This window comes from Protomyctophum parallelum, assembly GCF_964188405.1.
Source record: "Protomyctophum parallelum genome assembly, chromosome: 13".
Lineage (NCBI taxonomy): Eukaryota > Metazoa > Chordata > Actinopteri > Myctophiformes > Myctophidae > Protomyctophum > Protomyctophum parallelum.
This window is the reverse complement of record NC_139708.1, coordinates 14,513,626-14,585,714: the sequence shown is the minus strand read 5'-3', so window position 1 is coordinate 14,585,714 and position 72,089 is coordinate 14,513,626. Positions and strand designations below refer to the sequence as shown.

At 42.3% G+C, this 72,089-nt stretch overlaps 3 protein-coding genes across 9 annotated transcripts; 2 read left to right on the top strand and 1 right to left on the bottom strand.

The window, feature by feature from the left end:
* Window positions 1–6,466: 6,466 nt before the first annotated feature.
* LOC310869002 (interleukin enhancer-binding factor 3 homolog) lies at window positions 6,467–24,840 on the top strand. 5 transcript variants are annotated; one of them, XM_083779559.1, is made up of 18 exons: window positions 6,467–6,563; window positions 8,104–8,200; window positions 8,501–8,736; window positions 9,818–9,992; window positions 10,959–11,106; window positions 12,912–13,003; window positions 14,255–14,350; window positions 14,499–14,610; window positions 14,810–14,907; window positions 15,101–15,212; window positions 15,898–16,011; window positions 17,810–18,015; window positions 18,842–19,021; window positions 19,162–19,443; window positions 20,895–21,027; window positions 21,155–21,202; window positions 23,150–23,587; window positions 24,607–24,840. In XM_083779559.1, exons 2-18 carry the CDS (start codon window positions 8,198–8,200, stop codon window positions 24,741–24,743), a joined length of 2,610 nt encoding a protein of 869 aa, XP_083635685.1. In that variant the 5' UTR covers window positions 6,467–6,563; window positions 8,104–8,197; the 3' UTR covers window positions 24,744–24,840. The 5 variants fall into 5 exon arrangements, with proteins under 5 accessions (XP_083635685.1, XP_083635684.1, XP_083635683.1 ...); XM_083779558.1 differs by having other exon boundaries at window positions 14,777–14,907; window positions 19,177–19,443; XM_083779557.1 differs by having other exon boundaries at window positions 14,777–14,907; window positions 19,174–19,443.
* A 4,654-nt stretch (window positions 24,841–29,494) lies between these two features.
* On the bottom strand, window positions 29,495–30,481 carry LOC310868504 (DGAT1/2-independent enzyme synthesizing storage lipids-like; the record flags this gene model as incomplete). Its single annotated transcript, XM_083778959.1, has 1 exon — window positions 29,495–30,481. The coding sequence occupies one exon, from the start codon at window positions 30,479–30,481 to the stop codon at window positions 29,495–29,497; it is 987 nt and encodes a 328-aa protein (XP_083635085.1).
* A 10,180-nt stretch (window positions 30,482–40,661) lies between these two features.
* On the top strand, window positions 40,662–69,328 carry LOC310869522 (ral guanine nucleotide dissociation stimulator-like 1). Of its 3 annotated transcripts, none has more exons than XM_083780301.1 (17): window positions 40,662–40,959; window positions 46,701–46,984; window positions 48,566–48,610; window positions 49,370–49,578; window positions 50,635–50,792; window positions 51,198–51,446; window positions 52,650–52,753; window positions 54,300–54,384; window positions 57,360–57,425; window positions 58,152–58,241; window positions 61,323–61,355; window positions 61,713–61,834; window positions 62,909–62,998; window positions 64,090–64,216; window positions 65,299–65,634; window positions 66,341–66,455; window positions 66,607–69,328. In XM_083780301.1, exons 1-17 carry the CDS (start codon window positions 40,936–40,938, stop codon window positions 66,744–66,746), a joined length of 2,277 nt encoding a protein of 758 aa, XP_083636427.1. In that variant the 5' UTR covers window positions 40,662–40,935; the 3' UTR covers window positions 66,747–69,328. The 3 variants fall into 3 exon arrangements, with proteins under 3 accessions (XP_083636427.1, XP_083636425.1, XP_083636426.1); XM_083780299.1 differs by having other exon boundaries at window positions 65,296–65,634; XM_083780300.1 differs by having other exon boundaries at window positions 58,155–58,241; window positions 65,296–65,634; window positions 66,607–69,327.
* The last annotated feature ends 2,761 nt before the right edge of the window (window positions 69,329–72,089 follow it).

Genomic DNA, 72,089 nt, shown 5'->3' with positions numbered 1-72,089 from the left:
CAGTGGTATGGTGTTTCATCAGGCCAACACTGCACTTTAAACTGGAATGAATCTATAAGAGGACTGCAGTGTGAAATGTATAATTATTTCTCACATCTGTCAAAAACCGGCTTTCCTCTTCAATACTGGCAATAGTATTACACATGACGTAATTTCTCTCAAAGATAAAAGCCCTAGAAGTGTCTGTGTCTCTTGCCGGGTGCAGTGGCGTGCGCCTGTAATCCAAGCTACTGGGAGGCTGAGCCTGGCGGATCGTTTGAGCTCAGGAGTTCTGAGCTGCAGTGGACTATGTCGATCGGGTGTCCGCACTAAGTTCGGTATCGATATGGTGCTCCTGGGGGAGCCCGGGACCACCAGGTCGCCTAAGGAGGGGTGAACCGGCCCAGGTCGGAAACGGAGCAGGTCAAAGCCCTCGTGCCGCTCAGTAGTGGGTTCGCGCCTGTGAATAGACACTGCAGTGCAGCTTGAGTAATACAGCGAGACCCAGTCTTTTATGCCTTATTCTAATACAGAGCTGTTTTCACTCCGTCCTGATTGACACTTATTCATTTAAAGTTGATTGAGTAGAACTGTGCTTGTTTTTCTGCTGAAAATATTAGCCTAAGAACGAGGCGTCTCTTTAGAATTTCAATTCTGAAAACATAGCATACTGTGGAGTGATATGAGTATTTGATTGGGGTTGTGTATCCTGCTTTATCCACCACTACAGTGTTATGGTGTTTCATCAGGCCAACACTGCACTTTAAACTGGAATGAATCTATAAGAGGACTGCAGTGTGAAATGTATAATTATTTCTCACATCTGTCAAAAACCGGCTTTCCTCTTCAATACTGGCAATAGTATTACACATGACGTAATTTCTCTCAAAGATAAAAGCCCTAGAATTGTCTGTGTCTCTTGCCGGGTGCAGTGGCGTGCGCCTGTAATCCAAGCTACTGGGAGGCTGAGCCTGGCGGATCGTTTGAGCTCAGGAGTTCTGAGCTGCAGTGGACTATGTCGATCGGGTGTCCGCACTAAGTTCGGTATCGATATGGTGCTCCTGGGGGAGCCCGGGACCACCAGGTCGCCTAAGGAGGGGTGAACCGGCCCAGGTCGGAAACGGAGCAGGTCAAAGCCCTCGTGCCGCTCAGTAGTGGGTTCGCGCCTGTGAATAGACACTGCAGTGCAGCTTGAGTAATACAGCGAGACCCAGTCTTTTATGCCTTATTCTAATACAGAGCTGTTTTCACTCCGTCCTGATTGACACTTATTCATTTAAAGTTGATTGAGTAGAACTGTGCTTGTTTTTCTGCTGAAAATATTAGCCTAAGAACGAGGCGTCTCTTTAGAATTTCAATTCTGAAAACATAGCATACTGTGGAGTGATATGAGTATTTGATTGGGGTTGTGTATCCTGCTTTATCCACCACTACAGTGTTATGGTGTTTCATCAGGCCAACACTGCACTTTAAACTGGAATGAATCTATAAGAGGACTGCAGTGTGAAATGTATAATTATTTCTCACATCTGTCAAAAACCGGCTTTCCTCTTCAATACTGGCAAGTATTACACATGACGTAATTTCTCTCAAAGATAAAAGCCCTAGAAGTGTCTGTGTCTCTTGCCGGGTGCAGTGGCGTGCGCCTGTAATCCAAGCTACTGGGAGGCTGAGCCTGGCGGATCGTTTGAGCTCAGGAGTTCTGAGCTGCAGTGGACTATGTCGATCGGGTGTCCGCACTAAGTTCGGTATCGATATGGTGCTCCTGGGGGAGCCCGGGACCACCAGGTCGCCTAAGGAGGGGTGAACCGGCCCAGGTCGGAAACGGAGCAGGTCAAAGCCCCCGTGCCGCTCAGTAGTGGGTTCGCGCCTGTGAATAGACACTGCAGTGCAGCTTGAGTAATACAGCGAGACCCAGTCTTTTATGCCTTATTCTAATACAGAGCTGTTTTCACTCCGTCCTGATTGACACTTATTCATTTAAAGTTGATTGAGTAGAACTGTGCTTGTTTTTCTGCTGAAAATATTAGCCTAAGAACGAGGCGTCTCTTTAGAATTTCAATTCTGAAAACATAGCATACTGTGGAGTGATATGAGTATTTGATTGGGGTTGTGTATCCTGCTTTATCCACCACTACAGTGTTATGGTGTTTCATCAGGCCAACACTGCACTTTAAACTGGAATGAATCTATAAGAGGACTGCAGTGTGAAATGTATAATTATTTCTCACATCTGTCAAAAACCGGCTTTCCTCTTCAATACTGGCAATAGTATTACACATGACGTAATTTCTCTCAAAGATAAAAGCCCTAGAAGTGTCTGTGTCTCTTGCCGGGTGCAGTGGCGTGTGCCTGTAATCCAAGCTACTGGGAGGCTGAGCCTGGCGGATTGTTTGAGCTCAGGAGTTCTGAGCTGCAGTGGACTATGTCGATCGGGTGTCCGCACTAAGTTCGGTATCGATATGGTGCTCCTGGGGGAGCCCGGGACCACCAGGTCGCCTAAGGAGGGGTGAACCGGCCCAGGTCGGAAACGGAGCAGGTCAAAGCCCTCGTGCCGCTCAGTAGTGGGTTCGCGCCTGTGAATAGACACTGCAGTGCAGCCTGAGTAATACAGCGAGACCCAGTCTTTTATGCCTTATTCTAATACAGAGCTGTTTTCACTCCGTCCTGATTGACACTTATTCATTTAAAGTTGATTGAGTAGAACTGTGCTTGTTTTTCTGCTGAAAATATTAGCCTAAGAACGAGGCGTCTCTTTAGAATTTCAATTCTGAAAACATAGCATACTGTGGAGTGATATGAGTATTTGATTGGGGTTGAGTATCCTGCTTTATCCACCACTACAGTGTTATGGTGTTTCATCAGGCCAACACTGCACTTTAAACTGGAATGAATCTATAAGAGGACTGCAGTGTGAAATGTATAATTATTTCTCACATCTGTCAAAAACCGGCTTTCCTCTTCAATACTGGCAATAGTATTACACATGACGTAATTTCTCTCAAAGATAAAAGCCCTAGAAGTGTCTGTGTCTCTTGCCGGGTGCAGTGGCGTGCGCCTGTAATCCAAGCTACTGGGAGGCTGAGCCTGGCGGATCGTTTGAGCTCAGGAGTTCTGAGCTGCAGTGGACTATGTCGATCGGGTGTCCGCACTAAGTTCGGTATCGATATGGTTCTCCTGGGGGAGCCCGGGACCACCAGGTCGCCTAAGGAGGGGTGAACCGGCCCAGGTCGGAAACGGAGCAGGTCAAAGCCCTCGTGCCGCTCAGTAGTGGGTTCGCGCCTGTGAATAGACACTGCAGTGCAGCTTGAGTAATACAGCGAGACCCAGTCTTTTATGCCTTATTCTAATACAGAGCTGTTTTCACTCCGTCCTGATTGACACTTATTCATTTAAAGTTGATTGAGTAGAACTGTGCTTGTTTTTCTGCTGAAAATATTAGCCTAAGAACGAGGCGTCTCTTTAAAATTTCAATTCTGAAAACATAGCATACTGTGGAGTGATATGAGTATTTGATTGGGGTTGTGTATCCTGCTTTATCCACCACTACAGTGTTATGGTGTTTCATCAGGCCAACACTGCACTTTAAACTGGAATGAATCTATAAGAGGACTGCAGTGTGAAATGTATAATTATTTCTCACATCTGTCAAAAACCGGCTTTCCTCTTCAATACTGGCAATAGTATTACACATGACGTAATTTCTCTCAAAGATAAAAGCCCTAGAAGTGTCTGTGTCTCTTGCCGGGTGCAGTGGCGTGTGCCTGTAATCCAAGCTACTGGGAGGCTGAGCCTGGCGGATCGTTTGAGCTCAGGAGTTCTGAGCTGCAGTGGACTATGTCGATCGGGTGTCCGCACTAAGTTCGGTATCGATATGGTGCTCCTGGGGGAGCCCGGGACCACCAGGTCGCCTAAGGAGGGGTGAATTGGCCCAGGTCGGAAACGGAGCAGGTCAAAGCCCTCGTGCTGCTCAGTAGTGGGTTCGCGCCTGTGAATAGACACTGCAGTGCAGCTTGAGTAATACAGCGAGACCCAGTCTTTTATGCCTTATTCTAATACAGAGCTGTTTTCACTCCGTCCTGATTGACACTTGTTCATTTAAAGTTGATTGAGTAGAACTGTGCTTGTTTTTCTGCTGAAAATATTAGCCTAAGAACGAGGCGTCTCTTTAGAATTTCAATTCTGAAAACATAGCATACTGTGGAGTGTGGAGTGATATGAGTATTTGATTGGGGTTGTGTATCCTGCTTTATCCACCACTACAGTGTTATGGTGTTTCATCAGGCCAACACTGCACTTTAAACTGGAATGAATCTATAAGAGGACTGCAGTGTGAAATGTATAATTATTTCTCACATCTGTCAAAAACCGGCTTTCCTCTTCAATACTGGCAATAGTATTACACATGATGTAATTTCTCTCAAAGATAAAAGCCCTAGAAGTGTCTCTCGCCGGGTGCAGTGGCGTGTGCCTGTAATCCAAGCTACTGGGAGGCTGAGGCTGGCGGATCGTTTGAGCTCAGGAGTTCTGAGCTGCAGTGGACTATGTCGAACGAGGCGTCTCTTTAGAATTTCAATTCTGAAAACATAGCATACTGTAAAAGGAGGCTGAACTCATAGTCAACAACAAACACTCATGTATCAAGTTGAAAATAAAAAGTTTGTTGGAGACAAAACACACAATGTAAATAAACATCACATATCATTATATGTGATTACTAGCCCTACTTTAGACACATGGTTCTTATATTAAGTTGGGAGTTTAGATTTCCCCCATTGTTTTTTCTTTTATGTTAAGCAGTATAAATAGGTTTAGCTGTGGAGTGATATGAGTATTTGATTCGGGTTGTTTATCCTGCTTTATCCACCACTACAGTGTTATGGTGTTTCATCAGGCCAACACTGCACTTTAAACAACCACAGAACCCAAGTTTGGCAGCCACATCGCTAGTCCAGTGGTCTAGAATCTAGACTAGAAAGTCAAACATCTAGACTCTATGGACCTCACGAGTTCTAATTCTACTGCTACTTTTCCAACAACCGCGGACTAATTTTTTTTCTTTTTTTATCCCACGATTTTGTAACCCATTTTTGACCCCTGTGTCAATTATCTAATCACATTAGATTCTAATGTGATCCTGGGCTCTACACACCCTCCGTCAACCTAGTCCCCATATATGGGGGACATGGGGAGAGCAACGGACTTGAACTCATGCTTCCTTCATGCCTGAGTGTCCAAGTTGCTCCTTTACACCTGACAGGGGGAGTTTCCCTGGTTGGAAGGAAGTAAGGAACACGTTATTCCAACCAGTTTCTTTCCCCTCCATCAGGCGCCCCGGCTGGCCAGGGGGAGGCAGTTAGAGTCCAGGATTACTGCATGTTTTTTGTGAGGGTACCTACTCTAGTCTAGGGGACACGGGGAGAACATGCAAACTCCACACTGGGGCCCCTTTTCCACCGGTTGGTTCCCAATAGGAACCGGTTCAGTTATTTTTGGTTTTTAGTCCATGAGCCAGAGCTCCAAAATTGAAACGTTAATTATGAATTGAGTAGGCAAAACCATACCTATATTAGATTGTTATCACCATGAAACTTCCCCAATTGAGTACTTACACGAAGACAATGATTTATTTATTGTATTACAAATTTTACATTTTAAAATATGCAAAAGAGGCATTATGTAGGAAAATATGCAAAATAATCGAAAATATGAAAAAGCTACTACTGTGGAAGGGTTACTTATCATGTATTAATTTACTTGTATTGATCCTATGAACAATTTAATATAGGGTATAGTTTGCCCACCAATTTTGGAGCTCTGGCTCAAAAAGAACTGAACCGGTACCCAACCGTAACCAACCGGTGGAAAAGGGGTCAGAAAGGCCCTTTCGCCAACCCCGCCTCGGGTATGGGCACTGATGACGCGGAGGAGGAAACATGCCGCCAGCACCCACAGCGTCCCCAGTGGGAATCGAACCCAGGACGCGGACTATACTTTCTTACTATTTCCTATGTCCAGCTTTGAGGGTCGATCTGTGCACTGCAAACACAAACATTGAAGACAAAAGTGTGTAAACACAAACATTGAAGACAAAAGTGAGGACTCAAATGGTTAGTGGAGATGATACATGTACATGACATATGATATGATGATGATAAGAGCGCCCCTCACTTCACATGGTTGTGATTTTTCCAACAACTGCAAGTAGTTTTTGTGAGGTTAGGGTTAGTGTGTTTTAACAGCTTGAGAACAATGTCGACGATGTCGCCCAAAATATAAATTATTATTATTTATTTATTTTTCAATTTTTCAAAAATAGCCTGGAGTATTCCTCTCTAATCTAACCTTAGCCCCTCAGTCCCTACTGATGGAACATATTGGGGCTACTCTAACCTATGATTGGACACATTTTGATGCCATTCACCTTTGCCAGCCAATGACGGTCAAGCATTTGCGGGTCGTGGGCGTTTCTTTTCGTCTTGTACAACGGAGAGGGGGCAGGCAGCAGCAGCAAATTAGCAATAGCAAAACGTGCGGCGGCAGGCAGACATTCAAGCAGACGACCATTTAGCAAGACGTTGACGGTACGTGCTAACATCTATATAATATCATGCATCGTTATCAGATTGTGACGACTGTAACCAGTGAGTGGCCGAGAAGAACGGTAAAATAATAGTATTAAAAGGCTTTCTTAATGTAGCGGCATATCGGGCAAAACGGACCCGCAGCAACTAGTCTTTGTTCATTGAACCAAAACCTAGCTAAGGCTAATGCTAGTTAATGGAGAGAAGATAATGGCTGCTTTCCTCCAACCTAGACCATTGTGAAACTCGCTGTTTTAATCCCTATTTTGCTCGTGTGTATTTGGGGTTGTTTGTCTGAGGTCAGTGTTGATAAACACAGACATTTAACCGGGTGGTGGTGTGTTCGCAAGATGCTATGAGGCTAAAGCTAGCACGGAGAGGATAATTTGGGGGGTGGGGACTAAAAAAGCTCCACCAGGCAGCAGCCACACATAGCGGGTTAGAATTAAAATGGCGTCTTGTCTGGACCGATCCTCTCCTCCTGGCGAGGCTGGTGTGGTTATCAGTGGCCTGTCTTACATTTACTCGTCCATTTTGTGATCTTCCATTTGATGCACAGAGTTAACAGATGGATGAAATGCAACACGTGAGGATTTGATTGTGTAAGACAAAGGAAGAGGTTAGGTAACCAGTGGCCTCAGCCAGTCTTCATCTCTAGTACCGTAGTACATTTAAGTCAAAGAGTAACACATGGAACGTGGATCCATTTGGTTCCCTTTGTCCACTCAGAGGTGGATACACTCAGAGGTGGATAAATTAACTGTCCTGCATACGTAAGACGAAGATGATGTTGGAATGTGAATGCACGATTCAACAAGTTCTACCTGTAACGGATCACTGCTTAGATTTATAATTTCAGCTCTTTCATTCTAAGACTTGCTAACATGATGTGTTTTGTTTTCATGTCATTCATTGGGGTTGTATTAGTATAACTTCTTAAACGTGGGTGTTTTGAATGTAACCGCTGCCCTGCAAGTGACGCCCACGATTATTTAGGCTGTGTGCCTGGCAACTAATTTAGCCCAATCAGGGGTGCATACTTAGTTTCGACTAGTAAGTACTGCACCCCACAATCATTCACATTTCTGCCAGTGATGGCACTTAATTTAACCTAAACAGAAAACTAATCTGTAAAGGAGTTAATTTGGTTACAGTATCATAAATCTCTTGCTGTGTAGGCCACATTCGTACATATATTTGGGTTGGCGTAACTGAGACTGAGTGGCTAGAGTGCCACCTGGAAATCACAAGGCAGCCTGTATGAATTCATAATCTGCACTACGCAGCGTGTAGTGAGCTTGTAGGTTTTGGTCAATGTTTGCCCCCATAATATGGAAGATGCTAGGGTTCATGTGGTTTCTCCCTGTTCATCATAGCTATAAGCAGAACCCTTTCCATCCCTGGCATTCATGTTGAACCATAGGTCAGGCTCTCCTCAAAACTGAAACATAATTTTAAATTACTTAATCTCGTGTCTTTTCTCTCCTCAAAACTGAAACATAATTTTAAATTACTTAATCTCGTGTCTTTTCTCCAAAAGGGGCCAAAGTTGCTGTCCTCTGCTGCTGTGAAGACCTTTAGCACTGCCATTCACTGACTGGACTGAAGAGGAGTCTACTCTCTGCTGACCAACTATGGTAATTTAGTATGGCCAGACATCAACCCATGGATGCATGGCATGCCAATACCTTTGTTCTAATGGGGTCTCTTCTGTCTGAGGGGTTGCTCCCAACACCCTCTCCTAGCTGGATAGTTTTTTTTTCCAGTAGAAGTCTGACAGGAAACGGGGAGTGATTCTGCTAATAAAAAATTAAATTGACCATTTACGGAAAAACATAAGCAGTTGAAGTACGGAGATGGAAGGTTTCTGCCCGACCGCAACAATGCATGTTAAATAAATCTTCTTACTGAAGAGCTGTCCTCTTTTCTGTTCACAGCCTCCTCCAATGCGGCACCGCGGGATTCGCATCTTCATGAATGACGATCGTCACGTCATGGCCAAACACCAGGCCATCTACCCCACACAGGAGGAGCTGGAGAGTGTCCAGAACATGGTGTCTCACACAGAGCGCGCCCTCAAGGCCGTGTCCGACTGGTTGGATGAACAGGAGAAGGGTACTACTACTGTTACCATCAAGACGGAACCGGATGCCACAGAGACTGAGAAAGAGAGGTGAAGGAACATGGAATGTCAGACAGTAGACAAACTAGACATAACTGTCACGTGAATCCTGGTTTATAGTTTGGTAATGATTTCGGTGTCACAGAAATGGCCCATATACAAGCTTATTGATCAGCTATTTTGGTGCGCAACACCATGACATACACCAGGGTTCCCCAATAGGCAGCCCGCGGGGCCATTTGCCCTGGAAGAATTTCAAAAGATTTTTTTTGAGGGGTCCCAGATATAAATGGCATTACATGGGGTCCGTAGCCTATGCATGTCAAACTGTCAAATGGGGTCGACTCGCACGTGCAGACTCGGCCCCAGCTTGGTACGCTAGTCAAAATATGGCCCTTGAGGAAAATTAATTGGGGAACCCTGACATACACCCAAGTATAAATAAGCATAGCTAGCGGAGGGGTGCAGACGGCGGAAGCTCTGGAGAGAGCACATAATAGACTGTATACTGTGCAAGCCAGTTCTCCAGCATTCATGTTGATTATATTAGTAACATTGATGTATGTTTGTTAATGTGTGCACTAATATCCTGCATATAAGTGCTGCATTTTCAGGAATCAATACATTTTTGTGCAATTCCTGGCATTCAGGCCCTGATGGCATTCAATTATTAGACTAGCCCAGCCCTACTCTGCAGTGGATTGTTTTTTGTTAACACATTTTTGCCTGCTTATTCATTTATATTTAAATATTTAACTCAGTGTGAAGTGAGTGGTGCAACTCCGTGTGTGGGTCCCTGGGAGGTTCCAGACCCCCAGCGGGCTGGACCGATTCCGGCAAGCTGCCCCGAAACGGCTGAGAAATGAAAGTGTTACCGTGTGGGGGTCCCTCTACTGTACTGTACTGGCACACCCGAATTCATCATATATACTGTGTGTATATATATATACAGTTAATATGTTTGTGTGTGTTAGGTTTCACAGGTGGTGAAAAACAACCATGCTGTTTTCGTGCTCATACCCACCCAGCCAGGCACCCACACAGCTCCGTAAGGGAGTGGTTGCACCACTCAAAATAATTAAAATGTGTTCTAACTAATCTCTCCTTCCCTCCCTCTGGTGTCTTCTCTCAGTGACCCCAAGGAGCTGGCAACCCGCTCTCTGCGTGGGGTGATGAGGGTGGGCCTAGTGGCCAAGGGCCTCCTGTTGAAGGGAGATTTAGATCTGGAGCTGGTGTTGCTCTGTAAGGACAAGCCCACCATCACCCTGCTGAAGAAAGTGTCAGAAAACCTGGCAGTGCAGCTCCAGGTGAGAGGAGGTTGCATAAGGGCAATCCCTTTTTTTCCCCCCTTTTTTCTCAAAGGGCACCCAGTTTGATATAGATTAGGCCACAGGTCCTCATTTGATAAAATGTCTGTCTCTGGGAGCCCAGTCTACACTACAGTGTAATGTGTTGAGTTGAAGGAGAGCCCTAGTTAAAAAAAACAAGGTAACTAGTCATAGATGAGTACAAAGTAGTGCCTAGAGGAAACTTAGATACCAGGAAAACAATGAGCGGTATGGGTGTAATTGCCGTATAGGTGAGCATCAGCAGTTTGTAGTTGCGCGTAGAAACTATGCTGTTGAATGGGGAGGTGCTACAGCATTCTAGATCATTGGCTTAAGTGAGCATGCCCGGAAGTCAATAAGTTAGGAGTTTTCACTGGTCCAGTCAGTGGTTTGCGAGATTAGCTCCAGACACACAAACCGTCCAAGCCTCATGGATGGTTAAAGGCTCATACATACTCCAGTTTTTGGTGATAGCTTATCACCACAGTGTAGTTTTTAAAGGGTTGGAAAACTACACCATTACGTCAGTCGTGGTGATGATCAGCTATCACCGCGGACACAGACCCATCTCTCTGTTTTTACTATCAGACAAGTCTTTTCACTCTGGAGCTATCACCCCGTTCACTGATTGGTCTAGAAGTTGGGTGGGCGGTCCCCTTTGATTTATGTAAACCACAGGGAGGTGGGGTCACCGCAAGTATGATGGCCTCAACTCTTATCACCATTTTAGGTGATAAGCTATCACCTAAAACGGTGATAACCTATCACCAAAAACTGGAGTATGTATGAGCCTTTAGAGAGCCACTCTGTTCGATGAAATGTACAATGGAGAGGGAAAAAAAGATGTGCAGGTTCTATGCAATGGAAAAACACCATTAGTCCCCAACTGATCTGCACAACACAAATCACACAATAAGCCTTCATTTTCTCCTTCCTCTGTCATAGACGATTTCGGAGGACACATACGTGGTGACCCAGCACATCCGCGAAGCCACGATTGTCATCAAGACCACGAAGGAGCCTCCACTCACCCTCACTATTCACATGACGTCGCCGCTGGTCCGCGAGGATGTGGAGAAGGCGGCCGCAGGAGGTAAGATGCCACGCAAGGGCTCCACGTCTTCCCCATGCAGCGGAGCCCATGCTGAGCAGAGAAGCCAAGCAGGCAGCCTAGAGAGATATTGTTTATTGGGCTGTCAATGGAGCTAGGGGATACGAGCCAGCTGTCATATAATGAACCTGTGCTATGTTTATAGCTCTCTAGACATTTCTCATAGTTCCATGTAATGTGATTGTACATTTTTTGATGGCCCAATATACAGTATAGGACAGCTAGTCTTAACTGACCACCATCGGACATGGCTTTCTCTCCCCCTTTTTATGGTCAAAGAACCGACTATATGAAGGCTTACTGAGAATTTAACACAAAAAAACCAGAGACCACTTTGTTTGCATGTGTTTTTTATCTTGATGAACGGTTTGCATTGCAGCAAAAATGACTAGCAAAAACAAAAGGAGTGATGAGAACGTCTTTGGTCGCTAGACCCAACCATTGGCTGCACAGTGTCTGGCATTCCTCAGTAGGGAAGGGGCGAGGGGTTAGAGATGGTGCTCAGGGACCCCTTTGACTCTGCATGGCTGAATGTCATGTTCGCCCAGTCACAGTCAAATACCTACCCTAATTGTTCACTGGGCTAGACGAGCTTAAGGTACTGTAAACACTTGAAACCGGCTGCTCTTTTGGAGCTCGAGATAATGGTCGCTTTACTTGTGGTTGCATTCTTTTGATGCCTGCAACAAGAAGATGGGGTTAAGCACTTTCATCCTGGTGTCCCTATTTTGGGCATGTCATCATAGTTGGGGGGGGGGGGGGGGGGGGGGGGGGACTGCAAAAATGGCAGACGTGAGCTTGCACATTGGCTATTTTTGCGATTCATCACATGACGAAGTATAATGGCGCTTAAATTGTTAAACCATTTTTAAACCTTATATACTTTGTTGACTGTCCCCCAGGGGTCTATCCATGGCCCACTATTTTTCCCTCTACACAAACATCTTTTCACAAATTAGCTGATCTACAAGCTCACAACGCATCGCAGTGTGGCGCTTTGTGAGCTTGTGGCTCAGCTATGGTCAGATAGTTCACCTATTATGACATGCCCAGAATAAGGATGCTAAGGTTCATGTAGTTAATCAGTTGACCAGGTGTCTTCCCCTTGAATTCATCTGTAACCCCATGCCAGCAGCCATGCCCCAAGCTTTTGGGTCTTCTATTAAAAGCCATCAGTTTTGCTGCAGTGTGGACCTGTTTGAATATCCGATTTTTTTGTGCATCTGATAACTGCTGCCTGTGGTTCCAATTCTGATTCTCTCTGTCAAGCCTTCTAGTTTGTCAATTTTAGGGACGCTGGACCTTTGACCAACTGGACGCTCTCTGTCTCGGAAGGGGCTAAGTGCAGTGTACCCAGTACAGGGGCGAAGGGGAGGGGTTCTGCCTCCCGTTAAAAAAAAAGAAATGCACCTCAGAACTTTAACCACTGGAACTGAGGCTTACATTATTGAGTTAACATGGAGATGCAACCTCCCTTTCTGACAGTTTGCTTAACGCCCCCATACATACATTGTTTTCCAGGTACCACACACAAACCCACATCACATAGTGTAACTTGTTACTCCCAAGTAGTCTTTCTTTTAGTTGTGGGACCATTCTAAAAAGCCATTAACAGTGGGGGGAGGTTGCAAGATGTTTGGTTTGTTCTCCAACGGTAGGGGTCCCCCTCCTCTCCCCCCTATTCCTGCCTGTGGTTTGGGAAGGCTGCCTGTGTTCCCCCCTGGCCGGTCTGACAGAACCCCCCTTGGTCAAACTGTACCTTGTCTTCTTATTCCACCCGCCAATAGAAACGCTTTCAGTCAACGATCCTCCGGATGTTCTGGACAGGCAGAAATGCCTAACTGCCTTGGCATCTCTCCGCCACGCCAAGTGGTTCCAGGTTTGCATCTTGTCTTTATTTGTCTCTAAGAAAACAAACAAAACACAAAAGTAGTTTTGAGTTGGTTTTTTAAACTTCTTTTTTTCCATGTATGCTGTTTTTGTCTTTTATTGGGCCGTTTATTGGGCTGTTTTTTTCCTCTTTTCTTCTTTTTTTTCTAAGTGTAACACTTAATGATACATACGAGAGTTTCTGAGGAAACCGTTGTCATTACATTTTTGTTGCTTTGCTGACTTAACCAGGTTCTATTGTAGTACCAATAGTCCATTGCTGCCTTTAGTCCCCATGCTTCAACAATCTCCCAGGCAATCATTTACATTAACCACTGCTGAATTGAAATTAACAAAGCATACAAGTTGCTTGAGTGATCTATATATGCAGGTGCAATATTTCTATAATATGGTGTGAGTTAGTCTTGTTATATTATTTCGTATTGGATACAAGCTTGTAGAGCACCTGCTTTACCATCAAAGAGGATGATTATTAGTTTAATTTGCTAGAAAAGGCTGTGGATAACTATTCACACTACTGTGTCATCTTTGGCCTTTTCCACTTTTATGCTTGATTTATTCTGTCGCACGACTCGATGCGCACCAACAATAGTTGCTTGTAGATCAGCTATTTTTGGCTCACAGCACGTCCTATGACGAGTATAAATCAGATTTTCTGGTCAGCTGTCCATCACCTGCCACTTGTTCTTGTATAGTTTGTGGCCTCGATTATTCCCATGCTCTGTGGATATGTCTCGGTTTTCTTTGTGCCGCAATTGGAACAGGAATATTGCACCTCGTTTCCTATATTTGAGAGTCGCACGTATTTTCTCCCCCAAACATGACCCACTGAAGTATCACTGACATCACTTGTAGTAGTGAGTAGGTTTTGTTCATAATATGCTATACAGCCTCATTCCTCAACTACTTCATTAGTACAGTTTACCCACACAAACCAAATCTGCCATGCCCACAATAACTGTTACTTTCATCAATCCAGCTCTCTACTTTTAACAGCCATGAATGTCTTTGTACAGTTCACATACAGACCTTCTCTAATGTGTGCTATTACAGAGCCCTTGTTGATTTCTTCCATAATGACAAAAGTTAAATCCTTGTAGTCCGTGTGGCTTTGTTGTTGTTTTTTTGTTTGTTTTTGTTTTACTTGTCAGTTTGAATGTGTATCGTTATGCTCGTCTGCTTTTCCTTCCTGACGTCGTCCTATTAAGACTAAGGTCCTCCCTCCCTCTTGTGTCCACAGGCCAGGGCCAACGGGCTGCGCTCCTGCGTCATCGTCATCCGTATCTTGCGGGACCTGTGCGCCCGTGTCCCCACATGGGCTCCTCTCCGCGGCTGGGTGAGTCTCGCCTTTGGCATCCTCGCAAGTAAATTCTTGCGGGTTTTTGCAGGCGAAACAGGCCAGGGTGGTGTGTTGTTGTTGTTGCAATCGGTACTATCCTGTTCCACAGCATCATGAGATCTTCCTCTTCCTTCCTACCTTGCAGCCGCTGGAGTTGCTGTGTGAGAAAGCTATCGGCACAGGGAACCGACCAATGGGCGCAGGGGAAGCCCTGCGGAGGGTTCTAGAATGTCTAGCTTCTGGGGTCCTCATGGCAGGTAGGCATCTAGGTTAACCAAACTAATTCATTTCATTGACTATGAAAGATTATTGATAATTGGATTAATAATCCACCAGTATCCCTATTTTGGGAATGTCATTATAGGTGAAACGTTTTAAAAATATTTAGTAGCATATAGTAACACATTTATTGGCGCCCTAAAGAAGGCAGCCTACAAATGACTCCTTTACCTCCAGATGGTTCTGGAATCTGTGATCCGTGTGAGAAGGACCTGACGGATGCCATCGGCCATTTGGATCGCCAGCAAAGAGAAGACATTACACAGAGCGCACAGGTGAGCTGCGGTCTGGCTGAAGAGTGAAGACGGATTTATTTAATTGAGGTCCAGTGTCATGCACTGAAAATTGCTAGTTCTCGTGCGCAAAATGATGGGCTGTCATGTATAAATCAGGCATGAGGTGTGCGCCTTGTTCTTCAACAGCGCATTGCATGTGAAATTGACCTTGTCTTGTCTCTTGTGTCCTCAGCATGCCTTACGGCTGTCTGCATTCGGACAGCTTCACAAAGTGCTGGGAATGGATCCACTCCCCTCCAAGATGCCCAGGAAGCCCCGGAGCGAGACCATTATCGATTACACAGGTAGAAACACCATATGGCCAGGAAGTATGATCGCAGGGTGTAGAGGGGACATTTTCTGGCAACCTCTCCTATCCACAAGGTGGAGTAGTCCACGAAAGCATTATGGTCATCCAGTCAAACACACAGACTACATAATATTTTGGGCCATGTGTTCACATTGAGTGACTGGATGATGAAATGTCCCTTTATGTGTCCAAACGACCATCTCTAGTATAGTATTCAATACTGCAATTTCATAGTATAGTATTCAATACTGCAATTTCTGTCCTCCAACATGGTATTATGTGACCAGCTTGTGTACTGGAGGTTTGTTTCTGTACATATGGTGTGTGTGTGTTCGTACGTACGTACATATAGTATAGTAGAGTGAAAACGTGGGAGAGAATGTGAGTCAAAATAAAATGACTGGTTCTACCTTCTCTCAGCCTTGACGGAAAGATAAGCTTATTGGCTTGTCACTTGTTTTGTTTGGTCTTCTTCCTTTTTTGTTTTACTTTTAGTTTTTGTAACCTTGTTTCATTTTGACAACTTTGGCTCTTCTGTTTTCATTCTGTTTACTGAGCACCGTCTAGACCTCGGTTCTTTGATTCTTCCATTTTTTTCTCCATTTATTTGTGGTTTTTTTGGCGTTGAATAAACTACAGACTGCTATGTAATAAAATATACCTATGTCTGGTTGTTTCAGTGCAAATCCCGCCTAGTACGACCTACGCTCCACCAATGAAGAGACCAATTGAGGAAGAGGATGGAATGGATGACAAGAGTCCAAACAAGAAGAAGAAAAAGCTGCAGAAGAAGTGTAAGTGTTTTTCATTTTGAAGGACTCCTAGTTTCATTATGCAGATTAGGCCACAGACCTCATAGTATATATATTTTTTTAAATCTTCACCAATCTATACTGTAAAATCCTCAATGTTATTTGAACTCTGACAGTTACAGAACTGTAAGGGTCCATTTGGTTCCTAACTATCGGCCATTTAGCCAGGGACCCTATAGAACGCCCTCAAGGACCGTTGACAACCAGTGACCTAGACTGGCAGTAGAAAGCCCTCCCTCCTCCAGTGAGGACACTGCAGAGTCACTCTCCACCTTCCGCCCTAGTCTGAAAACCCACTAACCAGGTTTCAGTTCAGTCTCCCTCTACGCTCGCTGGTATTTCCTATCATTGCCTCTACACTTGAAATTCTTCAACTATCTTTGATAGGTATGGTAGGTATGCCGCTTACTTGTTATGAAACTTGTCTGAAAGTGTAAATGGACCACTAAAGGTTTTGCTGTTCATGGCCTGTGTGAATAAAATTACTTTAGAATGTAGGCCCTAACCCTCAAACACCACATGCTGTATAGTAATAATTAGTGCATTGCAAAAACCTTGATGAATGGAACTGTATTTTATGCGGATAGTACCAGTGTAAATAAGTGCTACTTTAAGTAACTGTTTCTGTTTGAATCCATTGGTTGTAATGTAGATCTGTATGAATCTATAGCAACTTCACTCAGCCAGCAGGCAACTATGCAGAGCTCATAAGAAGACACAAAGAGCCAGACAGCAAGTTATTTGATTTAATCGTATCAAGGGCATACTGTAATACACAGCTTCGCAACGTTGGGTCTGGGAACCACCAGGAGTACAAATGCATCCATTTAAACAATGGGTCAATTTGTACCCTGGGATGTTCCTAGCGGTTAATTTCACTGACGTGTACACAATATCTTTTAAAGTTGTTTTTTTTTCTCCCATAGTCGAAAATGTATTAATCAATTTATTTATAGAAAGTAACACCCAGACAATAGCCAAAACCGAGCACATTTTGATCTATAGTACTCACTCAGAGTTCAACAAATTTACAGTACTGTAGACTGGGTTTCCAGAGATCAAATGGGTGTCTGTGGCATGTCAAACTGGGGGCCCTTGAAATGAAAGACTGAAAATCACTGCTGGCTGTCTTGCCTAAAATGTTGTGGGGTCTTACCATTCATTCGTGCCAACTAGGAACCGGGAAGTATTGTATTTACTTTAAAACGTCTACTTCCCACTTCAGTGTGTTAAAAGTGGTTTGAGGATTCTGCAAGAATCTGTGATGCCTCTTTTGCGTAAACAAATGTTTTGTTTAAACATTCATTTCAATTTCATTTCAAAGGGCTTTATTGGCATGAGAAAACATAAGTTTACATTGCCAAAGCAGGAAGAACAATACAGCAATACAATCAAAACAAAAATGATGTACATTTGGAAGTCAGAATCTTCAATGGATCAATTTCTATGTACCAAGATCACTCTATGCAGGTATAGTGCAGGAATATACACAATGATTAGTCTTTAGGGTGGTTGTGTTCCATTTGATATCCTCCTATCACAGTCATTGGTCATGTCTTCCAAATCTCAGTGTGTGGTTGTAATCTGTGGGAAGTATGTGTCTCTGATGTCTTGGTACAATGGACAGATGGTTAGGAAGTGTAGCTCGGTTTCCACTTCATTTTGTGTGCAGTGGGTGCATAGTCTGTCTTCTCTCGGGATACAGGTCTGCATATGACAGCCTTTCTCGATCGCGATACTGTGCTCACACTCATTTCACCTTTTGTCTCTCCCTCCCCAGCCCCAGAGGAGAAATCTGAGCCTCCCCAGGCCATGAACGCCCTGATGAGGCTGAACCAGCTGAAGCCAGGCCTCCAGTACAAGCTTGTCTCTCAAACAGGGCCCGTCCATGTCCCGGTCTTCACCATGGCCGTAGAGGTGGACGGCAAGGCCTTCGAAGCCAACGGCCCATCCAAACGCACTGCCAAGCTCCATGTAGCTGTCAAGGTGAGCACCAAGACTGCTTTAAAGGAGAATTCCATGCTAGAAGGCTTTCTTACAAAGAGGTCCAGGTGTTTTTTTTGTGCAAAAACTCCTTATTGGCTATTTCCCCTACCATAAGCCCTCAATGAATTGCATTGAATTGAATGGGGCTATGGGGTGTTGTGCTAATTCGCTTATTTCCATCAAAATAAGTAGTAAAGTGTGCCGTTTGGGATATTATTTACATTATGAAGAGAGAATATATACAAAAAGCAATGGAAATAAGCGAATTAGCACAACACCCCATAGCCCCATTCAATTCCAATTCATTTAGGGCTTATGGTAGGGGAAATGGCCACTAAGGAGGTTTTGCACAAAATAACACCTGGACCTCTTTGGTGGGGATGTAACGACTACAAATAAAGGTAAGAAAGCCTTCTAGCATGGAATTCTCCTTTAAGGCTGATTTGTAATACATTTTACGGCAGTATCTACAAACCTACTGTGAGCTTGTAGATCGGCTACTAAAATGCGAGTGTTTCCATACCACAGGGTTCTAAAAGGACGTTTAAGTAAATCTGGGTTGAAAAGCATGTCAAGCATGGTATTTTATAAAAGTCCAGGGGGAGTTGCCCCTGAGATTGTAATTAAATTTAAGATATAACCCGAATGGGCTAATGAATGTAAAACTAGTTCAGCAACAAATTTCTACCCCTTTTCACTGTAACACAGCCATGCTGGAGTCAGAACCTTTGAGTATTGGGATCTGGCTTTAGAGTCTGCTGTGTTGCTGACTGTGTACCTTTCTCCTCACCCTAACCTGCTAATTGTCTGCATGGACACCCTTCAGGTCCTTCAGGACATGGGTCTTCCCACAGGGGTGGAGCTCAAGACCGCTGAGCCTGTCAAAGCGGAGGAGCCAACAGCAGTTACTCCCACTGTCGACATACCAAAGCTTGTTGTCAAACAAGAACCCGACACTGCCACCACAGGCCAAGCCACTACAGAGAGCACTGATGCTTCTGCAGAGGTACAACACATTGCACACACACATTACAACAAAAACAAATTTCCCTTACAGTATCTACACAGTCAATAAATTCCGATTTAGATTTAATTAGTAAAAAAAAGCACATTTCCTGTATATCATCATGAATAACGTTCATGCAGAGCGCTCGCCAGCAGGGGCCAATTCTGACCAAGCACGGGAAGAATCCGGTGATGGAGCTGAACGAGAAGCGGCGCGGCCTCAAGTACGAGCTCATCTCGGAGACGGGCGGCAGCCATGACAAGCGCTTTGTGATGGAGGTGGAGATCGATGGGATGAAGTTCCAGGGCACCGGCTCCAATAAGAAGGTGGCCAAGGCCTACGCTGCCCTGGCCGCTCTGGAGAGGCTGTTCCCAGAGGGCTCTGTAACAGAGGCCTCTAAGAAGAAGAAGGGACCACCCATGGTAGGCCAAAGAGCACTGATCCTAATTATGCTACTGCCAGTATATGGATACATGTTTTTGTGCATGATTTGATGTCAGGGGTTAACCGGTTAGCCGACCGTTAAGAAACATCCGGATATTTTTATCAGCTTTAACGGTTAATTTGCATAATAATAAATGCGTGTTCTGATCTTAAATCCCTTTATTTTAGATCGTTTTTAGTAATAGTACAACATAAACATTACAGAGACTGTAGTTGTCACTGTACAATACTTTAAAACAGTTGTCATGTTGCACACATGCCTAAAATTGCTATTTGCGCCGCCCAGCTTGTCGCACTCCAGGCTGCATGAACAGCGCTCGGGCTCTGTTTTCTGCCCCCTCAATGTCCCCGTTCTCTGTTGTACTTCAATGGCTAGTTGGCTACAAGTTACAACGGTAGCTTTGCGGTAGTCAAAATGTAAGCGAGTGACAGCGAGACGAGATGAACACATGTCGACCGTATCAATGCAGAGACCTACATTATTAAATCCATTATTGGCCATTTGGCCTGGAGGGAGAACGTTTACAGCCGCCGCTGCCCTCCTATCCGTCTCCACACTGGCACGGCTTACGGCTATCAAAAGTTAGCCATGTGCTATCGATGTTTGAGGGTTTTCTCGTCAGCGAAAAGTCAACAAACGGAACACGGTGACATGCATGCTGATCTTCCTTAATAATAAAAAAAAGGCTTAGCCCATGCGTCCAGTGGCTTTATAGGTATAGGTTGCTCGGATCTGGACTGGATTTATTTATGTTTTGTTGTACTAGAACCGGCGGACCTCTGTACTGTAGACGCGCAGATGCATGCATCATGCAGATGCAATGCGTTGTTTATTGATAATTAAGCCAGAAGCCTACAACAATTTATATTGTTAAATGTTGCTTTTTTGTTTGTCTTTTATAAAAGGAGCATAAATAAATGTATGCCATTCGTCTACCAACTTTAATTATGTAGCCTATACATGCATATTACATTTGGGGTAGCCTATTAAAAAAAGAAAAAAATCAACCACTATCCGGTAATGAACCGGTTAATCCTAACGGGTAACCGGTTGGGAAACTATCCGTTACTGACATCCCTAATTCCACAGCTTTCTGTGGAAATACAAAATCTGGGGGCAATATCAAAAGTTGCATGTAAACGCAAGCAAGGAGGCCATCACAGACAGACATTTTACAAATCGGCCACCTCAGGAATGTGCTGAACTTGAGAGCCAATAAAATTCTCTGGGAGCTTATCATATAATGCTCCTGTGATCACACCAGAAGGCGTTCTCTCCCAAAGCGAGTCACCTCGTTCGTATTATTAAAGAACCGGGGTTACGTTTGTAACCTATAGTTTTTTTATTATTAAAGAACCGAACACAGCAGAAACGTTACATCTTGTTCTTAGTTGAACATGCCATGTTGACAAATATTTCTCTTTTTAGCATGTCCCAGGCTTTGGCATGATGGGAGGCCCAATGGGCGGCGATTCGGCCAACCACCGGGGTCGAGGGAGAGGAAGAGGAGGCCGTGGTCGGGGCCGGGGCTTCAATAACGGTGGAGGCTATGGAGGAGGAGGTAATGAAACCAAAAAGACAAAACTCTTAGCACTTTTACCTCAATAAAAATAATTGTGCTTGTGCGGCACTGGAATTTAGTCACACGTTTGTCTAATTACTACATTAATTATGTGTGATCCAATTAGGTGGCTTCGGGACCTACGGTTACGGGAACAATGCCAACTCTGGATACAGTAAGTATTGGGTTATTTAAATATTTCTCCAATGTTTGGAAGTACTCACTTCTTTCTGCGTTGCAGTAAGAATCTTAATGGCTTGATGTACTTTGTTGCACGCTGTTTCTCTCACCAAAAAGAACCAATCCACAAACTCAAACCATGCTGAGATGAGTTGTGAGATTGTAGATGAGCAATTTTCGGTGCACAGCACCAGCGTGCAGCTCAGTATAAATGTGGCTTCGGAAGATAGTGGACTACAAGAAAAATAAAACACTATACTAATTTTGTTTTAGTATAGTCTGACTGCTCAAGACGCAGGATCACAATGGGCAACGTTTAGAAACAATGTGATGTGTATTGGGTTGTTCGCTTTTGAGTGATTTTTACATTTCTCTGCTTTAAGCCACAGGAATGTGTTCTTTTGACATCCCCCTCTCTTATCAGAGAACCCCCTACACGCATACACACACTTTCCCTTCTAGCAGCCTATTCTGAGGACTGACCAGCATGAGCGTGACAGGAGCAGAGAAATCTAAACAACCCAACAAATTAATGAAAAGGAGAAAAAAAAGCTTGAATAATCTGACCAAAGGAATAATTTACAACTGCCGCCTTTTTTAATGGCAGATCAAATAAACTAAATCTAATTTAATTTTTCCCTTCTCTGCCCTGTCTCACTCTTTAGGTGACTTTGTCTCAGACTGCTATGGCTACCACGAGTTTGCGACATAGATTCCCTCCCCCTCCCAAATCTTTTAAAAGACAAAAAAAAAGAGAGAAAAAGAAAATCCAAACAAAGCTTGTAGAGAGGAAAACAAAACACAAAAAAACGGCTCACTAGTCTTCCCAGCGGCATCGGGAACTCTCTCCACCACAAGTTCACACGCTGGGAATCCAGTCGCATCAAGCCCTTCTGCCATGTCTTGCCAAAACCCACGTCTTGTCTTGCCCCTACACCTCGGAGAGACTTCATGCCCCAGAGAGCATGTAGCTGTAGTCGCCTTCCATTCTCTCACTGTGGACGTTATCGGACAACCCGGATCTGCCCAAACTACAGCCTTGGTTTATAATAGAAATTATCTTAAGTGTTGGACCATAACAGGGTTTGGTATTTGGGTTTGGTGTATTTTCTTCTTTTTTTTTTTTTTAATCACCTGGACGAAAAGGATGAATTGCCTTTTGGGGGTTGTATAACATACTGCCTATTGGATACTGCTACTTTCTACTGGGCTCTCTTCATACTTACTTAATATTCTGTGAATGGTTCTAATTTGATTGTGTTGATGCCTTTGTACCAATCACTTTCAATAATTGTTGAATTATGTCTTTTTTTATTTTGTTAGTTTGTTTTCCCCGTTTGAGAATGTCACATTGCAGTTTTTTGTCAACAGCACTGCTAACAGTCATTGCTACTGAATGCATGATGAATTTGAATACATGATATTCCTATTTTGGTGAGAGTGTTATATGCTGGCGAGTCACAGCATCTCCTGACTGTGACAGTACAATGCATAGGTTGACTGAGGCTGTGTTGGCACAGTTTGCACAAAAGACTGGCTGAAATTTGAGAACCTCTAGTATGGCTGTGAAGCTGTTTTTATATTTTGTTGCTTTTCTTTTTTTTTAATAAAATAAATGTGATGTCCCCATTCAATATTGTGGAACTATGTAGTCATTTAATACAACATTTCTGTGAAAATAGGCGATCTACAAACTCAGTGTGTCACTACGTGTTATGAGCTTGTAGGTCGGCTATGTATGGCGAATACATTGGGTTTGGAGGTGGAAAAGGAGGATGCCTACTGCCTAATATAGACTCAGAACTGGTCAATGAGTGTGTATATAACGTTTTTAATGTAATGTTGAGTGTCAGGTCGTGACTAGGTCGTTGTGCATACTCGTCAGTGCAAGAAGCTGTGTTCATGTCTGGCCTTTTGCATATCATTTTCACCCAACTATCAGATTATTACAACAATGGTGGCACGAACGGAGGAGGCGGTGGTTCTAACGCCCAGTCAGGAGGCCCGCAGGCCAACTCCGCACCCGCCGCAACGCAGAGCTCCTACGGCTCATACTACCAGAATGACAGCACCTTCTCCTCCACCACATCTGCCGTCTCCAAAACGCCAGCCAAGAAGACCCCCATGCTCCAAGGAGGTGGGAAGACCACATCCTTCCCTGGTCCTCCTGGGGTGAGCGGAGGCACCACAGGGGGCTACCAGGCTGGCGCTACCTCAGGCCAAAGCTCATACAACCAGTACGGCCAGGGCTTCGGGCAGGGCAAGAAGAACTTCAACCAGAATGCCAGTCAGGGCGGAGGGGGTGGTTATTCCTACAGCACTGCCTACCCTACCCAGGTGACTGGTGGCACTGGGAGCAGCGCAGACTACAGCTATGATGGTGAGAGCTAGCATGACACTAGTATTAAAACACTTCTGATGCCCAGGACGTGTCGTCCACACACGACTTATCAAATGAAACCGCAGGGTGCCATGGACATGTGGGCACGTCTTGAGGTATTTTTTATTGATCTAAAACAATCCATATTTTGGAAACGGCCGTTGCTAGGCAACGCCGTGCTCGCACCCTCCCGACCTGTATCACGTGTGCACACCCATCACTTCCTTGTTTATGGCAAGATTAATTAAATAAGGTTAGGAAGCGAAGACCGTACGGTGGGCTCCATGGAAGGAAAGAAACGCGCACAATTGACAGCAACTGCGCATGTTTCTTTCCTTCCAGGGAGCAACATGGAGTCCACCGTACTGTCTGCACTTCCTAACCTTATTTAATTAACCTTGGTTTACGGCCTGACAAAACACCCTATTTTCTCTGAATCTACGGCGCTGTCCATGGTGGTGTTCATAACAGTGTTCTAATTTCTGACTTCATCATGCATCTCAGTTACAATATTAACGCTTCTAAAGAGATCAGTCTTACTAGCGATTATCTATTAGTTTGATTAACTGTTTATATTTGGGTAAACACTTAACGTTTTAATAATATTGTGGTGTTCCCTCTTGTGTCCTTACATCACTGGTTCTCAACCTTGGTCTGGGGATCCCCAGGGGTCCTTGGACCAAATCCATCTTTCCCTGTAACTCTTGAATCGGTGGTTTGTACACACGGTTAAACAATGAGGATTTACGGTCATGCATATATATATATATATATATATCGGTGGTTCTCAAACTTTCATGTCAAGCACCTTTATTTGGCCGCCGACCCCATTCTTAAAATATTATTTTCCGTGGACCTCTAGAAGCAAAGATTTGAGTTAAAATGTTGGCTTAAGTGATTAAAATCTAAAATGGCGGATGCTTTTCTGGTCTTAATGGGTTAAAAAGGTTTATAATCACTGTTGCATTAAAACCGTTTTATGGAAAATGTGTCATCTCAACGCTCTGATTTGCTCGTAGGTTACAACACCCAGACAAATTACAACACACAGGGAGGCAGCAACAACAACCAGGCCTTTGGCACCAACCAAGCCCCGTACCACAACCCAGTGGGCTACGGCAGAGGAGACCCCAGCATGAACTACCAGTACAGATAGACGGTGTCCAACCCCATCCTGTGTTTGTGCAGCCTAGCATCCCGTGATACCACCACCACCACCATCAGCAGCATCAACTGCCCTTCCACATCCCCGGTCTCCAACCCTCCCCGAAATAAACAAACTGACCCATGGCTAGTTTACACTCCACGCTTCTCATGTGCTTCTTGGATTGGCTAATTGTCACTGGTGTGGGCACAAATTGGACATTTTCCTTTTTTTTTGTCCCTTTCTTTTTTTTTTAGATGTCGGAGCTGAATTGTGACTGAATAATGTGGTCTGTTCCAGTGGTCTGCTCGGTGTTGAATCTAGTCTAGTGTAAAGAAGAAATAATAATGTTTTTTTTAATATATCAAACCAATCACTGTCCTCATCACCACATAAGAAGGGTGATGCTGCAAACCATTGTTTCATATTATAGTTTCTTTATTGAAGGACAGGTGTATAGCTGTGGCTGACTTTTCCCCCTCATTCGACTACTGAGGAATGTTGTATTTCTTTCTGTTAAAGTACAATAAGCCTGAGAACTAGTTTTGCTCACTGATTGTTTTATTTTCTCTCTTGCTTGTAATTTTGACTTCTTTTGTAATATTTTTCTTTGCGTGATGTTGGTTATTTTTAAAAGTCCTTTTGGAGAGTACTGGAAAGACATGTTGTGATGTCAGGTCCACATTTTCTTCTCAATGTAGCTTCTGGGTTGGGTCGGATATTTTCTGTTAAACATTGTATAAGAAAGTGTGTTTGTATCAATTAAAGGATTTTTATTTTAAAGAACGATACTGGTGGCATTTTTTAAGAGTGTTCCACAAACATGAGAACAATTTGTGGTGAAAAGGAGCTCTGTTGATTTAATAGCTGGTAAGGTTTAGGCCTACATAATACATACCGGTATATCATTTGCTAAGTATGTCTGGTGTCACCCCAGTTATACCATACCATGTTTTCATTGCCCTTCCTGAAGTCCAATCAACAGGAAATCATTGATGAGGACATTCCTGCAGTGTGGTACATGCGTTTCTATATCCTATGGACTCAAAGCAGTGGTTCTCCAACCATTTAAAGTTACAAGCCTGACCTGGTAGATTCCATTTGATCACCCACCCCCTTAAAGGGATGGTTCAGATTTTTTAAAATTTAAGCTGTATGAAATAATTGCCATTAATATAGTGGTTGCAACTGTATTTATTGATTGCCCTGGGAGTTTCTTCCACCACTGTTTGTCCACCAGATGGAGTCATTGAGCTAGTATAAACTCTTCTCAAACCGATTTAAATGGACACTCCAGATTTTACAGTGTGGCTAGGGTTTTTACCCTTTTTGGTGAGTTGTCCGGACAACTTCTATGAAATGAACTCAGGAAATCATCATATAAAGAACTAAATAAATAAAGGGAAAAATGTAGCCTATCGAGTAATGGAAAAAAGGCGTGAATTTAAAACTAATGGTGACATAGTTCATCTATTGGACATTGAAGTAGGCTGACCACAGGTAGTGTAGCAAGCAACTCTGACAATAGTACAGTATTACTGCAGACAGCTACCATTTGGATAGATGCACCAACGCAAAGCCAAGTAGCCAGGTAGATTAGATGGGGGTAGCGTGCACCCGCAGTTTCATTAAAGAGGATATTTCCAGAGCATGAGTACTTGGAACAATTGTTGGCAAGAGAGACAAGTTTGGTGGAGTATGATCGGGAAATTGAAGGAGAATTGGAACTTGATCAACTGGATGAAGAAGTGAATAACTCACTGGAATACATGGATGCAATATGTGAGAGAAAGACGAGCGCATTCTGAGGAGAAATGACGAAGTCCACGGCCTCGGGAAATACAGTGACAAGACAACAGTCCGTCAAACTGCCTAAACTGACCATGGAGAAGTTCACTGGAGAATGGAGATGTGAGTCAATGGCAAAGCTTTTGGAAATTGGAGTCAATTTGAGACAGCAATAGACAAGTCTGATAAATTCACATATTTAAAGGTATATTCAGTGATTTCACTTAATTCAAATATCACTTATTTTTTTGTTTTGTTGTGATAATCCTCCCTACTATAGAGTGTGCTGACCATATAAGGAGTTCCTCCCTGTCCCCAGTTAACCCCTGGGGGTCAAAAAACCTTAGGTTTCGTTTTTGACTCTCTATCCTGATTGGATGAAAGGCTGGGTCCCACAGCCAAAAACGAAACCTAAGGTTTTTTGAGTGAAATCACTGAATATACCTTTAAAGTCATTCTTATCTTAAGTGGGATTGGCTTTATCAGACCAGAATTATGACAATGCCATTAAAATGCTTACCAGTCGTTTTGGGCGCAAAGATCTATATATAATTAACGCGTGACTGCGCACGTCTGTAGGAACCGATAGTTAGATCCGAAATTGAATTAGGCCTATACTGTAATGGGTGCCACGGAAAGTAGCCTACAGACAACTCACCCCACTATGTCAGAAAGTGAAGACAACTCCCCGGGGTGAGTTGTCTGGACTTTCGGGGTGAGATGTCTTCACTTTCCGGGGTGAGTTTTCTCAGCGAAAAGTTCAGACAACTCACCCCGCCGTCTCAGAAAGTGAAGACAACTCACCGGGGTGAGTTGTCCAGTACTCGTGGCTAGCTACTACTAGCTCTGTTTGGAACCTCAATATCTACGCTGCTACGCTGAGGTTCCGCAGAAAGCTACACAGGTCGAAATTGAGTCGAGCCCGTCAACAAACCGTGGATTAAACCCTTTTCGCAGTATCGTTTCCAAAAAGTAAAGGTATCAGAACCAAGATACAGTTGATAAACTTAGGGTAAGCACGTAACATTTTTATTAGGGTTGTCCTGATCGGATCGGGTGATCGGAAATCGGGGGCGATCACGTCATTTTCAAATGATTGGAATCGGATCGGTAGCAAAAAAGATCATGTGATCGGGACATCCCTAATTTTTATATAGGGGTGAAACACTTACAAAAGCAGTCAGATAACTCACGAATAGATTAACCAATATTTATTATAGAATCAGAATACAAGTGTGTATATAATATATTATCTTGGCGCTCTGCTCTGCACCATCAATAAACATAAAGAGCAGGGAGATAGATATACAATAACAACCCCCCATGGGGAACAGAAATAACAGAGCCCACCGGTGGCGCTGGGGTGGCGGTGGGAGCAAACAGTGCATAACAACAACCAGGAACCATATGGAGGAGGAAGGCATGCAGTCTAGGTGAGCTTAAATACACCGCGAAAAACAAAAGTAAAACAATTAGGGCTGTCAATCGATTAAAATATTTAATCTGATTAATCGCATGACTGTCCATAGTTAACTGTGATTAATCGCAAATTAATCGCATATTTTTTATCCGTTCTAAATATACCTTAAATCAGTGGTTTTCAAGATTTTTCATATCAAGGTCCATTATTTATTCTGCATTTGAGCCACGGACCACCATTTGATGACATTTAGCCTTCCAGACCCAAACTAAAGAACTGTATTGATGTTGGCCAATGGTACCATTACGAGAGATAACAGGCCATGTTGATCAAAATAACATGTTTTCTAAGTTTTCTAATTGTGTAGACTTAAATTAACTTAAGTAATGCAGCTGTTTAACAATTATTCAACTCTTCAGTGTAAAATTGCCATGCGTCTCTCAACCATTCTGTCAAACTTCACAGTGTGTTAATTGCGCGTTAAAAATAAATAAAAAAATAGTGCCGTTAAAAGGATTGTGAGTTAACTAGTTAATAGTGCGTTAACTTTGACAGCCCTAAAAACAATGTAATCAAATCACACTTTTTGGCCATGAACAGATATTTGCAGTTAAACTAGGCTACATAACAAAATATTATTACAGAATGTGTTATTTTGAGGGGAGTATTCCCAGCTTTGTGTGTGCGTGTGCACCCCATATTGATGATTTGATTGGCTGAGCATGGAATGTGAGGATAAAAAGTGAGGATAGAAAAGCGAGGACGCCAAAAGTGATTGCCCATAGTAATGTGATACATGTGTGTGTGTGTGTGTGTGTGTGTGTGTGTGTGTGTGTGTGTGTGTGTGTGTGTGTGTTTGTGCGCGTGCGTGTGCACCCCCTCCACTGATGACTTAATGTACATGCAGATGGCTTAATGTGTATGCAGTTGGCTTAATGTGTATGTCTATGTTTAAATGTTTATTTATTTAATTTCATTTAAAATTTAAAATTATCTATATTTATTATTTAATCATTTAGAAGGGAAGTCAAATGAGCTCACAATGTCCAAAGTTGGACACAGTCCGGGATGTCATCGACTATAGACCCATTAATTCAAGCCATCTATCAAATCAGGCTGAAACCTTTCCCAGGTATGGAGTCATACGTCATAGTTTACATCATAGACGTCTGGCATCACAGACTGGTTTCCTTTTCATGAATATTTAACAAAAAGAGATTTCATTGACCTCAGACCACTATACCTGGTCCCCTTCCCCCTTTCCACCAAATCCCTTCACAGACAATAGCCTATCTACCGAATGTTCACCTGTTATGACGTACCCAGAATACAGACACTATAGGGTTCATGTGGTGAGCACATGTGCCAGAAAGAGTTGAATAAGCTGTCCAGTGGGCGCATAATAGGAGAAATAGCAGTGTTAAACTACACTGTAGCTTTAAAGGTACCTGTATGTTAGACCGGTGCGCCGCTGACCATTCGGTTTCCCTATACACATGATATGTTTGTGTTGTTGAGGCCACGTAGTGAACAGTGAGGAGAGGTGAAGTATTACTCATCTTTGTTGTCTGGTATGGAAGCGCTCCAGCAGCGCTCGCAGGATGTTTCCCGGGATCTGTTGATGCCGGTCAATGAGGGCCTGGACGGCCTGCTTAACTTTTTCTGCCAGCTCATCAGCATTTACGTCAGGGTCGTATGGGATGGGGTCACCCAGGTAAGTACACAATTTGACGGGAAAGCCCCCATACACGGGAACTATGGGAAGCCGAAATCTATCGTACAACCAACGAAAAAATCTCAGTGTTCCCAGCGATCGGAAGCTTTCCCGTACATTCTGAGTAAACATCGGAATTATCTGCACTTTTGCGGCAATGGCGACCTTTGCAAAGCCCTTGCGCTTTCCCCAGAGCAGCGGGTATGTCTTATCACTGAACAATGCCTCCCGGACTCCGCCCGGAGCGATGGCCAAGAGATGACCACTCTGCAGGGCCCGTACGCACTCCTCCTGGGGTCCATGGAACACACTAAACACCTCTAACAGCAACTTGAAGCCTGGGACCTTGAAGAGGAAGTGGTCAGCTACAGAGTGACAGGTGCGTCCTTTCTGGATGAAAACATTGGCCAGGAAGTAGTAGTAGTCAATGGGGATAGCTCCATGGTAGTACACGATCAACGCTGCGCCCTCATCGGGGATCTTCTCCATCCCACAGATTTCATATCCGTGCCATATGGCTCCATGTCCCTCCCACAGTATGGCCAGGGTCTTCCTGGCTCCGTCCCATAAGTTGTCCGAGAGTAGAGCCTCTCTCAGCTTATTCTTTCTCTTGTAGACATGGAGGAAGAGAATGGACATATAGATCAGTATGATGATGAGGATAGGCAGTATGATGAAGACGATGGCCAGAGGGGTGAAGACCCACATCGAGTACTCCCGAAAGCAACTGAAGGCTGCCCACTCGGCCCACCATGCATGGAGCAGTGTCAGGAAGGAGATAGAGTCCTCTGCTACCAACAGGCACGGCTGATCGCAGCCGTCTGACATCCTGCAAATGACAACTAGGTCAGTTGATGTCAAACCGTAGAGAACGAGACAGCACTGGGAGGAGAGATCCACACATCTGTTTAGTCACTCAGTTTCAATCTGTTTGTTACTTGATTCTCCTTTTCGGGGTGAGCTGGAAGCCAAATCTGACCTAGAGACATCCTTTAAAGAGGCCAACAAGAGGCCAGACAAGACTAGAAGTCCAACAGGCCCGCTCACAGGACTGCGAAAGTGAAAGGCTTGTAATTGTGATTACATTAAACTCTCTAGTTAGATTATATACCATGATATATATAATCTATAAAACAGGCCAGGGAACAGAATTGTGATTGGGGTGAAAATGAGTGACAAGACAGATGGAACGATATAAGCAGTGAGCCAACGACATCACATTGACATCACTGTCAGCCAATCAAGTTGTGTGTCTGGACAGATTATGCCCATGTATGGAGATTCCTGACACAACAGTACATCACAGACTGACCTCAAAACCACCTGCAAAATAATGCCCGTCCGATATATATACAGTATAAACAGACACAGTGCTGATGATGTCATACTCTTTGACATACGGTAGTGTGGTAGCGCCGATATTGGCTACACAATATGTGTAATTGTCCTGCCCTCTTCTGATTGGACAATATTGCTATATAGATAGGCGCAACTCCCCAAGATTGCATCTATCTAGTTACCCATCAATCCCAATTGACTTAAGGTTCTTTAACAGACACTGCAATAAGTACTCTGGGTCACAGTACGGATGTCATAGACTGATTTAAAATGGTGCAAGTGCAAACAACAACTGTTTCATGCTGCATTGAGGTTCATAACCAACTCCCCCTATAAGACTCATCACTGTACTCTGTAGTGTACACCCTAGCGAGACTGGGAAAAAAGCCTTGCTTTTTTTGGACCCTGGTTTTGGATCATTTACAGACCAGACTCATACTGGCTTCTGTGATTCCCTTAGTGAGCTTTAAAAGGATTGCCATGGGCACACTTCACCCAAGCATTGCTCCTGCTTTGGCGTATAGCAAATGTTGGTTCTCTTGCTTTATTAGTTTATAGGCAAATTCCGTTGCTTAGTTTTTATATATTAGCCTTTATTGGTTGCATTATTGGATGTTCGTGTTCTCCCTCTGAGCTTTTTTGGTAGTGTGTACTGTATTTATGAGCGTTGCATGTTGTCCTGTTATTGTCTTACAAACAAAATCAGTATTTGGACAGCCACATCAGGACAGGAGCATGTTTTTCAGATAATCGTGTGTTATCTGAGGGCATGTTCACCCCTGGTCTTATGCTTCACTAATCCTTGTTCATAATGCTTGTTCATAATGCTCAATAGGTTTTTCCCTCACAAGTCAGGCCACACAGACGACGGATAAGATAAGAAGCCTATACATTACAACATGCGTGGTGCTGCATGTATGCATACGGCTATGGATGACTGAATTTCTTGCACTTGTGCATGTAATTGCACTGGGTGGTGCAGCCACAACCATAATTAACGTCTGGCACAGTAGGGAAGGTTGGTGCGCACATATCCAATTCAGTCGAGCAAATCCGTAGATTGGTGGGGCATTTAAAAACCTTATTGTTCTAAGAATGGAGAATAAGATCCTCATTAGGGAGATGATCTTTACCTCCAACTAGATGTAAAACACAATAACACTCCTGGGCCATAATTAATAACAGGCCAGGTCACTGTGCTCAGGAACTACAGTAACACTAACACCCATCCTTCACTCTCTCTTCCTCAGATCATTATGCACGAATCCCAGTTATGGAAGATTTGGTGTTGAGGTCAATAAGAAAACACAGTTTAGGGTTTAATTTGCTAAACCATTACAGGCCTGTAGCTCTAACATCTATCTAATGAAATGCTTGGAGAAACTGATCCAAAACACATGTCTTATCATCACTCTTGGATCTCCAATTTGGATAAACAAAGGTATAGGTACAGTACAGGCTCTCCTGCATCCTGGACATGCATTGAAACTATGCCATATTTCTTAAAAGGTTTGGTATGCATTAGGCCACGGACCCCCAACTCTCTTAGTTACAGACCTGTAAGGGTTCATATGGTTACTAACTACCCTTGGGGAAGTTAGATTGCGTTATGAAGCCACTGGTTTCTAACGCAATCCAGACCTGCACTATCCAGTCAATCAAGAAACTACAGCACCTCCAAGTCCCATCACCACTGGATCCATACTGTAACTTGCTCTCCAAACAGTTGAGTCACAGTCACAGGTTGACAGGCATACTATATGCTCACTATAGTGGGTGACATTCATTTTTTTGCCGAGTGCGCTCCATCATTTGATGTTTTCCCGAGAAGAGAGAGGATATACAGTTATTGGGTAGCAGGAGAGGTAAGAAGAAAAGAAAAGAACACAGGATACAAACAGGATAAATAATCAAATATATACACTGTACATATACAGATGGCATGTGTAGTAGCACTGTAGCAGACAGTATTGTGCATGATGTTTAGAAAATGTCTATGTGTAGCCTACGCAATCTACGCATGTCCTTTTAGGAATGTGCATACAGGTATGTACACAAATGGTCAATACTATTTACCATTAAATTGTAATTGTGTTCAATGAATTTGCCTTGGAATTGATTATCACGCTGATGTATTTTTCCATATGAATACAGTTCCCAATACGTTTATTATGTATCATTTCATCATATCGTATGATTTTCATACCATTTAGCCACCAAAACTCATTGGTATTCCCACCCACAAATTATACAATTGTGTCACCTCATCACTGACCCGCAAAGCACTCAGAATCACACTCTACCTGCTCTTTGTCACCCTTCTTGTAAGTATATACTATAGTGTAGATTTGTGCAAAAAGGCCTGTTTAACAAGAGCTTTGTTCCCATAGCCATATGAGCTTTAAATTAAAACCCTCCTCTTAAGTTACAAGAAATCCAGTCTGTGGTTGTGTAAAGTGTCAACCCACGTCTTTGTTGTGTGACCCCTGTAATTATTACGTGTTAATTATATGGTGTTATTCTGTACAATTATATCTATGTATTGCTCGTTTGTGTTATGTATGCACATATTGTGGAAAATAATTTATCTATCTATCTATCTATCTATCTATCTATCTATCTATCTATCTATCTATCTATCTATCTATCTATCTATCTATCTATCTATCTATCTATCTATCTATCTATCTATTTTGCAATATATCATAGATTTATAACCTTTTGAATACTTGTTAGACAAGTCTATTCAAATGTAGTGTCAAATTGCTGTGCTGACGGCAGCAACATCATGTAACGTAGCCTACTTCAATTGTCCTCTCTGGATATAACACGTCTTTTGTGTTTTACCGCGTAATCATGGCATCTTGTCGTTTCGTCACAAGGCATAGTCTTATACCAACTTCACATCCTTCACACGTTCACATTACAATTCATTTAAATAGAAAGAAAAATCAAGTGAGGGGCGTCCACTGTATTTATATCGGCCACGTGACGTCTTATGTCGTCATTTAGTTCCCTAAACAAACATTAGTAGACTGGCTGGCAAACGATTTACGTCATAAGTGCTCTAAACATGACATAATCTTCAAAAGCATGCATTGGAGTGGCTATAGTGACCTTACAAAATAATGGGTTTCAATTCAAACCTTTTCAAACCCCCAGTTCAGTATACATGTATTACTCCATAGACCCCACCCATAACTCTGACAGTGACGAAATGTAACCAAATGGACCTAGAATCTGCTCAAGGACCCCACTTAGAGAACCACATCATTTTGAGAATGTTTCCACTAGACATTGCGATAGCGGAGGGACTGAACAGGGGATGCTGTTCCCCTGGTCGTGGCATTGTATCAGCGATTCCCCCAAGGGTTGGTCTTGTGAGTGGAAGGGTGTCCTTTTTCTCTCCAGTCTCTAGGGAGCACAGGCTAGCACACAGTGTATAAACCTATCTGAGTGGTTGAGTCAGGAGAGTGGGTGCGGCCGCCCTTGAAAACTGTCTGGAATGCAGACATGTGCAACTATTACCCAGATGCTATTAGACAAAATGTCAAATAGCTTTTATGAGGAGACATGTTAGGGATATTTAGTAGTCCTGGTCCCGTAAGCTTCTATGTGGTTTTGTTTACAATAAATTGCTTTGGTGTACCACTGAGCAGGTCGTGTCATAAATGTGATAGACGGAAATAGTTCTCAGAAGTGAAAAATCTTATAACCCATCAGAATGACCGGTATGTACATACAGCTAACATGTGTCATTGTAATGACATGACCTGTATTTCGGAAACACGTGACACGGGAATGTTCAATGTCAAAACTGTCTGTATACCTGCATAAAAACAGAAGAAGATAGAAATGCTTCAAACTCACACACTGCTGGTCAATATTGCACATTATGGAATGAAATATCTGAATAATCTTCCTCTCATCTAGGCAAGTAACAGTATGTTCTCTTTGCCGTACATGTCAAGCCTCTCTTTAGTCATATGCCTCATGATTCTGAGTGAGGAGGTATGTGTTTCTTGCACAAGTAAATAACTATCAGCAATGCATTCCATGTAACACCTGTGGCCTTCATAGTACGGCCTTGTGCGGCAGCCAACTGGTCTGCATTATCACAACTCTTTAAAGGATTTCTAGATAGTATATGACTGACTTTCTGCAAAGATGTTTTGTTTATTATTGTTAGTCATGGCCGTCATTCTTTTCATTTAAGTTACTGCATATAGAGCCAGAGCGTGCAACACCTTTTCCCCTCTTTTAGGTTAGATGAACGGCACCTGACCTCACCACAATGTTCGGTGTGTGCATTACCTTTCCTGCTATACTAGTGGGTCATTGACATAAATAAACATTCATCCTATAGTCAGAGTTAGGAAAAAAACTCACTACTATGCATGAAACCAAATGCCTATTATGTGAGCTGGAGTTTTGGTGAGCACCAGCAGACAAGTCTGTCTTTTGTGTGAGTCACGACTCACGAGGGCAAGATGGGAGGCAGCCGACGCTCCTCCTTCTTGGTGTTAATCATGGCGTGCATCAGAAGTGGACGGGGCAGTCCTCAATCAGCATTCCAGCAGACGCACAACGTAGACATGATGCAAACAAGTGACTTGGGGACACTGTTGCTGATAGCAGGGGCTTGCTTGAGAGTCTTAGGACTTGGTTGCACGTGGATGTCATGCACCAGTGCGTAACTAAGTGTAAATCAGGCATTACGCAAAGTGGAGAGCTTTGGAGACACACGTAAGAGGAATGTGGGTGGATTCAAAACACCTTGTTGCAAGTGTAATTAGTGTACAGATGGGTAATATGGATCTCTGTCGGTTTTCTGCTCTATATGTAAAGTGTCTTGAGAAAGTTGAGACAACTTGTTGTGATTTGACACTTGACACACATCGAATCGAATCGAATCGAATCGAATCGAATCGAATCGAATCGAATCGAATCGAATCGAATCGAATCGAATCGAATCGAATCGAATCGAATCGAATCGAATCGAATCGAATCGAATCGAATCGAATTGAATTGAATTGAAATGAAATGAAATGTAAACTAGAAAAAGTGCCCTTCTGGGCACAGGTCTCCACCAGGTTATCCACAGATCCGTGCAGTTAGAGGTAAAAACACTTTTCGGCCAGTTATAGCGCCACCTTGAGGCTGAGTTGAAATTGTTCATGTGGCATTTCGTCCTCGGCCTAGTGGAAATGTGGGTGCACAATTTCACGGAAATCACGCGATGTGTTCATGATTTGCAGCATTTTGTTTGAAACTGAGCACTCCTGTGAACTTTGGAAGCCAATCTTAACCAATCAGGATGGAGTCTGAGAAATCTGAAAGACCCGTTTCGTTGAATGGCTCTAGAGAGACTGTGTACCAATTTGCGTGATGTTTGGACAAAATCTGTAGGTGTACTGTGCAAAAACTTGTTTTGCACAAAGCGGCCTCCTGGTGGCGCTATAACAGGCCGTTCTGGAAAGTTTGGGGCAGAGGTTCATGGTTGGCATCCAGGGAGTGTGTGTGCAAAATTTGGCATCGACCGGGTTAACGGTGGCTGAGATTAGCTGGTCACGGACGGACGGACACACGGACGGACGGACGGAGTGCAAAACATACTCTCCCCATGCCTTCGGCTGGTGGAGACAATTACAATGGAGAGAAACATTTTTGTAATCAATACATGAATACATATAGAAACTGCTATGCACAGATCTCCGCCAAGTCAGGTACTGTAGGTAATTTTGGGCCAGAAATGCGCCAAGAATTCAGTCATGACTATTAATCATAATGTGTACCGATTTGCGTGATGTTTGGATAACATCTGTAGGAGTAAGCAAAATATAGTCTTGCCATGCCATTGGCCTGGCGGAGACAATCATGAAATGAAGCAAGGGAAAAACCATGTAGTGGCTCGTACTCGGGTGGAGAACTTAAGGCACCAATTCTATAGGATCTCAACTTGACTGATTGGAAGGGTTTCCTGATAGGCCAATCAGAACCTCAGCTTGACTGATTGGCAGAGCTTCATGAAAGGCCAATCATACCCTCAGCTTGACTGGTAGGACTTCACATGACGTTTGAGTGATGGCCGGCATCTGATTGCATCCCACATCTGGATGCTCCGATGTATCGGCCACATATCCGTATCGGCCGATATTTGCCGTTATCGGTCGATATCGGTATCAGCAAATCAAACTGGCATAACCGATGGCAGCAGCCGATATTTATCTTTTGTTGATAATTATACATTTTGCGTTTGCTATGTTGGTGTGTTGGTTATCTGCAGCCATACCAAGCTGTAGATTCTGAACATGTCTTGTATTAGTCCGGCAGCCGGGGGTGTGGAGTGGGAAATCTGGTTTATTTTGACCCTTACGTACACACTATATTAAACAGGTCTTTATGGCCTTGAGCTAATATACTGTATGACGCAGTCTCTGTCAACAATATAACTCATTGAAGGTTAAGCACCACGCCTCTGGGCGTCACTGCGTTCAGAGCAATGTCGATGAAAAAGGGAAAAGGATCAATTACACCGCCATAGCCGTTGTTCTCTCACATTGTGATGCATTATGGGTCAGTGGGGTCACAGGGGTTGCCTTCACAGAGCCTATGCTGGTGTAGAATAATAATAAGGTTTACATTATACAATGTAAAATCTTCTGTGTTAAAGGTGCTGTAAGTGCTATGTTTTGTTAAAAGGTTAAAGAACTAGCAAGATATGGGGGAGCCATACCTTTGGTTGTTGGCATTCAAAGCAACCAAAGGTATGGCTCCCCCATATCTTGCAAGTCTGATCGAACCCTAAAAACCCTCCCACGCACTCAAGATCAGCCAACGCAGGGAAGCTGTAAGTACCTTCACTAAAAACCCCTGGACAACGCTCCACACACGTCCCAACCTCTTCTCCCTTCTGGCTCCAAAACTATGGAATGCACTTCCCATTACAATCAGAACTGCAGCCACACTCCCAATCTTCTGCCGTAAATTGTAATTGTAAATTGAACTATGTTAGGAGTTAGGACAGTCTCCCCATCTCTCAAGCTCTTTAGTAAAGATAAAATATCAGGTGGGTCCCACAAAGATCATTCATCAGCTTTTGTTAATTATTACTCCTCATTTCAATGTTTCATCACTTCCAATTTCACTTCTTTATCGCTGACCTGAAAATGTATTTTCTGTTTACTAAAGAGCTACAGAGGCGGGGAGACCCCAGTTACTGAACACTCTACACAGCAATGACATGGGGATATACAGCTATTTATGCCATATACATGCAGCTATTTAATGCTCATGAGGATTTTACAGATTATGTTCTAGTTTTATGGATTCACTAAAGACAAGTGTTGTGACAGCTCTTGAGAGATAAATAGCTCATAATATATCCTCTGCGAAAATATAGCGTCATGTTGAGCTGCTTATGCCCGGAAGTCTGTGTGACTTCAGGGCACTGTGTGACTAAAGAGCGTGTGGAGTGTGGCTGTATATTCATGATGTTGTGACGATGACGCATATCACAGACTCTATTGTTTGCACTTTGTAAAGACGGTGACATGCAGGTCAGCTCATCAAGATGTTGACTGGGACAGACAGATCTGGAAAGGCACGCACACACACACACACACACACACACACACACACACACACACACACACACACACACACACACACACACACACACACACACACACACACACACACACACACACACACACACACACACACACATAGGCAGACAACACTGAGGATATGATCCTGTAATTGGGTCAATTACATTTAAACACTCTGAAAGCATAATTAACAATAATAATGTTTTGTTTTAATATAATGGATTGGATGGATAATGGATTCGGGACTAGGTTGGTGGAGGGTGTGTAGAGCCCAGGATCACATTAGATAATTGACACAGGGGTGAAAAATCGTGGGATAAAAAATATATAATGGATTCAAAGGTGAAGAGGGCTATCACTTGGATAAACAATTTGAACACACACACGCAGGCAGGCAGGCAGGCAGGGAGCAGGCAGACAGACAGACAGACAGACAGACTTGCGTGGAGGCAGGTGAATAAGCTGACCTGTACATGTAGTGATGTACTGATGTACTCTCTCAAAGTGGTCTTTGAGGGGTTTCCAGGTTGATAGCCTACCCTACTTGATAGTCAGGACAGGAACAAAAGGGGGCCTTACATTGCAGCTCTATAACTCCAACTCTCAGCGTTATGGGTGTCCATAGTACAAACTGGGGATCCTAGGAAAAAAAAGTTGAGAACCACAAAAAAGATGGGAGATGGATCAGGTCCACCGTCCACACTACGCAAACCAGTGTCAAACACCACCAGGCTACCTCAAGGGGTAGAGAAACAGAGGCCAACAAAACACCTGCCGGTGGGATCAATCTCCAGCCCAAGCAGACACTGAGACAGTCTGGGATACGCCTGGTCGCAGATAGAAAATAATACCACTGTGACCCAGAACTTTGGAGGGCCGTCGTTGACGGCCTGTGTGTGTGTCTGTGTGCGTGTGTGTCTGTGTGCGCGTGTGTGTGTGCGTGTTTATCCAGCTGTACACAGGCGTCAACATCATGCCTCCTGGTTTTGGGGGGTTTCAATGAGCTTGGTTTGTCCAGGTCAAATAGCACAGCAGCATAACGCATAATAATGATTGATTTGTCCAGCCATCCGTTCAGTTAATCCATGACAGAATGAGAGGACATAAGGATCAGCATCACACATAATTAAAACTCTACTCACATAGTCTAACAGGGATTCCAAAACCTAAACACCTAAATAGACCCCCCTATAACAAAGGGGTAAAAAGTGGAAAATAAGTACCGATATACAAGCTCATGTTCATGCTCATGTTGCATTGCACAATGCAAGGTAATTTTTGTTATAGTTTTTTAAATATTGTGCAAATAATATATTGTACAATAATAATGACATGCCCAAATAGACACGATAGAAAGTGGCACAATAAAATGGCAAAATATTCTGATGAATAATACTGTATTTAACAATTATATGCTTTCCAATTGGTCTCCCTGACGTGACGCCTGGTGGTGGCTGCCACTTTGAAAACCTGTGGTCTAACTAAACTGTCATAATCATATGACCATGTCCCCTGCAGTGAACCATTAACCCATGTTGATTATAACTGGAGATTCCTTCAAGTGAAGTGCCAGACAGATTACACACGCATGGTGCAGCCTTGCAAGACGGTAGTCTCTAGGCTACTCTACAGCAAATCAAAAGCACAAATTACTCAAATACAGTTTTAAATGTATGAAACGTGTCTCATTCTCATATAGTCATACAGGAGATAGAAAAAACTCTAATCCTCACTTGTGCAGGAACATGTGATTATGAGCTTCAGGCATGTTAGGCTACTTGTCAACCACTAGGTGTCCTCTCTACACCATGCAGGCCAGGGGCTAAGTGTCTGTCTCAAGGAAGAGTAAGGTGAGACCTTACATAAAGTAGCCTACTAGCCAAGATACAGTAAGTTACAGATAGGTTAAATAACGTTGTATTCATTAACACAAGTTCCAGATTGCACCTTTCATAACGCAGAGGAATGAGGATACTTCATTGTGAAGCAGACACGCCTCCCGTGTTTGGTCTCCACCCACAGTATAAAGAGCAGTGAGTTTCAGGTGGGAGTGCTGTCAGTAGCTGACAAACATACAGTCTGTGAAGTGAAGTCGACACTTTTATTCACCTGCTTAACCCCATTAAACGGGACGCCGGGGACGGGACACCTGAAGCAATGCTCTTTTCCGTACGGACTTGAAAAGTGTAACACAGGGATCATGTTTTTTATTTGTGTAAAACATGTAGTTTAAAGGAAGATATTTTAGACAAGTTATTTTATATTATACCAACATGCATCCCTAAAGTACACCTCGCGAAGTGGATTCTTTATATTTCATAAACCCGACGAGCTATGGGAAAATGGGAGTTAACAATGGTAAGTCAACTGTTACATTTTTACAGAAATGTGGATTTGAAATTGATATACATTTTAATTTATCTAGTTAAACAAAATATTGTGATATTTCCTAATATGATCTCATCTTATGTGTTGCTACCTAGCTGTGTGTTGTAATGTAGCGCCAGCCTACTCAAATAAATAGTTGTAAATTCTCTATATGCAAACTGGCTAGACTAGACTTCTATAGGTCCACTCATATGCTATAGAAAGATATCCTCCTTGCAGCTGTTGATGGTCAATCATATGTATGTATGTAGGTCATGCTGGCAGGCAACTGAACATTATATCATGATGTATAGCTATTAGTGGAGCCACCGTTTTCTGTAAGCTAGTCTGAGGCTTTGTGACTGACAAAAGAAAAAGTTTCCTTCTCAATAACCCTCAGTTTTATACTTACAGGCCACCTTATATCCAGGTCAAATAGCATATATATATATATATATATATATATATATATATATATGAGAATCAGTGGCCTACAATATTCGTGACTGTGATTTTAGTCTACTTCAGTGATTTAATGATGATCTGTCACTGTCAGTTATTCATTTTTCCATCATGATTCATGACAATTTCCAGTGGGCTGTGAGGACCAATGCACCGACTGTGAAATCCAGAGTTAATATGAGAATTTAATGAAATGAACAATGAGGATTTTGCTGTGTAGGTTCTTGTGTACAGCCCTTACGTCACATGTAAACTGGTGACATGGTTATTGCATAAAGGAGCTGTCTCTTTGTCTTAGGAATTCACTTTGTTTTGGTTGATACTATCCTGAAAGTGCCTGTTGTTCGTCATTACATTTGGCAAAAGTGTCCTTTTGCCAACTTCAGATATTTACATACAGTAGTCCATATCTATCAGTTGCTTTTTTATATAATTACTTAAATTGAGAACTTTTGAAAGGTGACCAAAGGCAGCAGAACGAATTGCACAGTGATGACATTATGAGTGGAGGAGGAGGTTGCTACAGTTGTTGTACATACTGTATTGTCAGTGCTTGGTACAATATTGCCTACAGTATATTGGACTATAATTTACATTGTAAATGTCTCGCATATATATATTTGCAACACTCTGGAAGCTTTTCTATTGACAATAGTAAAATGAATTAAATGTATATTGATACTTTAGTTTGTTTAATAGAGTGTGTGTAAGTTAACCAGGGTGTTTCATAAAGAGTGTGTGAGTTAACTGACATCGATCTCATCTGCATGATTATTGAATATTGGGTATCTCTTCAAACAATGATTCACAACATTGATTTACCTGTATACAATTTATTGTTTATGAGAATCCCAAATTATAACATAGATAGACCGGTATTGTGTTGGATGGATAGCTCTAATGAACAATGCTGCATGTTTGTGTAATGTCACCAGAAATCCTCAGCGTTAATGTATCCACTTGTAACTCTGAGCCCTACCAATGTAACCAAATGGACCCTTCAGGGTACATTTGTACCAACCATGTCAATGAATTGGTCATGTGCTCTGTCAAGTGTAACCAACCCCCCTCATTCATTAACGGTGATAATTTAAGACGTGACAGGTGAGTAATGTTGTTGTCATGTGTCCTGCAATGATGAGCTTGGAATAGAAGATATTGTATTGTAAACTGCCCACAAAATCTCACACTAGACACAAATCTGGAATCTGCAATATCTATGGGCTATGGAATCAGTGTGATAAAGGAGGTCCGTGACATGATGGCCTACTGTCCTCTGTGGCCTCCAGCAGAGGTAACACTATGTTCTAGCTCCTTATGACCGTATAAAGAAACCTTGGGAACTTGTAATAGCATTCAGAGAAGTCTGAAATGTGAGCTTTTTCCTCTGTTATGTGACTGATGAAAATCAGTCACATAACAGTGACTGACTGGCAATCAGAGGGTCCTGGTTCGAACCACAGCTCCACCAGGCTTCATGTTGCCTGGTTAAGTGACCCAGAGCAAGACACTTGTGTCGCTATTCTTTTTCTTTTTTCTTTTAGTTATTATACACAGACAGTAAAAACCAGTAGTGTCAATTTAACTTTAACTATCAGAGTTACAACAGAAAATCTGTGCTCTGTTGTCACTGTAGTTGTGACAACAGTGACACAGTTTTTGAGGAGAGCGATCGTTTATTTATTTCTGTGTTTCCAGTAGTTTCTTTGTCTGCGTTTTTGATTTATGCGACACAGCCGGTCTCATTATACAACAGACAAGCCCGCTTTCATTCAACACACACAGCGGAACTTTTCATAACGGCTGCATTCATAAACCCGTGTTCCTTTACATTATAACTGTGTCGAGTGCTCTTGTAGCATTCTGGAGGAGGCGTTATTGTGAATGCACTGAGGGCTCTCACTGAAACCAAACGCGGTCTCAATGGCTGATATTATCATAATGGAAAACTACTGTGTGTTTTCTCTAAATCAATTTGCGTAAAGCTCCAAGAGTGTACAATTGGAAGTTCAAGTCCGTTGCTCTCCCCTTGTCCCCCATATATGGGGACTAGGTTGGTGGAGGTTGTGTAGAGCCCAGGATCACATTATGATTGACACAGGGGTGAAAAATGGGTTACAAAATCGTGGGATAAAAAATATATTTAAAAAAAGTGTACAATTGGTACACTCTCACTGTCTCACAGTTTCCAGTTTGGATTGGTGTCACAGAGACAAAATATTTTAGCTAATGGGGTTCAGTGGCCTCATGCATATCAAACTGGGGGCCCTTGGAAAAAAAATAAAAAGTTGAGAATCACTAACATACATTTATTTATTCTTATGGAAGTGGAAGCCCCATGACACCCCCATGACATCATATCACACAATGAAACCAAGTAAACCGTTGCACCTCTTGTCAGTCCAAGTCCCTTGAAGTCTTTCTAACGCAGTACAGACCTGAGTAAGGGTCCATTTGGTTCAATCTGTGTTTAATTTACACTCAGGGCTTTAGCTTACCTTTCATCGCTCTTCCATGTCAGGGAGTGACGGCGCTGAAATAGAGAACCTGCTGACATTTACACAATGTTTAGTATTTTTATTCAGAACATTTTGCCTACGATGCACTAACCTTTGCTAATCCTGTATTTGGCCATAAACATTTTCTTTTTATGGAAGTTCAATACCTGGTCATTTGAAGGTACAAACTGCTTAGTAAGCAAAAAACCTTAAAAAAAACAAACATGCTGGCTAATGTCAGCATGTGCATTTTAGGAACACGGTGTAATTATTGCCTGTTGGCTGTGTTTTGACTGGATGGCTAGTCATTACATGCTACACAGTGTAAGGGCAGCCCATCACACACGCAATTCATACACGTCATAGGCAACGCAAGCCGAGGCTTCACACGCTTCAACGTTGACCAGCCGTTCTGGGAGCTTGGTTTACACCCATATAGTTTGGCCAGGGGTATATATTTTGGTCACTGGCATGAGTGCCATTTTTCTTCTGTGGTGTGTGCGAGTGTTTGGCTCACTGAAAGAAAACTACAAGCTAAATGGCTGCCGAGTGCAGGGGTCAACGACGGCACGTCTTTCCTACTATTGGTTGATCAAAGTCAAAGTCATACAATTTGTCACACACGTTACCGCAGTTAAATTTGTTCTCTGCATTTGACCCATCTCTTGGAGCAGTGAGCCGCAGCGGTGAGCTGCAGCCGTGCCGAGCTCGAGAATCATTTGATTAGTAGATTTGACCCCCCGATCCAACCCATTGATGCTGAGTGCCAAGCAGGGAGGCATTGGCATTTTTACAGTCTTTGGTATGACCCGGCCGGGGATCGAACCCCAACCTCCCAGTTTCAGGGCGGACACTCTAACCACAAGGCCACTGTCTGGTATCTGTCTGGCCACTGTCTTCATACACGGTCAAAGTTCACCAGTGTTGAACTTCACCCTGGCCTCAACGTGCGTAGGAATTTACACGATTCAACCAAACATCTACCACTTACCCAAGGGTGAATCTCCTCACTGGCCAGTGGAGAGCTTTTTCTCATATGAGCTTCAGGCAGTACTACTTGGTCAACCAGGAGGTCTCCTACCCGAAACCAGGGTCTACATTGTTCAATGGAAGCGTAAGGACAGACCACCTCCAAGTTCCAACCATTGCAGATGTACAGCACTAGTTGTATTGAATTAACATGCTCTTTTATACAGTTAAAATAATGTTTTTGTCATTAAAATAAGTGGAGTTCAGCTTTAATTTATAATCAAATGGACCCTTTGGCTTGTTAAAGTAGAAGTACCAGCACTCAGGATTTGTTGCATATGTTTGCTCGGCCACCACAAACTGACATGGTGGTTTTGACTGGGTAGGCTTACCGTGTTGTGTTGCTTTGAATTGTATGTGGCATTACCCTGAGGTGAAGTTGGTTGGTGTTTCAGTTGTATATGTGTGTGTTTGTCTGTCTCTGTCTGCTTGCTGGGTCGTGCAAGCTGTTTGCTTACGGTGGTTTTGTTGCTATTTTTATCACCTCAAGGTCCAGCCCTCTGACCCTCTACTGTTGTGACCAGTCACACACCTAAATATATTTTGTGTTGACCCATATAAACCGTACTGTGTATTTCAAGGAGAAAGAGCTATTTTAGACCACTGGAGGATATCCAAGTTGCAGGCCCTTTATCAGTGTGCATGCATCTATAGCATCTATATAGCATCTATAGCTTCTGGTGTAATCGTCTAAGCGGCGATCTGCACGTTTTGTACGAAAGTATCATCAAAAATATACTTTCATTACAAATGTAAAAGTAAATGTTATACAGACTGGTCAATTTCACAATAATAATGGTATTGCATTGTAATTAGTATAATAATGCATTAATGTGTTCATCACTTAATGTTGCAGTTGGTAAACATGTCAACACATTTTAATAACTAGAAAAAGTGCCCTTCTGGGCACAGGTCTCCACCAGGATGAGCAGATGTGAAGAATTCCAGGCAAAGGTTTTTCCTTGGCCTCTAGGGAGTTGGCATACAAAGTTATCCACAGATCCGTACAGTTAGAGGTGAAAACAGTTTTCGGCCAGTTATAGCGCCACCTTGAGGCTGAGTTGAAATTGTTCATGTGGCATTTCGTCCTCGGCCTAGTGGGAATGTGGGTGCACAATTTCACGGAAATCACGCGATGTGTTCATGATTTGCAGCATTTTGTTTGAAACTGAGCACTCCTGTGAACTTTGGAAGCCAATCTTAACCAATCAGGATGGAGTCTGAGAAATCTGAAAGACTGGTTTCGTTGAATGGCTCTAGAGAGACTGTGTACCAATTTGCGTGATGTTTGGACGAAATCTGTAGGTGTACTGTGAAAAAACTTGTTTTGCACAAAGCGGCCTCCTGGTGGCGCTATAACAGGCCGTTCTGGAAAGTTTGGGGCAGAGGTTCATCGTTGGCATCCAGGGAGTGTGTGTGCAAAATTTGGCATCGACCGGGTTAACGGTGGCCGAGATTAGCTGCTCACGGACACACGGACGGACACACACACGGACGGACGGACGGAGTGCAAAACATACTCTCCCCCCATGCCTTCGGCCTGGTGGAGACAATAATTGCTTACACAGTCAACGCCAGCAATGCCACTTCCACATTCACATAACAATAATGATTCCACTTCATGTATGTTTTGTATTTATAATCAGAGTCTGCAAAGTATGTCAAGTAAAAGTGAATGAATTACTTTCCACCACTGTGTATACCAGTGCTACAGTATATAATACGACAACTTGTGTTTTCCAGAACCCAGTTCAGGAGTGGTGCGATGAGTCCGAGGATGGGGTGGTGTACGGGGTCACCCTCCGGCGCACGCCCCTGTCCCCCAGCCCCAGCAGCGGCGACGCCTGTCCTGGCTCGGGTTTCGTCAAGTACCGCACCTGCAAGGTGCGCCGCCTGAAGGCGGCCACCCTGGAGCGCCTGGTGAGACACCTCCTGGAGCCCGGCTGCCAGGACTACAGCAGGATCTTCTTGTCCACGTACAGAACCTTCACCAGCACTACCGCGCTCATCCAAATGCTCTTCCAGAGGTAACGCAACACGGGAGGAGGAGTTCTGTCCCGACTTTGTTATGTCGGTGTTGGCCATGTTCATTTTGTTGACGACTATCAAAATCTAAGACAACTAAGACTAAAAGAGACTAGACACAGAATTCACGGCTGACCGGAAGGCTATCCAAATCCACATGTTAAGAAAAAGGTTTAGATGACGCGACCAATCAGAAGTGTGCCTGAACTAGTTATGGACTAGGGCCTAGTCACTAGGCATACACACAAAGGTGTATGTTCATACACTTTGTACACACACACAAAACCTTAGAGGAAAACTACTTTCATCCATTGGGACTGCCTTCTATACATCCTTATCCATCGACCTAGTTTCTGTCAGTTAATGTTTAGTTGAACTAACCTATTTACATTATATCTGAAACTCTTTCCTTTTATTCAAAGTGACACGCATGTTTGCATGCACACACGCACACGCACACACACTAAAATGACTGGAGAATCAACCTTTTTTTGCATTAAAGCAGGGCTTTCCTTTTTCCAAGAAAAAAAAGATGACAAAGTTGGGGTCTTAAAGACAAAAACTATGTACTTTTAATGTAACCTAATGCCCCCAGACAAAGACAGATGAAAGGCCGTACTTGAAGTTGCTGACTGTAAGCTAAATGACCATGTTGCATAAGTATTACACATAGGCCTACAGTTGCCGCCCTGACAAAGCAGCAGTCTCTTAGCAGCTTTGATGTCCTGATAATGAACACCTTGCAGGTGTGCATTACCTTAGAACTGTGTACAACAAACATCCAGAGTGGCCTTCGTGTGCAGTTAGCAGGAGAGCAGGTTTGTGCTTGTAGAAAGACAGGAGAACGTACAGTAGAGAATACACTGCAGGGTTATTATAGCTAGCTAAAAGTGAGACTAAAATAAAACAATTGTTAACTAATGCAACAACAAAACGACTTTGATGCACAGTCACATCCTGTAGTCTGTGTTAAGCCTTTCGTTTGTAACTGAGTGTACAAATGTGAGGTTACATCTGTACACTTAAAGGAGAATTCCATGCTAGAAGGCTTCTTACCTTTATTTGTAGTTGTTAGTTACGTCCCCACCAAAGAGGTCCAGGTGTTATTTTGTGCAAAAGCGCATTATTGGCTATTACCCCATATTAGCCCTCAATGAATTTAATTGCATTGAATTGAATGGGGCATTGGGGTGCTAATTCGCTTATTTCCATCACTCAAAAATATTTTCTTTCCTATATATCCTCTCTTCATAATGTAAATAGTATCCCAAGCGGCACACTTTACTACTTATTTCGATGGAAATAAGCGAATTAGCACAAAAACCCAACCCCCATTGAGGGCTTATATTAGGGGAAATAGCCAATAATACACTTTTGCACAAAATAACAGCTGGACCTCTTTGGTGGGGACGTAACCACTACAAATAAAGGTAATAAAGCCTTCTAGCATGGAATTCTCCTTTAAATGGACCCTCAGGACTTTGCTGTGCAGTGTAGATGGCCTGTGGAGAGGAGTGTAGCCAAGCCCACAGTGGTCCATTCACAGTGCCTGTGTGAATGAGTCCCTGTTTGTGTCTTTGCAGGGACAATGCCGCCTCAGATATGGACAACAGTGAATGCTACAGGAGGTGGGTGGATGACTTTTCCCATGACAGCCCTCTTTCAACTCATTTGCTGCATATGAAAGCGTGTGTTATTCTAAAACGAGAAGTCCGCCATCTGACAAAGTGGTACAACATATTTGATAGTAGTAAAACAATGTATTTCAAAACAACAGTTGTTTTCCTTTATATTCAACTGGTTGCATTGAGTGACTTAAAGCAACAATATTGTTTTGCAATTACCAGTGATCCATTTTGTGACTGGCTCCCCCTTTCTCTCTAATTTATCTAAAAATATGATCCATTTTGTGACTGGTTCCCCCGTTCTCTCAAATATATCTGAAACTATGAGTTTTCAATATCGCAGCATCTGACCTGTACAATTAATTTAAATATGTATTTATTGTATTCACTTAAGAATCCAGTAGTTCCAAATGGCAATAATAGCCTGGAAGCCCCAGCATAATCTTATTATACTTGATTTATATTCGAAAATCCACTGGAATGCATTGGCCATTGTGAGCTTTTAGATCGGCTATTTCTGGCTAGATCTTCTCTTTTCAGATTCATACAAAGTATACATCTTATCTGTCGGGTGGAAACCTCATATGTCTAGGGAAACTGTTACTCTTTAGGATTCAAATTCAGAAGTAGCAGATCCACATTTTCGCATTTCGGACGCTGTAATATGATCAAGTTAGAATATGGCCATAAGAGGTTTCTGCGCGGTGGCAACAAAATCAGGCTTTTAAACTTTAGACTGTGAATGCACTCATGTCTCCCCAGTCCGGTGTTGACCCTGCTCCAGACATGGTTGGACGAGTACAGTGAGGACTTCAGGAGTCCTCCCATGCACACGCCACTCAGGCTGCTGCTGGATCACCTGCAGATCAGTGCGGCTGTATCCACCAACATGCGCTGCCAGCCCAACTACTGCTCCTTGGCCGGACAGGCAGAGGAACTGCTGAGGAGGTTCCAGAAGGAACTCAAGGAAGGTAACTACACCTCTGCAGTCCGCACGCGTCATTGAATGTGTATGTTCCACCGATGTCCAATTTGTTTTCTGTTACACACTGTTTTTGTGGTACATTCATTTCTAATGAGCGATAGATTTCCTCCTGCCCTGTTGAATTCCATATCACGTCCCGGATCATATGTTGGGATTTAAAGTACAGAAGTACTACAGTACGAAGAAATGCTGTCAGTCTTGTTTGGGGGACAAATGAGCATTTGTGCCTGTCGTAGACATGCGCAGAGCAAGTTCAGTCAGGGAACCTCAGTGCAGTTGCTGCCGGCCGTTAATTGGGCCGCCTCAGCATCACGCTCTCATTCACATGATTCACTCAGCCAATCACACACTCACTCCATCTCCATACCGGCTACTTTAACCGGAGGTTTGCATTCCTCTGCCTGCTTCCTTGCTCGCTGCCGTATCAGCGTGCCGCTGTATATCTACTGTTTAGGTACGGGGGATTCAGAGTCCCTATGGCCGGGACTGATGCGCTTGATCTGAGTACCTAAAAAGCAGATCCAATACATCGCCAAACCATAATAAATATATTGCTCATCTTATATTCAATAAATATATATTACATCCATCCTTGAGTTGTCCTGACTGAATGGACAATTTGATTAACTTTACCTGTGCTGTGTTGACCAATCTACTTGTGGACTACAAACATTTATTGAGAAACTAAATTGTCATAGCTGCACTGCAGTAGGAAACAGGAAACATAATTTCAGCACAGCGATAATATTTAAGCTTCAAGGGTAAAATATATAAATATATAAAATCATTTATTTTATGTAGTCCAACTCTTCCTTGAAACTAGAAATGCTGTGAGCTTGTATAACTAATATCACTCTCTCTTCAGCTGTACTTGTGTGTGATTTAACAATAAAGTTGAGTTTGAGGTAGTAACATACACAAAGTAGAAATAAGATAAAGATGTATTCAATAATAGTATAGTGTGTGACCGTGTGAGGCCTGATCTGGCTGCATTTATCTAAGAAATGCACAAATTTCACATTTTGATTTATCGATGTTCCAGAAATGGAGACCAGGAGGCATTCTGCCCAGGCAGATGTGGAACAGGAAGAAGGCTCTTCTGGCACGGAAGGATTGGGTTGTGAGACCTATCAGGAAGCAAGTGACATCATGGATTTCTCCGTGCACGCCATCGCAGAGCAGCTCACCCGCCTCGACTCTGTAAGTGAGAGGGAATGCTCTGAAAGGGCTTTGTCACATCGCGTTTTGACCTGACCTCAATCAGGACCGGTTGTTAGTGTAACCACTTTCAACCTGGCGTACTTACACATTTACACTTACACACCACACCACAGTCCTACACTAACGGAAGATTGCTAAAGGTGACTCACTACTGACTAAATCCTCTGTATGCCAAGTGTTTTTCCTAATATTGTTTTTAATTGTTTTGTTGACCTGTTATTTTTTTCATGTTTTATTGTTTCTGATGTCTTGATGTTTTGTTGTTTTTATGTCTTTTATGATTACTGTTTTATAACCTGTCTGTAAAGCACTTTGTAACTATATGTTTGGAAAGGTGCTATACAAATAAAATGCATTCATTCATTCCTTCTCACTGTGTTCCAGGCTCTGTTTGTGAAGCTGGTGCCCTACCAGTGTCTGGGCTGTGTGTGGTCGCAGAGGGATAAGAAGCCCAACATGTCCCCCACCACCCGGGCCACCATCGCCCAGTTCAACGCCGTCACCAACCGGGTCATCACCTCCTTGCTGTGCCGGGCCCCCCTCGCCACCTCCAGCCCCCCCATGTCCCGCAGGACTCCCACCAGCCCGGCACAGAGGGCCCGCATCATAGAGAAGTGGATCCGAGTGGCACAGGTTGGTGACGAGAGTGACTTGAAGCCATGGTGGCTGAGATTCAAAGAGCAACTTAATGGTCTGGCTTAGCTTGAACACACCTCCTTCACATATTTCAAAAATGCATTCCAGTGAGTCACGGACGTGCACACACACACACACACACACACACACACACACACACACACACACACACACACACACACACACACACACACACACACACACACACACACACCTGGTATTGTACACGCCTGGTTACATCATGACGGGTGAGGATCAGCAAAGGAGTATGTTGCAATAATCACATCTTGTGTATGAAGAGTCTTTAGTGTTGGCAAAACATATATTTTTTTAAAATTGGTCTACTGCTGTGAGTGTTTTGATTGAAAAGGCATTTTCAACCTATAGAAGACAATGATTGGCGCTGTATAAACCATACAGTATGTGACGCCATATTGTTAATATTGTGTCTGAGTGACACAATCCAATATTAAGTACATTTTAAATTGATTGACATCGACATACATAAATACATACATCGTAAATACATCAAGCTATATTTTATGTCTATTCCTAGAATCAATTGCTGCTACTCAAATAAGAGGTTTTAGTGTCACGGTGTATTCCTGTACAGTGTACAGCCTTGACTTACACATGTATGGTGTGAATGTTTATATCCAGATTGGCAATGCAACAGCTTGCCAGATGAGCGAGTGTTGCAACAGTGTTTTGATCAAGTCAAGGTCTGACTCCTGATGATTGCACTCCCTGAACCATTCAATGGGAGTCGGATCAGAAGCAAATTCTAAAGAAAGAAAGAGAACGTGGATGTGGATCGGGACCCATTTGTGGGTCACGACTCGAGCTAAATTTGGCATCGACCAGGTTAACGGTGCCGGAGATTAGCTGTACACAAACACACACCTGGACGGAGTGCAAAACATACTCTCTCCCCATGCCTGGTGGAGACAATTCTTTTTATTTTTTTATTTTTTTTATATACATTTCAAAAGATGTAAAACAAACGTATCTAAGAAATCCATAAATAAAAATAATATTAATTAAGTAGTGAATATAGCTGATGTACTTGTAGATCTGCTATTTTCAATAGTCCCGGGCAAAAGTCGAATCTCTCTTTTGAGTCTCGACCTGAAAAATTTGGTAACCAACCACTGCGTTTAGACTAGAATGAGTACTGAATTCCAACACTGCTGTTCACAGGAATGTCGGCAGCTGAAGAACTTGTCCTCTCTCAGGGCCGTCCTTTCTGCCCTTCAGTCCAATGCTGTTCACAGGCTGAGGAAGACATGGGCTGCTGTCAACAGGTAAGGGACATAATGTTTTTAGGGTTTTGGTTTCCTTTATTCCCACAAAACAAAAAGGTAAAAGACAGAAATAAGTGCAGGTGAGAAAGGTAACCCATATAGGGCGTATACAAGGTTCAAGGTTCTCGCCTAAAATAATAAACGTAATGCAATAAAAAAAGTAATGAGTTAAACATAGTAATCAAACAGACAAGTACCTTGTGTGTAGTTGAATGTGTTTGCGTGTGTATGTACTGTATATGTATGCAGAAGTAGGGCTACATTATTTGGTAGAAGCAAGTGGACAGCCTTGATTCATCAGGCTGGCCCTCAATTTAAGGGCAGATTCACACTGAGTCTGTTTGATTCAAACTGTTCCCGAATACGATTGCCTTGTCCCATCTGGCCATGATTCACATTGGCCTTGATTCTTCCACACCCGAGTACACTTCAACAATTTCAACTGTATTCAATGCTTTCACATAGCAGCCATCCGTATCCGAGTACACTTCAACCGGTCCCAAGACTACCTCCATGTGGTCGCGGGAACGGTTGTGTGATCCGCTCGCGGGAACGGTACGCAGCATTCACACTACCACAACATCTGCCAAGTGGTCCCGAGTGCGCATCCGGGACCATAGTCTGTGAATCTGCCTGTAGTGTAAAGTTACTGAGTGAATATGAGGAGTTGCTAATAAGTGTGTGTATTCCAGAGTAAAGAACCTCTGTCTTTAATGGAGAATTGGCCATGAGTTTTACGGCTGAAGGGAGGATGGAGATTGTCTGATTGTCTAGTATTATAATCATGAACTTGAGAGTTGGTCTTAAAACCCATGTCTGGGTTCATATGTGCCAACCTTTAGTTAGTTATTACTGTTGTTCCGTGCGGGTGTCACGCATCGAAAACAGCCCGTCTACAAGCTCACAATGCGTTTAACTGTGATATTATTTGAAGACTGGCTATTTTAGATGCGTGACTCCGACACGCATCTAAATCGGGCTTAATTGGATGATCTCACTCATTCATTTGGAATGTATTGCCCATTCTTGGCCAGGAGACCACTGGTGGTGTAATACAACCGTGCACGGATGTCGGACACGATGACAACTGAGTCAGACATTTCAAACCTTTGGTTTTGATCCAAGCTCTATGACTGTATTGCCTTGTATCACATGTTTTTCTTCGTCATCATTATTTTAATGAGGGCTATGAACTACTTTATGTAAGACTAAAGTGCAAATGTTGCACTTTCAATGCGACCCATATTTTATGTCACTTTTATGTCGCACCTAAAACACTTTAACGTGCCAATAAAAGTTGACAATGTCACGGATAATTGAACCATAATATGTCTATATTCATTTTCTCTGTTGTAAACATGTCGTCTAGGCCCAAATAGGTGCATGTGAGTTGTATGGTCCTTGACCAACAAGTGTGTTTATGACATAATGAGACCTCATTAGATTGGTCTAGGACCTAGGTCCAGGAATGTAAGACTGTTGGTAGGTTCAGATCAGCTGGCTACTGTAATAAATGGTTGTGTGTTTTTTGTTTTTGTTCTTCCAGGGAGAGTATGGCAACCTTTGACAACCTATGGGAGACCTTCCCTGATGAGAACTGTGTTCTCTCCAACAGACAGATCCTGGTGGAGGTAAGAAGACCAGCCAAAATCAGCTTGTTGCAAACAATGTTAGGTCTTAATTCCATGTTCATTTAGTGGATATGGTCCAAGCAGCTGGCGTAGCGGTCCAGGCACCTATACTAGGCTCGATGTAGCCTGTATACAGTATCTGCTGTCGGGCAGAAACCAGCTAATTCCTTTCAGGAAATGAAAAATATACTTTTTTCAGGAAATTAAGAAAACCTTAAAAGAAAGCAATACTGCCTAATCAAAGTTGGTATTTTGACTTTATATATATATATATATTTTAGTCTGCTCTGAAGAAGGCTCTGCCGAAACGCGTCGGTGTTCGCAAATAAACATGAGAAATTGCATGTGAGCCAGTTTTGCATCTTTTATTTTGGAGTGCCGCTTTTTCCATTTAGTTGGTTTATGAGACTTGTCTTGTCAGAAGCACCTTTTAATACTTTTCATTGGTTAAATATTTTTTTAACCAACACACAGACATAAAGGGTATTCAATAGCATTTAGAGGGAAAAATAAAACCTGATGAATGGAGTTGACTGGTTTCTACCGAAATACTCCACTGTATGTTTGCTTGACCTGACTCCGCACTGGTCCCTTCTGTTTTGCTCTACACATAAATATCCAATAGTTGCCAAGACAAGACTACAAGCTCACAATGCATCAGCATGCAATGTGTTGTGTGCTTATAATTCTGCTATTTTCACTGCATGTTCAATCCAGAATAGGGACACCAGGGTTCATGTGCTTTATTGCTTATAGAAATGTATATATAAATTTATTAGCATAAACCAACCTTTTACAGCCTTGGGTCGCATGATTAATGTTCAGCTGTTATGTGTTGGCAAAGACGAGCCTCTCAATTTGATAACGAAACCATTAAAACCAAATCATAAACACAACCAGGCAATGTCAGTTGGCAGAGTGGTGTTGCTTCTACAGAAGGCTCTATACTGTATTTAACAGGCCAGACTATTAAATCTATCAATATTTAACTGTGATGTTAACCACTGTGGGACATAATGGTTAGTTTTTAAACGAACTGAAAAAAAAAAACAGTCCAGGAGCAGTCACTTGTTCACAAGAGAATACCAGTTTTCAGCTAGAACCCAGCCTGGCTGATGTATCGGCCATTATTTGACTTACTTTAGCTGGCATTGGAATTGACAGTTATGCAGCTGATGTGTCCCGATTGGTAACCACAAAAAAAGAAGGAAAATCAGTATGTACAGTATATATACAAGATTAGATTAAAGACTTACTTGGCTACTTAATTATTAATATGGTTTTTACTTGAGTTAATGTTAAATGGCTTAACAGGTGTTCAATAGTATGTGAGAGTCCGACGTCCGTAAGCACACAGCAAGGGTTAATTTCCCATGTTCCTTCAGCCATTCTCTTCAGAGGTGTTGCAGTGAAAAGACTGCTAAGTCAATATGGACTTGGATCCTGCACTTTTTGTCCATGAAAGCCAAACTAACAAAGGTTTGGAAATGCTTTGAAGTGTCTCACAGCTTTGTTTAATCTATTTACAATTGAAGTCTTTTTCAGACACTCCCTAATTCATAAAGGAAGCTTTTATCTGGGTAAACTGTATCCCGCACGCACACTCAAACAAATGAATGAACGCATGCACTCACAACAGAATGCTTCAGTCTTGTCCTGGTGTTGCTTTGGACAAACGAGGCACTGTGCATAGGCAAACTCACTGTACACAGCTGGAAAAGAGTCCTGTTACCCCTCTACTTTCAGCATATTCCAATTTAGTATTGAAATTTAGATTATACTCAATTTATTGTAGGTATATTATATTATTGAGTCCATCTAGTCACTCCTCCAATTACAATCTAAGCATTTAGCAGATGTCCTTATCTAGAGCAACCTACAAAGTGCAAGATCAGAATAAATGCTCTAGCTCTAGCTCTAGTCAAACAATAACAGAGTAAGTGGTTGAGGAACTAGTGCTAAGAAAACAAATGCAGTACTGTATGTGCTACAGAGTAACTACAGGGTAACGAGTAGACGTCAAACCTGGCATCGACGCATCTACATGATGTCACTAAATAACATAACTAGCATCTATTTGAATCAAAATAATAGTTACAAGCAGGAAGTGCAATGATAATAAGTAAGTGCTCTGGCATGAAGTGAGCTTACAGACAGTGGCAGTAGATGAGGAGTGACTCTGCAATCCTTCCATGCAGGCTTAGAATTTCATCGTTTTAGGGCCTTTGGTGTAGTAAATTCTTTTGAGGGCACAAAACGGCTAAATGCCTGCCCTGGGCAGCAAGGCCATCAAATGAAACAATGATTTGTTTATGATTATTCTATTTAACCAAAAAGACCATTTTGAGACAGTCTCTTGTACAGGCGAATTCACAGTATTGAGTATCGGCAAAATAAATAAATACAGCTTTTCAGCATTTAGTATCTCAACGAGACACTGGTCTCTAAAAACATATTGACAGAAAAGAAGCAAAGGAGAAAACTGTGAAATCAGCTGGCACACCGGAGCAGAACGGACAAGGCACACACACACACACACACACACACACACACACACACACACACACACACACACACACACACACACACACACACACACACACACACACACACACACACACACAATGTACATAACTCTTAATATTGCTGCAATTGCAACTTCTTAATTCCAATGCTTGTTTTTCTGTTTCTTTCTTACACTATATTTTCCCCCTTTCTTGAAACTACAAATGATAGAGCTTGTACGACAACTGCTTTCGCCCACTTCTATATAATTTTCTTTACACCTGTCATGATGTAAATTAAATTATAAATGATGATTATATAGTGGCAATGAAGTTGAGTTGAGGTGCTTGTCAGAGAAAGGCAGTGATTCCCTTTTGGCGTTGTATTCGTTGTAACGATGGCACCCCTGTAGTCACTTGTAACATTGAACTAAACATAGCCCCCAACCCCCGTGTGATCTTTCCTCACAGGATAGGAGCCAGCCTGCCATGGATAACGTTTCTCCCAAATGGTGTCCTATCTCCAAACAGATGCCGGTAAGTCATACCTCAGTGGAGTGAGCGACTTTACATCTCTGCATCCATAAACTGAGGTCTAGTTCAAGGGCAATGTTAAGCTAGGATGCATTAGGCCAGTGGTTTTAAAACTGTTTGTGCCCAAATCACACCAATGGGCAACTCCCGTGTTCATAGCTAAAATAGTCCAAATACACATCTTCAATCTCACGATCACAATTTATTTTAAATGTGTGAATGTGTCTTGCGGCACACCGTTGGGAGCCACTGCATTGGGCTATAGTAGAGCAACAATGGATTAATGTGCAAAAGAAGGAAGAACTGTTTCTAATCATCGGGAAGGAAGGGATTCTGGTGTTGTCCTCTATAGTATATTCCCACAAGGCTAGTGTGATGCTGGCTTCTCATAAGTCACATGTGAAAAGAAAATGTTCTCATGTTACAAAACTCTGTCGAACCAAACCACAAGTGACTGTTTGCTCGCTCAGGGTTGTTAATGGGTCTGACGTGGCAGGGAGTCCAAACCTATCTTTAGCCCCCCTCAGGGCTGTTGCTGACAAGTTTGAAATGGCCTTGGATTACCAGGATTAAAAGCCAGTAATAATTAGAGCAGACAGGTCTTTTTTTTTTAGTAATGCGTACAGTACATTTCTCCATGGCTGTAACATGAGCCTACTGTGTTCTACATCTGCAATCATGTAACGGTGATGTAAATCAACTGTTTTTGTTTTGTTCTCTTCTTTCCAGCAGAGCAGCACCAGTGCCGTGGTTCCCTACCTGGGCACCTACCTCACAGTCCTCACCATGTTGGACACTGCCCTGCCAGACACACTGGAGGTAAATACTGTCAGCTCCGCTGTAGAGCGGCAAGGCTGGCCATTGTTTTCTTAGACATTATTCTATCGATTACCTTTTTGGATAATTGAGAATCGCATTTCTTTTGTATACATCAATGAATAGACTTTTTATAATCGACCACATCGATTCATCTGATTAACCACTTAAGCTACGTATTATACTCTGTTGTGTCACGCAAAAATAGTGGGGAAAGGGCCGGCCGCATGCCACATTTACAGCTGGCTCTGGCCTGACAGTGCTTTGCGTGTTCGAGTCCCGTTCATGACGACGTTTGCTGCATGTCTCTCTCTCCCTATTTCCTGTCAATCTTCACTTGTATCTATCAATAAAGGCAGAAAAGCCAAAAACAAATCTTAAAAAGAAGAATAAATAGTGGGGAATCTGGGATAAAAAGCCCATCTTCAAGCGTACAACGTGTCACATCGCTCATGGACACACTCTGATACATAGCAAGCCGAGGGTTGAATCCTTCCAATTCCCAGGCGGCCTCTCTACCCACTCAGCTACAGTAGCTAGATATTCACATGAGGAAGTGATTGCAAACACACAGAGGCCCCACATTCATCAAACAGAAATATATGTCTCATGTAATTTACCCCAGCACGTCTACTTGTCAAACGCCCTTATTTATATTCCTTTTTTTTTTTTAATACTGTTTTTATTAGGCATTTTTTGTATATGACAACTTATAAGACAATCTTTGACAATAATAATGAGTTATATAAAATGAAAGATAAAGACAGATAATGTAAATTCCACATACAATACATAATAAAAAAGATATATAAATGTGATAAAAACGAAAAAACAAAAAAAACAGTTAAACAACGACAAATGTGAACAGACAAACAAAACAAAGACCACAGGACAGACACTCTTGCTCTCAAAACTTTCCCAACACGTTGTTGTAAATTAACTGAATTACAGACATTTCTTTTTAAATGAGAATAAATAAAATAAAATAAAATACTCAGTTCCTTTTTTTTTCTTTACTTTTCTTTCCAATTTTCTAATATGTTATCTATTGTGTAGGAGGGGTTAACGTGCACCTATTGAAATGGTCAATGAAGGGTTGCCATGTCTGGTAAAATCTATCTTCACTCCCTCTCAATTCAAACTTTATCTTTTCCAATTGCAAGTAGTGCATAACATCTTTCATAAGTGTAGTGTGAGTGGGAACCTGTGCTTGTTTCCAATTCAACAGTATCAGTCTGCGAGCCAGTAGAGTCACATATTTTACCATGTTATATTGGAAAGTAGACAGTTTGACCCCGGGCCCCCCGACCCCCAGAACTGCTGTCAGTGGATCCGGGTCAAAAGGTCTTCCAACAATGTCTGACAGTGATTTAAATATACTTTGCCAAAATGATGTTAGTTTAGTGCAGTGCCAGAACATATGAGCTAGGGTGGCCGGCGACTGGCCACATCTGTCGCAGGCTGGATTCACATTTGGAAACATTCTGTTGAGTTTTTCCTTTGACAAATGTAACCTGTGTAATATTTTAAACTGTATAAGACCGTGCCTGGCACATACTGAAGAAGAGTGCACAAACTTTTGAGATGTAGACCATTGCTCGTCAGTGATAGATATTCCTAAGTCGTTTTCCCAAGCAGTTTTTAAATACTCCAATGAGGCATTATTATCTAAACATGAGAGAGAATTATAAATAATAGAAACACCTCCTTTGAGCAATGGGTCAGGTAGAAATATAGATTCCATTGATGAGTTGGGAGGTATGTTTGGAAATGAAGCAGTGTGTTGTGTTAAAAAATGTCGTATCTGTAGAAATCTAAAGAAATGTGATTGGGGTAACTTGAATTTGCGTCGTATTTGTTCAAAGGTCGGAAATAACCCATCAATATAAAGATCTTTGAAGGAGTGAATACCATTTCTATGCCACACTTTAAACAATGCGTCAGAAAGGGACGGTAAAAAAGCATGGTTAGCGACCAGAGGTGCGCGCACAGAACCCGGGTGCCAACCGAAATGCCTTCGTATTGAGAGCCAAATTCTGAGAGAATGCCAGACTATGGAATTCTTTGGCAACTTAGTATATCTTGAGGCCACTGGGGAAAAGATTAAAGCTGACAACGATGTTGGGGGACAACATTGACCTTCAATAAATGCCCATGTAGGCAATTGAACTTGGAGCCAAAATGAGAGCGCACGTAAATTACACGCCCAGTAATAGAGTTTGAAGTTAGGTAATCCCATTCCGCCATCTGATTTAGGCCTCTGCAAAAAATCCTTCCTTATTCGGGGGTGTTTCTTATCCCAAATGAACTTGGAGATAATTTTATCCAGATTCTTAAAAAAAGTGTTGTTAACAAAAATTGGAATACATTGGAATAGAAACAGATATTTAGGGAGGACATTCATTTTAATTATATTAATTCGGCCGGCAAGTGAGATAGGAAGGTTCGACCATTTCGTTAAGTCTTGTTCAGTACGTTCAAAAAGTTTTGTATGGTTTTGCTTGAACAAGTCATTAAGTGCTTTGGTTACTATGATTCCTAAATATCGAAAGCTGGTTATAACATTAAATGGGTGAGAGCCAAAAGTTTGATTGCCTTGTGTATTGATAGGAAATAAAACGCTTTTGGAAACATTGACTTTATACCCCGAAACCCTGCCAAAACTTTCTAAGGTGGACATGATACTAGGAATAGAAGTGGAAGGTTTGGATATGTATAATAATAAATCGTCAGCGTAAAGTGAAACTTTATGCTCTCTATCTCCTCTGAAGATACCAGTGTAGGTGTCTGAAGCACGTAACGCAATTGCAAGCGGCTCAATAGATAAGGCAAAGAGCAGTGGTGAGAGAGGGCAGCCTTGTCTGGTCGAGCGATTCAAAGGGAAGTTTTCAGACCTGTATCCGTTTGTATGTACAGAAGCCAATGGAGAAGCATAAAGTAGTTTTTTATATTCCTTTTTATCACATTCTGTTATGTTCTTCTCAGTCACTCTTGTCATTATTAATCTCTGATAAAGTGTTAATCACGTGAAGCACTGTAAGTTTCTATTATTGTTTTGACATATGTTTATTATTATTTTGACAGGGGGAGCTCATAAACTTTGAGAAGAGGAGAAGGGTAAGCATTTACTCTTCATTCCCACTTCCATATTATATTTTTTAAGATTCAAGGTGCAAAAAGTTGTTTGACAAATACTTGGTAGATTCTTGTCTCTAGGCAGGATTTTTGACTAGGTATACAGAGCATTATTTTACAGTGCAGAATGGGAGAGATAAGCACACTTATTTTGTTTTGCTCTCCATTCGCCATTCTCTCTGTCTCCTTGAGTGAATTTATGACTGTTCAAAGTGTCTTGCCGTCTCGTGTCGAGTTATGTAACTAACCGTACAGGTTACAAGAGTAGTGACAGTTTATCCTCTTGTGTGTCTGCGGCATACGTTATCTTTAATTGTGTTCGATTTATCTCCTTGGCAGGAGTATGAGATTCTCTCCCAGATCACCCTGCTCCAGGCCTCCTGTGCCCAGTACAACCTGCCTCAACACCCCAGGATCCATGCTTGGCTGCGGGAACACAAGATGCTCACTGACCTGGAGAGGTGAGGTGGAAGGGTGCTTAGCCTGAAGTTGCATGCAGATTTTGTGAACAGGAAATAGCCGATCTACAAGCTCATAACGCGTTGTGAGCTTGTAGGTTGGATATTTTAGGTGCACGACAGTGGCACGCAGCCCATTGAGACCTGAGGCAGATTCTAAAAATGTCTTCTAAATCCTCAGTTTCTATGTCAGTGGTTCTCAAACCTTTTTATGTCCAGGACCCCCACAAATATTATTTGGTCGCAGACTCTCATCTCAAAATATTTTGTTTCAAGGACCGCCAGAAGCAAAGATTTGAATTAAAAACGTTTGCTTTAAAAGAAAATGCATATTATGAAAAAAAAGTCATCTTGAGCTCTTGAGCTTGTATATCTGTTATTTGTGAATAGCCAACCAATTTGCTATATACAGTAGCTAAAATGAGATTCACGTTCTTAATTGGTTAGAACCACCCACTCTCTCTACAATTATGCGACACAACACTGCCCCGTCTGTCTCATAGAGAAATGTAGACCCTGGTGCCTGAACTTGAAGCTCATAAGCATAATATCTACCCTGGCTAAATTGGGATTTTCTCTTGCCTGAGCAGTAGATATTTGATCTCTGATGCGAGAGACCAGGGTTTACATACACATGAAAGTTGTGGATTGTAGCTTTAAAACTTTAATGCTACCACTTATTATAAAGACATGCCTAGAAAGTTCCCCCCTTGCAAGAACTGGTATTGTTGATTCAGCACAGTTTTTGTTTTATATCAAGAAAGACGATCTGGTTGGCCCATATAGGATCATATTCCAGAGTGTTATTTTGAAAGCCAAAGTCACTGGTAGTAGTTGCATAATCATCTGAGTTGTGCAATTAGAAGGTTCATCTATCAGAGTGTCATGTGAAACACTAGGTCAGGTTCACACAAGGTGTGGCCCTTTCTAATCACATCCAGTATTTACAAATGTAGGTTATGTGAACTAGGTTAGCTGGTTAAGTGTAATCTGAGTTCCCAGATGTTCCCAAAGTGTGATGGCTGCAGGGATTGAATCGATATGTTAACAGCCTTGTTTCTTTTTGTCGTTTGACAGTTATGAGCTGTCGATTCGCCTGGAGCCTCCAGTGGACCTGTGTTCACCAGGGCCCTGGAGCCATCGCACCCTAACAAAGAAACTCACTTCGTAAGTACAGCACCTATCTACACGTCTAATCTACACTACACGCTCACCTGGTAACTCCTACTCACACAGAGGTGAACATGCAGTCTAGACGTTTGAAGCACTTTTGTACTAATAGATGAAGTATTTATACACATCACTATTTCTAGCTGGGAAAAGAAGACCGTCACCATATAGTCAACGTGCCTAGTATGGCTTCACCTCTGAACACGGCATTGTGATTTGTGTGGCTTTTAATTTGGAATTTCCGGATAGTTAAATATTGGACAGGGAGGCCACAGTGTTACTAGACTATATCTTGTTCCTCGTCCTTTGAAAGTACCTTGCTTATTAGAAACCCTGTATAGCTCATTGAGAGGCCGGTACTGTCTTAGAAGAATGGAGTCTGCACACTGGGTCATGCTCCAAAGCTTAAACATTTATTATTTTTTTGTCATTTGTATACTAGCACATTATAAAAACACTTAACAACACTCGTTCATATATATCTTCTTTCCAAAAGGACTTTCAAACTAGGAAGGGTATGGCCTGGTCAGCCTGCAATGACATGCATAAGATCTGGTCATCCCAGCTTAGTAAGATGTTAAAAAGTAAAAATATTTAGGACGACCGTTGAGCCGATTCTACTCTATGGCTCCGAGACATGGACACTTTCAAAGAAACAAGAGAATCGGTTGGATGGCACTTACACCCGCCTTCTAATGAGAGCGCAAAATCTGTCTTGGAAGAGCCTCCCATCGACTAATCTAATATACGGCAACCTTCCCCGTATTCTTTCACTGGTCCGATCCAGAAGAGCGCAGTTTGCCGGCCACTGCTACAGAGCTGACAATGAGGTTATATCTTCCCTTCTTCTCTGGAGTCCTGCCTGGACCAGAGGTAGAAACCTGTCATTCCCTGATGTCATCGCTAGGGACACATGCTTCAGTAGGCGGGAACTGGGTGTGGCAATGAAGGACCGGTGCTTCAGTAGGCAGGAACTGGGGGTGGCAATGAAGGACCGGGAAGTCTGGCGTAGCATTGTGGAATCCATGATCTCGACCGTGGTCGAAAAATGATGATGATGATGAGAAAGCCGGTGTGTCTGTGTTCAGCCTGTTGACAGTGAATGACAGTTCTAAGAAGATGCTACCGGACCAGATCAGTGTGTCGTCTTCTGGATCCAGTGGTTCTGACATGGAAGACCTCTCGTCCAATGGAGGCTGCTCCATTAGACTGCAGGTGTGTACATGTGTGTCTGTAGCTAAATAAAAACTGCTGGGCAAGGCCTCCACATCATTATTTATCATGTTATTTTATTATCATTTTGTTATTTATTGTTTAAGGCTGCAATCCAGAACTTATTGTAATGAATAAAATGCTTGTTTCAATCCATCTGTAAGTATGGTGGAGTACCGGCGTATGTTAATATAATGTATAACTAGTACATCTGCAGTGGTTGGATGTGGTCTCACTCGCCCTTATCTTCTATTGAGACATTAGACCCTGTAGGACACCTACTGGTAGTCAAAAAGTACAGTTTAAAGTCCAATATCTCCCTTGGACATGTGGGGATTCCATCTCAGAAGAGTGGTAGACTTTTGGATTTCCACATGGAATTAAAGCGTTTCCATTCACATGTCACGATAATTCCTTTGCTCGAGCTCAGCTTTTCCACATTAAGCGAGTGTCAAACTTCTTTTTCTATTTTTTGCAATATTGAGAAGTTTTCTACGTGGTGCATCATAATTCCCATAAAAAAGGAATGGAAATATTGCTAATGTGTCGCCTCACGTTCTCATACTGTATGTAATCAAGCGTGTCTTTGTTCAGAGACGCGTTGTCCCATACATTAACCAAATAGCTCTTATAGTTAATAATCACAATCACAGTTAATAATTGTCAACCTAATTCTGAACAGCTGAGAAATATATTGAACGCGCCTCGAAAGCTGGAACGTTTTATCACGACACAATAGATACTCATTGACGTGCTGTTGAAACTGGCACGGGCACTTGAGTGAGAGTGGAATGTCCATTGAGGCAGGTGCTTAAACTGTTGGTTTAATGGGGTGTGGGCTGGAGCTCGATGAACACAGTAAATCCTTAGTGGCGAGTTATGCGTTTGTAACCCTGAGAGTGTACAAAATGTAATGACCCTTACAGCTCCATTTGGTTGTTTGTATGCTCTCGGAGTTAAATAAAAATCTCTGATGGGTGCAGGAACTCACTGAAATTAATGTATTTCACTTTTTCTGTCCATCTTCATCTCCTGCTCTCTCTCCTACCCCCTCTTCACTCTGTCTCTCTCTCTCCCCACAGCAGCTTTCCCTGTCGTGTAACAATGTCTGCGAGGCCTTTTCCTGCTCGTCCTCCTGTTCCATGTCTTCTCCCTGCTCCTCGGCGGACTCCTCTATGGAGGCTCCTATCTGCTCCTCTTTGTCCTTGTCCCCTTCCTCCTGCTCTTCATCCAGCTCACAGCCGGACCTCTGTGCTCCGGTCGTGGTTCACCATCTTGTCCCGCCGGAGTGCTCCTCCCCCAAGCGCTCCGTGTCCATGACCATGCTGCCGGTGTATAACCGGCAGGTGGCCGACTCCTGCATCGTCCGGGTCAGCGTGGACCTGGGCACACACAACGGAAACATGTACAAGAGTATCCTGGTGAGTTGGACGAGGGTGTGATGAACACAGACACTTACGTTGTGAAATGAGATTGCCCGTGTGGTGTGGAGCTGATAGGATTTGCCCGGGTGCTCCAGCCAACACAATAGACCTTTTTCACAGCAGTCATATTGACATAAATAGTTGTGTAATGTTTTACTGTAGTGATGTGTGATGATACTAATTTACCGCTGTATATACTTTGTCATACGACAAATTAAATAGCTCATATACAAGCTCACAACGCATCGCTAAAATGGTCTGTTGGCATTGTGTGTGGAAAGCCAGCAAGGGAATATATTCTTTGTATTAACAAATTATGATAATTAGTCGACTAATGACTAAAAGTGGGGGTGTGTTCTTACAGTTGTAAAAAAATAAAAATGAAAAGATTGGAGTCTATTTTAATGTGCTGAACAAACCCAATGGGAAAATTGATATCATCATTTATTGGTGGGCTGAGTTTTGTAAACTGATGCAGGACATGATGATTGAATTGACATGCTGGTAAAGAGTGTCAGAGTGTAAGCTATATGTTATAACTTAATAATAATTGTCTCGATAATGAGTAATGGCTGCTTTATAGATGGGTTTTCACATGCTGTGCAAGCGGTCCCTAGGGCTAGCTATTAGTGTTGTATTTTTTCACATCATCCTTTAGTTTATGTGTAACAAAGTACTTTGGTTCTTTGCGTGTCCTTCACAGTTGACCAGTCAGGACAAAACTGCCCAGGTGATTCAAAGGGCCTTGGATAAACATCACCTGGAACACATGAGCAGACAGGAGTTCACTCTCACACAGCTCATCTCTCCAGGAAGAGGTGGGAAAATGATGTTTAACCTTTATTTTTATTTGTATTATTCAGCCGTTAGTCTGCAAAGTGTGCGACTGAAACATCATTGAATCATGTCAGTGTTCACCATAGAAGGCTTCTACTAAAACTTCTGTTTTCTTTTACTCTTACTTTTCAGAGCTGCTCATACCAGACAAAGCCAATGTATTTTATGCCATGTCCACTGCAGGCAACTTTGACTTTGTTCTACGTAAGTTCTCGAAGGGCCAGAAGATGCCGCTGAGGGCAACGTGCAGTTTGGGTCGCTACACTAAATAGCGCCTCCCTTGTGGCATGAATGCCGAAGAACAGACAGACGGACTGAACGCTTGAGTGGAAATGAAGGCTTGGAGTAGTTGTTTTTGTCTACTTTTTGGATTCCGAAAGAGTCCCAATGTCAAGTAAAGAACGGTAGCTGATAATGCAGTGTCACTTTATGGATTAAAATGAAGACTTCAGGAATCTGGGGACATAGTTTTAATTTAAAATTTTAAACGGACTAAACAGAAAATACTTGGACCAGAAAAGCTTTTAACTCCTTGGAATTAATCTTATTTGAATCACTACTGATGAACTGTGACAATGGAACACATTCCCTGCCCATTTCCCCTGGACAATGAGCTCCTACGGACATCATCCCACAATGGAAGCACATGAGGGTGACACATTGACCCATTTACTGTACATGTGAACACTGAGAAACACCTGACAGTTTACCGGGGCGCCTGAGCCAAAACCAAGGGTTAAATGGCAGGTAACGGAAAGACAAGTACTTAATGGAACAGAATGCCACAGGTAGTTTATTTTTTATTTTTACTATAGACACTAGAGAAGAAGCATCCTGGACTGTATACCATTGCGAATAGGAGGGAATGTGCATCTAGAGCGCTGGTTCCAAAACACCCAAAAGAGAAGCTCACAACAACCCAGTGGTTTTCAACCCATTATTTATTCTGCATTTGAGCCACGGACCACCATTTAATGACATTTAGCCTCTCAGACCCAAAACTAAAAATATTTAGTTGTCGTTGGATAAGACTTCTTGTAAATTAACTGATTCAGATATTTACCAATAATTAAACTTTTGATTGTGTAAAATCATTTTACGCTCTCAAGAGTTAAAGATCTATATGGGTCCATTTGGTAACAACTCTCCATTTAGCTGGGGACCACCTGGAACCCCCTCAAGGACCACTGGTGGACCCTGGACCACTGGTTGAAAACCACTGCAACAACCGATCACAGTTGTGAGATAAGATTGTAGATTTGTTTTCTAATTTATGGAATTTGTTTCATTTAACTTTTTATTTATTCATGAAATATCTTTGAAAAATCATTGAATATCTTTTTCATTCATGACAAAATGGCATTTTTTACGTTTTGAATTAATAATATCAAATCAGACTTTATTTATAGAGCACATTTACAACAATGGAAATTGACCACAAGTGCTGTACACTACAGGGTGAAAACAAAAACATCAAGAACGTATGCAAGTGCAACAACAAAGTGCAACATCACATAGGCCTACAACAGCTAAAGAATAAAAGTGTGTTTTAAGAAGGCATTTAAAAGTCTTAATAGTATTAATAATACAAAAGAAAATGTAGGAAACTAATAATTTAGAGATATTTACTCATGGCCCATAAAAAAAGTGTTCACGACCCACAAATGGATCCCGACTCCCGACCCAGTGTTTGGGAAATCTGTGTTCTAGATGGCTATCTTTGTGTCCTCGGTCCGTGCCAGCATCACCGTGTGAAACGCCTGATGAAATATGAGGCATAGAGGAACTGTGGCCACAACGACTGGCTCGATGGCATTCCTGTCATGGTCAGAGAGATGTTGATGGATGTACAACTTCTTCTTCAGTTTTAGTGAAGGCCATAACTTTTCAGGACAGAAGATCTAGTGTTAGTTGTGTTAATGAGCTTAAGCTCTATTTTATACTTTGTTGTGCAGTGGTGTCGTGCGAAAATAGCAGATCTACTGTACAAGTAGATGTAGATCATTGTGAGCTCGCTGATCTACAAGCGTTTTGAGCTTGTAGATCAGTTATTATTTTCTTTGCCTAAAAAAAAGAAATTACAAGTTTGTGTGTGTGTGTGTGTGCGCACGTGTGTATGATGGAGAGAGAAGAGTGTGTGTGTGTTGTGCGTGCATGCATGCATGCTGAATAGATTTACTGTGTTGCTGCTCTAAATTAATGTGTTCATAATTGTCAGGTGTTTTTGCATTGCATTCTATTTTAATGTCTTACTTACTATCACTGTGTTTTTTGTGCAGTACTAGCCCCTCCAACATTTGACCACTTGTGTTTGGGTGTCTATTTCAGCACGGCTTGGGTGTTCATTTCAGCACAGCACAGCACAGTTACTGTGTCTATTAGTCTATTTCAGTGACGTAACTATTACGTAATCCAAGGCACCGCTCACTTCACACTGGGTGTGATTTCTTTTTATTATCGGTGAATTGTGCATTTGCTGATTTATGTGTTCTCTTGGTTGTTTTCAAACACTGATCTACAGTACATAGCTTTAAAAAAGAAACAAATCATACTTAGTTGAGCTACTCTGATGAATATTTGCAATGTTAGTAACAATGAACCAGATTTCTGTCATGGTCTGAGAAAAAAAAAGAATGCATATTAAAATAACAATTAAGACAGTCTAATTATGGTGTGGCCTCTCTGTCTATATTAAGCCATCTGTAGCAAGTTGAAGTGGGTGTGCAGTTGAATGAATTGGGCTAATTTTGTAGACATAGCCTAAGTACTACCAAACAAACAAACCAATCCTCTTCCATACCAATAAACATGAGTCAGAGATATGTTGATGAATGTACAACATCTCTTGTTGTCAATGGTTACACTGTAATCATGTGTTCATTTATCCATTTGTAACTGAGTTTACACAAATGTAACCAAATGCAATCTAATCACTGCAGATTGTATTACAATATACTGTATAGGCCTGAATTAGTTAAAATACAAATGTATTCATTAACCACTGAAATTATTGATTGAATATTTTATCGACACATTTTTAAGGTACATGCTGTAGCCTACGAGTTGAAAACCAAATGGATGACACAAAAATCCAGAGGCTTGTTTCCAGGCATTGTGGTCCATTAAACATTCCATGCTAATAACTGGACAAAACAGTGCAACAAAGACAGCTACAGTAGGCCTACAGAATATAGAAAATCTAAATACACAGATTAAAATAATGATAGATAAATTAATGATCCTATATAGTAGGTACATTTTATTTGGACAGTCTATACTAAAGTACTGTAGGTGAGGTCAGAGAGACTTGCTGTATGGTCGGTATCAGCCAAGAACGTGAGAGTCTATCCCTGTTAAAGTGCACTAACTAGTCTAGACCCCTGGGAGATGGATTACTGAGGTGGAGCTACTGTACACACCTCAGCTCCCAGTACTAGGCACGATTTGCCACACCCAAGCCGTGCCACTCACTAGACTGCTCTTTACACGGGCACTATACTACTAATAATAATAATAATCGTATTCGATAGACACTCATGCTTTCCAAGGGAGGAGGAGTAGGACTAAGTCCCTATACGTCCTCTCTGGGGGGGGGGGGGGGGGGGGAAATATGTCAAAATATGACCCCCCAGTCAAAGAACACTTTGTTTGAAATAGACACTCATGCTTTCCAAGGTGTGATTTGGGCTGGGAGGAGGAGTAGGACTAAGGCCCTATACGTAAAGGGTGAACTAAAAAATAAAAATAAATACAAAATAAAAACTTGTGTAATCAATGGCAATAGGTTTTGAATAGTTGCAAGGATAATAAAATGACGTATTTTCATGGAGTCTGATCATGTTAGGCAGCATTTCTAAGACGAGATAAGATAATCCTTTAGCCTGGTGAGGTTCAGGTGTCAGAGGCAGCACTGGCTCACTGGCTTAGAGGTATTTTGGCTGCTTGGGAATCATAAGGTTTCTTGTTCAATCTCAGGCTCCCAAGTGTCCTTGAGCAAGACACAGAACCCCAAGGCGGTTTGGCTCATAGATCAGCATGACATGACTGACACCTAGTGACAGTTTGTTCACACTGCAGAAGGCTTCAGAAAAGCACTGCATGGAGTCCAAACACAGCTGTCAGTTGAGACAGCATTGGAAATTTGAAGTAGCCTAGACGGTAGACTAAAAGAGTGAAATAATTTGAAAGAACTTGACACTGACATGATGGAAGTTGAGTACAGTTTATTGTCAGTGAAAATAACTCACAGACATTTGAAATAGAATTTAATTGCCATATCGTCTTCAAAATCGCCATGACAAACAATTAAACTCCAGGTGAGTACAGTTAGCTGCTTTAGCATTCAAATGCAATATAAATGAATAGTGCGTGTACCGTATTTACATTTTGTTATTTTATTTGAGAATTATAGGCCTGCATGCCGCCTATATAAAAAACTAGTCAGGAATAAATTAGGCACTTGTGTGTGATGTTGCTTTTAACACAGTTCAAAGTGTTCAAGTGCGCAAAGCATATGTAGCCTAGGGCGGCTATAGACGGTGTCGGTGGTTAAACTTAAAAAATATTGTTAAAAAAAAAGGCTAGCCCAGATGTAAGCGTAAAGCCTAGCATAGCTACTGGCTTCATATAGATTGAGATTGAGATGTTCACTCAAGGGTGGATTGAATTTACCAACAATTCGTGTTGATTACCACAAACGTCATCATAAATTGACCAGGGAAGCACAAATGTTTGTGACACATACATTTAACATTTTGGAAGAAATATAGCCAGATAGTTTTTGACAATGTGCCCCCTTGAACAACTTAGTTATATAACCCTGACATACTGTAGGACCACAATGGACAACAGGACTTCTTTTGTGTTATCCTTTTAGCCTTAATGTACCTTGTGCTGTTTACATTTTCAGACAAATAAAGTAATCAATCAATCTGCATACAGCCCAGCTAGGAGATGCCCATGGCTTCCCAAGTCTGACCCTGGTCATCACCTACTACTACACTACTGAATTTCTAGAAGGAAGTTCGCTCAAGGTAGGAGACTTGTTTTATATTCCTTTGCTGTTGCTGCTTGTGTTGTATGCTGTGTAGTGTGTAATGTGATTCATTGTTGTTGCGATTGTTATTGGGACCTGTTGACTGGGTGGCATTGTAACATTTTCAGGTATTGTCTCTGGAAATATAGCTGATGTGAGTTTGCTATTTCCTTTCAAGTTGGTTGGTACTGACTTCAATTCAAAATGTTAATCTGGAATTGAAGATGGATGTGCATCTACAGTATGTGTGTTGTGTCCGTTTTTGAAGGTTGGTGGCTGTGTTGGTTCATATGATTTGTTACCTGTATTTCTTTCTTTCTTTCTTTCGAGAACCTTCTATATTTCTTTGCTGATTGTGTTGTATGCTGTGTAGTGAGTGTACTAATTAATGTGATTCAGGCTGTTGCTCTATTGCTGTCATATTTGGACCCAATCACTCGTGGTCGTGGCAATGTAGCATTTTCAGGGACTGTTGATGTGATGTGATGTGAATGTGCAGTGCAATAGAGAAGGCAGGCACACAACAATGTCCAATGAACATCAAATCTCTGAACAACAGTAACGCTAGGTAAAGCTTTAT

What these genes read in the sequence shown, in the direction of transcription:
- LOC310869002 (XM_083779556.1), top strand. An exon ending in ACAGAGACTGAGAAAGAGAG is followed by an intron (nt 8,737 to 9,817) that starts GTGAAGGAACAT and finishes GTCTTCTCTCAG; the next exon opens with TGACCCCAAGGAGCTGGCAA. An exon ending in GACCATTATCGATTACACAG is followed by an intron (nt 15,213 to 15,897) that starts GTAGAAACACCA and finishes TGGTTGTTTCAG; the next exon opens with TGCAAATCCCGCCTAGTACG.
- LOC310869522 (XM_083780299.1), top strand. Translation starts at nt 40,936, where the DNA reads ATGGGAAAATGGGAGTTAACAATG. An exon ending in ACATGGGCTGCTGTCAACAG is followed by an intron (nt 52,754 to 54,299) that starts GTAAGGGACATA and finishes TTGTTCTTCCAG; the next exon opens with GGAGAGTATGGCAACCTTTG. An exon ending in CTAACAAAGAAACTCACTTC is followed by an intron (nt 62,999 to 64,089) that starts GTAAGTACAGCA and finishes GTCTGTGTTCAG; the next exon opens with CCTGTTGACAGTGAATGACA.